General features: G+C 42.3%; 3 protein-coding genes across 9 annotated transcripts; 1 reads left to right on the top strand and 2 right to left on the bottom strand.

The window, feature by feature from the left end:
- Positions 1-45,139: 45,139 nt before the first annotated feature.
- LOC133891806 (V-type proton ATPase subunit G1-like) lies at positions 45,140-46,933 on the top strand. 6 transcript variants are annotated; one of them, XM_062332569.1, is made up of 4 exons: positions 45,140-45,247; positions 45,734-45,828; positions 46,331-46,431; positions 46,510-46,933. In XM_062332569.1, the coding sequence occupies exons 2-4, from the start codon at positions 45,741-45,743 to the stop codon at positions 46,651-46,653; spliced, it is 333 nt and encodes a 110-aa protein (XP_062188553.1). In that variant the 5' UTR covers positions 45,140-45,247; positions 45,734-45,740; the 3' UTR covers positions 46,654-46,933. The 6 variants fall into 6 exon arrangements, with proteins under 6 accessions (XP_062188553.1, XP_062188552.1, XP_062188550.1 ...); XM_062332568.1 differs by having other exon boundaries at positions 45,143-45,247; positions 45,731-45,828; XM_062332566.1 differs by having other exon boundaries at positions 45,177-45,336.
- Positions 46,934-47,565: 632 nt separating this feature from the next.
- On the bottom strand, positions 47,566-50,901 carry LOC133891133 (uncharacterized). Of its 2 annotated transcripts, none has more exons than XM_062331856.1 (3): positions 50,188-50,901; positions 48,040-48,109; positions 47,566-47,936 (listed from the first exon to the last, which is right to left on the bottom strand). In XM_062331856.1, exons 1-2 carry the CDS (start codon positions 50,866-50,868, stop codon positions 48,041-48,043), a joined length of 750 nt encoding a protein of 249 aa, XP_062187840.1. In that variant the 5' UTR covers positions 50,869-50,901; the 3' UTR covers positions 47,566-47,936; position 48,040. The 2 variants fall into 2 exon arrangements, with proteins under 2 accessions (XP_062187840.1, XP_062187839.1); XM_062331855.1 differs by having other exon boundaries at positions 47,566-47,943.
- Positions 50,902-52,899: 1,998 nt separating this feature from the next.
- LOC133890475 (leucine-rich repeat receptor-like tyrosine-protein kinase PXC3) lies at positions 52,900-56,112 on the bottom strand. Its single transcript, XM_062330853.1, has 2 exons — positions 53,616-56,112; positions 52,900-53,520 (listed from the first exon to the last, which is right to left on the bottom strand). Exons 1-2 carry the CDS (start codon positions 55,975-55,977, stop codon positions 53,195-53,197), a joined length of 2,688 nt encoding a protein of 895 aa, XP_062186837.1. The 5' UTR covers positions 55,978-56,112; the 3' UTR covers positions 52,900-53,194.
- Between the last annotated feature and the right edge of the window lie 15,977 nt (positions 56,113-72,089).

Consider the following 72,089-nt stretch of genomic DNA (forward strand, 5'->3'; position numbering starts at 1 on the left):
TATCCAACGGGTAATAACCATCAAATGTTAAAGGATATCCAGAACCTATACAAATGTTAACGGACATCCAGAACAGTAGCAAATGTTAAAGGACATCCAGAACCTATCATTATGTTTGGAACGTATCCACAAGCCGACCAACATTAACAAACCATCTCTTTGCCCAAATCCTAAGTTCCATGTTGCTATGTCATGTTTATCATTATAGTTGCATATATCCATTAATCAGTTATATGACACTTTCCAATATCTCGACAGCATGGCTAAGCAATTTTACCCACAAGACCTATATTAACTACCACTTAGGCTTCAAGGAATGTGAAGGAAGAACTAGGTAAACCCTAACATAGGTGACTACTCATCAAGTTGACAGACATCGCATGTTGTTTTATAAAATAAAAACATTTAAAAATATGGTTCAAGTTGATCAAGGACACTTGCCTTTTCCTTGTTGTTGCTCAGTGAACTCTAGCACTTGATCTTGATGCTCCTCAAACTGACCCAAGGCATTGACGTCTAATCGCACAATTACCAGTAAAGCACACAAACAAGACACACTAAAAATAGAGCACAAAACAAAAGAACAACAAGATAAAATCTGACTAGAAAGATAGATCTCTAAAAACGTATCTAACGACGCAAGAATCGCTTAAAACGGAGCTACGACGAAAAAGTTATGATGGTTTTACTAAATGAGGGTTATTTTTGCAAAATTACCATGAATTTTGGGATTATTAGGTTTATTTATATACTGGAAAATCCTAATTATTGCACAAATATGATGTCAGCACCTCCACTGTTCGATGAACTGGCGCTATGGATCCGTTGACCAGACCTATGACCATGGTCCATGGTCCACGGTGGACCGGTCATAACCCAAAGGGGTACGATATAAATTCGACCCTTGGATCTAAATCCGACGATGAGAGAGGGAGAAAGGAGGTTGGCGGTCGGTAGCAAGAGCATGGACGGTGGAGGGGCTTCGGGTGCGGTGGTGCGCAACTGGCATTTCACCGAAACGACGCTCTAGCGGGCTGGGGACTCTGGCGAGCGGTGGTTCACAGTGAGGGAAGCACGAGAACTCACCTACGGTGTCAGCAAGGGCAGGGGAACACCGGGCTGGCTCGGCGACATGCGGCAATGGCTTCAGACAGTGGGGCCTCGGTGAGAGGCTCTATGGTATCAAAAACTCATCGAGGAGTTAGGGAAAACTTGCAGTGTGCTCTGAGGAGGATGCCTAGGCATCTATTTATAGGCGGGGGAGCTCGAGAAGACCAGGGCGAGTCCGAATAGGGTTTGGCAGCGATAGGCAAAAAACGAGCTCGATTTTCCTTGTTTAAACGTGGTTTGTTGGGGATAGGGCCGATAAGAGATAGAGGGGATCCCGAGGATTTGATTGGGTAAGTTTCTAGAAGGTCTTTAGTTTGGGTTCGGCTCTGATTTGGACGGAATGCGGTGGCCAGCGCGTGTTCGAGCTCGAGTCAGAATCCGACTAGAGGTATGAGATGGGCCCAACATGTGGGGTCCACATGTCGGCAGCTCGGGATGAAAGCTGCATGGGGGAAGGCACGTTTGTGAGGAAGAGGTGCCAGGTGCCCGGAACACGGGCTATGGTTTGGCCGGCTAGGCTGAGCGGGCGCTGGCTGGGCTGAGGCCCAAGAGGAGAGGAGGGGAGGGATGGGGCAGGTTGGGCCGAAGGGAGGAAATGGCAGCCTAGGTAGAGTTTTTGGTTTTCCTTTTCTATTCTATGCTTCTCCAAATCAAACTAAGGCAAAACAAACCAAGCCAAATGAAACCCAACAAAAACCAAATAAACCCTAAAATGCCTATTTTTGCATGAATGCAGTCAAACAAAATATAACCCAAGTCAAATTTTGAATTTGGTTTTAGAAATTAGGTTTTATCATATTCTATTTGTTTGGACCTTAATTAATTCTAGAAAATTTTTAAGAATTTGAGAAAATGAAAGCCAGGGTGTTACAAACCTACCCCCTTGGAATGAATCTCGCCCTCGAGATTCAGACAGACAAGAGAAAAGATGAGGAAACTCTGACTTCAGATCTTCTTCTCTTTCCCATGTTGCTTCATCCTCTGAGTGGTGACTCCACTGCACTTTGCACATTAGTAACACTTTAGTTCTAGTAACCCTTTCTGATCTTTCAATGATCTTTACTGGATACTTTGTATAGGAGAGATCTTCTTGAACATCCAACTCTTTCATTGGCAACTGTTCTTCGGGCACTCGAAGACTTCAACTGAGACACATGAAAGACATCATACACATCTGCCAGCTAAGGTGGTAACTCCAACTGATAAGATACTTCTCCTCTTTTATCCAGTATCTTGAAAGGTCCAATGAATCATGGTGATAACTTCCCTTTGACTTTAAATCTATGAAGACCTCTTATGGGCAAAACCTTAAGATAGACAAAATCTCCAATTTCCAAAACCATTCTCTTCGTCTGTTGTCAGCATAACTTTTCTGTCTTGATTGAGCAATCCTTAGGTTCAACTCTCTCAAATTATCTGAACTTGTTTTTCTACATCTCGTAGAACTTCTACTCCAAAAACTTGACTTTCACCAGTCTCATTCCAGAACAATGGTGTTCTACACTTTCTTCCATATAAGGCTTCAAACTGAGACATTTGAAGACTTGCCTGATAGCTATTGTTGTACGAGAACTCTACATATGGCAAACTCTTATACCAACTTTTACCATACTTTAGGGCACAAGCTCTTAACATATCCTCGAGTATCTGATTTACTCTCTTAGTCTAACCATCTGTTTGGGGGTGATACGCAGAACTAAAATTTAGCTTCGTGTCCATAAACTCATGTAGCTTCTACAAAAAACTTGGAAGTAAATTGAGTTTCTCTATCGGAGACAATCTTCGTTGCCACACCGTGCAAACACACTATTCTCGATATATACAGCTCTGCTAGTCTGGCACTACTATATGTACTCTTATCTGAGATAAAGTGAGTGACTTTAGTCACACGGTCAACTGTAAACCATATCGAATCATATCCTCCTTGCATACAGGGTAATCCGACAATGAAATCCATACCAATTTTCTCCCATTTCCATTCAGATATCTTTAAAGGTTGTAGAAATCCTGCTGGTCTCTGATGTTCTACCTTATCTTTCTAACAAGTATCACACAAAGCTATATACTCTACTACATCTCTCTTCATTCCATACCACCAGTAGAGATCCTTGAGATCATGATACATCTTCAGGCTTCCAGGGTGAATAGAATACGCTGAATCATGAGCTTCCCTTAGAATCAACTCTTTAATGGCCTTCTGCTTTTGCACACAGATTCTCTTCTTGAACCATACAGTACCTTGACTGTCCTCTGTAAACCCTAGTTTATGATACTTGCTTCTTCAGTATGCTAATGATTTCCTTTAACTCATTGTTCTCAGCGATGAGGTTATCATTTTCTCCTTTTTTTGGCCTTCATAATGGATATTTTGTTCCGCAACCTTGTAATTTTTGCTTCCATTTCATCATTTCCTACAAGCAACTTAGTGCGGCTATTTTGCATAAATGTGAGATTCCTCTCAAGTTCATCCCTTTCTTCAACAACTTCCTTGCATATTTTAGCAATCTCCATGACCCTTTTTTTCCCCACAATTTCAAATCCTATCCTTTGAAGTCATTGATTTTAACAAGGCCATATTTCTCTAAATGTTGCACAATGCAACAAGCAGCTTTCCTAATAGCTCTTCCTACAGAGATTGGTAATGTCCCTTTACATTCTCATGGGCCATTGAATCCCCTAGACACCCAGCTAACAAGGTGCACTTCTAGAATAGCATGAAAGGCCCGGTTAGCTCTTTTCTCATATGTTATTTTTGGTACCTGTAGTCCAAGTTTATCCACAATTTTTGCTAGGATCTTCACGTAACTCAAGGTTATTATAGCCATAGTAAATTGTACACTGGAATAAAAAAATGTGAAAGTTATACTTTATGCATTACAATCAAACCATGATAGGTATATGATGACAGGATAGTTTGATAAAATACTTGTGCTAGATAAACGATGATGCCTATTTTTTTCGAGCTGGGTCTTAGCAACTATTAAGTATAGATAAATCATCAAACATAATGACCACTAAGTGTAAGTACTATAAAAATGTTGACATGCATTGGTTGTTGTCAAACATACTGTTAAAATATGTGTCGAATATGTGTGCAGGGTCGAATAGGTGGGACTAGGAATAGAGTTGTAGTCGGACTCTTAATTCTGAATATTTAAATACAAGGCACCACAGTTGGGAAGGAGCGCCCATAGTTATGCCCCGAGGATGTAGGCATGTTGGTCGAATCTCGTTAAAACATATCGTGTCTTGTGTGTTGATCTTGTGCTTGGCTTGTCGCTCCTGGTGATGCTTCCGCTAAAATCCTAACAAGTGGTACCAGAGCCATGGAGAAAGATCAAGAAAAGATGCGAGGATATGTTCCACACCGTGCAAGGCTTGCATGGGTCTGGGGAAGGACAGGAAAGGTGGAGCATGGCAGCGATCGACGATTAGATCGGTGGATTCAGACACTTCGAGAATGGTGGCTCAAACCGTTCGATGGGCTGCATCAACGGGGATCTATCCAGACGTAGAGATCGAGTTGATGGCGGCTGGTGGCTATTGTTCGATAGGGGTCAGTCAGACGTGACGGCCAGGTTCGACGGTGTGGCTGGAAGATATCACGAACAAGGCGGCGGCTTCGACTCATGATCTGATTGACGGGCAGTCAATCTAGATCGAAGCGGCTATTGTTGGCTCAAGGTGGAACAGTGATAGCGGTGGCGAAAGTATGGTGGACTTCAGAGGTTGCGAAGGCGTTCAGGATTGCGAAGCAGCGGCGGTAGCGTAGGTGATGGGCACGCGTTGGAACGACTGGTCTGTCGTGTGAGGGGCGTTGGCGTGTTGCGTACGCAGATGTACGTGGACGGCGAGTGGAGATCGGCTCGGGCACGAAGCAGGCGGGCGACTCAGTTGCATCCAGCAGGGACGCACGGCGGGCGTAAGTGACATGGATGGCCCGTGCGGATCTGGCGCGTGGACACGTGATGCAGCCAGGGCGACGCGTGGTGACGGACGTCGGTTGTGGTCCAGCACGAGCCACGTGGCAGACGGAGACGGCCCGTGGAGATCATGCGTGCAGGACTGTGCGGCTGGGCAGGAGGCGCTCGGCCTGTGGCTAGCTCGGTGCGGAAGGCCCAGGTCGCAACATGCGTGGCTGAGGCAGCCGGTCAAGGTGACCGAATTGGTACCGTGCGACAGTCAGCGTGATCGGATCAGTTTTTTGGTTTCTTGGCTGGGAACATGAGCGACGTGAATGGCTTGGATCGACTCGGTTCCAGAGGCCTAGGAAGCTCGGATGTGGCATTAAAAAAGAGGCAGGCTCATGATGCTGAAGTTCATGTTTGGATCGGTTTCAGCAGGCGTGTTCGGCTCGGTGGGTCCAGCTTAGGGAGACGTGGATTGATCACGAGTTGGAGTCGGTCACATTTTAGTTGCACGTATAGGGCTCGTAAGTGAGGCGAAGACCGTCTATGCACAGCTCGGGTGTGATATCTCGCGAGATCCAGGCGGGCGTGTCGGTCATGTCCGATTGGGATATCGGTTGGAGTTGGGACCGTGGAGTGCCGGCCTGGGAAATAAATAGAACCAAGCAAGGGCTGCCGTACAGGAGCGACATATCAGAATGCAGAGGCAACAAAACAAGGAGTTCACGGGATTATGGGAGAACTGCAATCGTGCTGTGTGAACCGTTGCTTGTGGCGGTTGACGGCGAATGGTGGGTCGGCTTCATCGTGTGCAAGCGACGTGGCAGACGACGGGGCTCAAGAGCAGCGGATCGTGCATGAGCGTTGTACGAGGCAGCGTGTGCATGGTGGTGCATTTAGGCAGGGCATGGGAACAAGTGTGTGGAGGCACGTTCAACACACGTGAGGTATGCGTGAGCGGGATTCGGTAGTCTGCGGCAACAGGCAGATGGCGTCGATGGCATCCAAATTCAAGGTGATGAGATTTGATGGGACTGACAACTTCGGGCTTTGGCAGACAAGGGTGAAGGACCTGCTGGCACAACAGGGTATCCTGAAGGCTTTGCAAGTAATGAAGCCTGCCACGGTAGATGATGACAAGTGGGAGGAGATGCAGGCGCAAGCAGAGGCAACAATCAGGTTGTGTCTCTCCGATCAAATCATGTATCATGTCATGGATGAATCATCACCTAAGAAGATTTAGGATAAATTGGCTGTTCAATTCATGTCCAAGACATTGACTCAGAAGCTGTTTCTAAAGTAGAAACTCTATGGGCTAAAGATGCAGTAGGGGTCAGATCTTGCCGAGCACATAAACATCTTCAATCAATCGCTGATCTTATGAAGTGGAGGTGACAATTGATGATGAAGACAAGATGATTATTCTTCTGTGTTCCTTGCCAAGGTCTTATGAGCACTTGGTCACAACTCTAACGTATGGCAAAGAGGCAGTAAAAGTGGATGATATTCTTGCGGTGTTGTTTGCTCATGAACAAAGGAGGAAGAACAATGCTGGTGAGAGTTCATCTAGAGACGCTTTTTTATCAAGGGTGATCGACGTAGGGCGACTGACAAGAAAAAGAAGAAGAAGGGGCCATAGTGCTATAAATGCAAGGATTGAGAACATGTGAGGAAAGATTGTGTAGAACTGAAGAAGGGTGTGGCAAATGTTGTGGTTTCCAAGGAAGATGACTCAGATAACGATGGTGATCTTCTTGTGCTATCAAGTGAAAAGTCTTGTGGTGAAGCGTGGCTGTTAGATTCAGCAAGTTCATATCATGCAACATCAAACAAGGAGTGGTTCTCTTCATACTCTGAAGGTGACTTTGGTCTTGCTCGCTTGGGAGATGACACGAGTTATCGTGTTATGGGAGTTGGCAATATTAAACTGAAGATGTATGATGGACAAGAAGTGCTACTTGAGGGTGTTCGGTATGTGCCGGGACTTAGGAAGAATTTAATATTGCTTGGATTTCTACATGGAGAAGGTTCGTTGTATCAGGCGATGCTAGATAAGAAGATCTTGAAGGTGATGCAGGATGGCAAGACTGTGATGATAGGTGAGAAGACGAGAGATCATCAATACAATCTGAAAGGTGAAATCATGGATGTGGGAGCTGTAAATTTTACATATTACGTTCCTGGCAGTGAGGCATCCTCGTCGGGCTGTTCGAGATGAGCAGTAGAGATAGATGACTCAAGTCTAGGTATACGGAGGTTCGCACATGATGGACTCAATTTGGCGACATATTCGCCAAGGTGGAGTTTGTTGGAATATCTTATTGAATATGTGTGCAGGGTCAGTTACAGATAGACTTGAGTTGTAATTAGGTGGGACTAGAAATAAAGTTATAGTCGAACTCTTAATTCCGGACATTTAAATAGAAGGCACCATCGTTGTAACCGTAGATCGACGAAAACAGTTAGGAAGGAGCACCCGTAGTTATGCTCCGAGAATATAGACATGTTTGACCGAATTTTGTTAAAAAATATCGTGTCTTATGTGTTAATCTTATACTTAACCTATCAACCCTGATAATACCTCCGATAAAAACCTAACGCATACCGTATCCTCTACTGGTTCTCGATTGTGTTAAGACTCTTGCTACTCCCACGTCAACTATAGCCTTTGGAGTATGCATTCTTGAGCCACTACGGGTTCATGCTTACAGAGATGTAGCCAAAAGACGGGGTAGTGTGTGGTCAGTTTGCAAACACTATTTGCTTTAGTAAATTATATGCACATCAATAGTCCAATTGTCCTAGAGTTGAAGTGTTGTATCATATCACACTGACACATCTATACTGCTGTCATCGCTGAGCATGGACATTATGATTCTTGTCTACTAGCTAGCTCATGTCTCAATCAATATGTGCACAAGTCTTCTCTCTTATCCATAGACATAGGCATGATATATGCATGTAGTATTCGTTTCCTATTTATACAAGAACTTACCCACCACACTTCTCGCCTATCTGCTGCTTGCCATCTAGCACACAAGCACTAAGGTAATTCAGACTTTCAAAAGTCTAGTTGCCTCTTTTTTTACCAAAGAAGACAAAAGAACAGTGTCTACTCCAGATGCTCAAATCTGTGCCATGAGGGTGCAAGGATATCCCCACATGATAATTATCTGTCACTTTAACTTTCAAAAGTCTAGCTGCCTCTTTTTTTACCAAAGAAGACAAAAGAACAGTGTCTACTCCAGATGCTCAAATCTGTGCCATGAGGGTGCAAGGATATCCCCACATGATAATTATCTGTCACTTTACTCTCCTGTTTGCTTTTGTATTCACCTTGTTATTAAAACTTCTCATGTAGACATTGGGGATATAAATTTGAACAGAATATATGTAGTCAATATCTTTAGTTTTTTGCCTTTGTTTGGTAACTAACTAATTATATGAAAATAATCATATGGTTGCTTACACGTCTCATATGTGTAGGATAAAATTGGTGCAGCTCAATTAAGGACACAAAATGGACAAGGGAAAAAGCGTGGTCGCAGAATCATCCTTGCAAGCATCAGAGAATGCCCAGGCCCATGCCTCTCAACCCAATGTATTTATTTACTTTCACCAATATTCATAGATAGTAAGTATCCTGCTCCGAGTTGTCCTTATTCCTTACTCAATAATTAGTTCCTTGGATTAGCATATGCATCCAGCTTCTAACTGGATTCACTTATTCTTGTGTAGGACCCTAGAGTTATTTACATCTCACGCAAAAACATTCTGAGGCAAATGACTAGCAAGTTAGGCGCAACTATCTGCACAGAAGGGATAGTGAAGCTAGATCAAAATCACAGGATAGCATGGCTCACAATTGAAATTCCCCTCAGAACAATACGGAAGTTGTGATACTTGAGAGTTTCGATGGCAGCTCTTGCAGGAGCGATTATGATGTAGAGGAAAACGTGTTAGAAATAGCAATTACCTATTTCATATTGTTGATTGTGATCCGAATTTTTTTGGGTCAGATAAGGGACGCTTTCAGTTCATATTCTGGAACAGTTGTATTAGACTCGAGTCGTATATATCCACTCCTATAAATATATCTTGTAAGATGCAAGGAGAGCCAAGACGTCCATTGTAATCCCCTGTATTGTACACATCCCTGATATAGTGAAGATCACCGATTGGTGTCTGTGGTTTTTTCCCGCAAGAGTTTTTCACGTAAAAAATTGTGTCTCGTGTTCAATCTTGTCGTGCTTTATTTCTACCAAGTGGTACCAGAGCCGGATTGCATACACGAGAATAGAAAAAAAATAGATCGGCTTTTGTCGCCTTCGAGTTCTTCGTCTCGCCGCCGAGTTCGTTTCTCGATTCGTCGATTCGTCGGGTTCGCTGTTGGCCTCGTCACTCAGCTCTGTCCACGTTCTTCGAGTTTCATCTGCTGCTGACATCATCTACCATCACGCGATCAGCTGCTGGCCAGCATCTCGAACACTCGAAGCAGCCTCGTGCTTGCGGGCCATGTTTGTTTTCTGCCACAAGGAGAAAAGAGATAAAAAGAAAAAAAAAACAAGTCACGAGGAGATCTGCCACAAGGAGGAAAGAGAAAAAAAAGGACAGGTTCAAGTCCCGAGGACACAAAGGTCTGCTCTCTCACGTGAAAAGCCAAAACTTGTCATCTTTGCTAGGTGCACCCGAGGAAGTCTACCGGGAGCTTTGCTATTTCATTGCTGCACGTACACAAAGTGTACCAGGACTTCTGCAGTTTTTTGCTTCGTGCACATAGGGCTGTACCAGAGGGGCTGCAAGCTATTTTGTTCTTAATTATTCTTCATCATGGTTTCTATGAAATATGATATTCCGCTGCTGGATCATCATACAAGATTTTCTCTATGGCAAGTAAAGATGCGGGCTATTCTTACGCACACTGATCTGGATGACGCACTTGATAATTTTGGAAATAAGGATCAAAAGTCTTGATCCGATGAAGAAAAGAGAAAGGATCATAAGGCTTTGTCACAAATTCATCTTCATTTATCAAACAATATTTTGCAGGAGATTTTGCAGGAGAAAACCGCTGCTACTTTATGGCTAAAGCTGGAATCGATCTGTATGTCTAAGGATCTAACCAGTAAAATGCATCTGAAGATGAAGTTGTTCACGCACAAATTACAGGAGGGTGGTTCTGTGATGAATCATCTTTCAGTCTTTAAGGATCGTTGCTGACCTACAGTCTATAAAGGTAAAATATGATGATGAAGATTTGAGTCTTATTTTTTTTTGCTCATTACCTAGTTCTTTTGCAAACTTCAGAGATACTATATTATACAGTCATGATACACTAACTTTGAAAGAAGTTTATGAGGCCTTACATGCTAAGAAAAAGATGAAACAGATGGCGTCTACTGATGGCTCTACTTCCAATGGAGAAGGTTTGATTGTGCGTGGTATGACAAAGGAAAAGAATTTGCATACTAGCCAAAGAGATAAAAGTTCGAATGGTTACATGGGTTGTTCAAAGTCCAGAGGCAAAGAAAAATTTTGCAGGTATTGCAAGAAAAATAATCATGACATATCTGAATGTTACAAGTTGAAGAATAAAGAAAAGAGGAAAGGTAAATGTAATGAAGAAGGTAAAGTATCTGTTGCTGCTTCTGATAATAGTTCTAAGGGAGAGACTCTCGTTGCTTTTGCTGGATGTGCTAGTAGTGGTGATGAATGGATTATTGACTCTGCTGCGTCTTTTCATATATGCATACATAGAGATTGGTTCACCACTTATAATTCTGTTCAAGATGCTGGTTCTGTTATGATGGGTGATGACAACCCATGTCCAATTGTTGGAATTTGATCAATTATGATAAAGATGCATGATGGCATTGTTAGAACCTTGACAGATGTGAGGCACGTTCCAGGTATGAAAAGGAACCTTATTTCTTTGAGTACTCTTGATAATAAAGGGTATGATTGGTCAGGTGGAGATGGTATTTTGAAGGTGAAAAAAGGTTCTCTTATTGTAATGAAAGGTGATTTGAATTATGCCAATTTATATCATCTCCGAGGAACTACAATCACAGGTGATGTTGCTGTAAGTTCACATTCATTATCAGATTCTGATGCTACTAATCTTTGGCATATGCGTCTTGGGCATATGAGTGAACTTGGTTTGGCAGAATTGAGCAAGAGAGGTCTTCTTGATGGACATAGTATCGGCAAGCTGAATTTTTGTGAGCATTGTATTTTTGACAAGAATAAGAGGATGAAATTCAACACTTCAGTTCATACAACAGAAGATATTCTTGATTATGTGCATTCTGATTTATGGGGACCATCTCGTAGGTCTTCACTAGGTGGTTCTCATTATATGTTAACGATTATTGATGATTACTCGAGAAGAGGTTGGCCTTATTTTTTGAAGCATAAATCAGAAGCATTTAAAGCATTTAAAGAGTGGAAGGTTATGGGTGAAAGGCAAACTGAAAAGAAGGTAATGAAGCTTCGCACTGATAATGGGATGGAATTTTGTTCTGATGAATTTGATTCATATTGTAAGTCTGAAGGCATTGTGAGGCACTACACTATTTCTGGTACTCCACAACAAAACGGTGTAGCTGAACGTATGAACAGAACTATCATTTCAAGGGCCCGTTGCATGTTGTCTAATGCAGGTATGCATAGGCGTTTTTTGGCTGAAGTTGTTTCCACTGCTTGCTATCTTATTAATCGATCACCCAACATTGTCATTGATAAGAAAACTCCAATTGAAGTATGGTCTAGTTCTCCAGTTGATTATTTAGAATTGAGGGTTTTTGGTTGTCCTGCTTATGCTCACGTTGATAATGGAAAATTGGAGTCTAGAGCTGTTAAGTGTATCTTTCTTGTTATAAATCTGGTGTTAAATGTTATAAATTGTGGAATCCTGCAACACAAAAGGTGGTGATTAGCAGGAATGTTATCTTTAATGAATCTGCTATGTTGCCAAATGCTCCTGTTCAGAGTCAGCAGAGTTCTAGCATACAGGTGGAGCATTTTATTAATGCAGAAAGTACACCAGATACCGTTGTCCAAGATACACCTATTGCTGAAAACTTATTTATTGATCATGATTCATCTAGTGTTCCACATTCTTCATCCGTTGTGCAGCCTACACAACATTCTATTGCAGTTGATAGGCCTAGAAGACAAATTAATCCGCCTAAGAGGTTAATTAAGGAGTGTAATATTGCTGCTTATGCTCTGAGTTGTGCAGAAGAAGTTGAAGGTAATGCAGAACCTTCTAATTATAATGAGGCTATTACTTCTACTGATTGCAATAATTGGATGATTGCAATGCAAGATGAGATGGAGTCACTTGAAAAGAATGGTACTTGGGATTTAGTCAAATTGCTAAAAGAGAATAAGCATGTTCGTTGCAAATGGATTTTTAAAAGAAATGAGAGTATTTCTCCTAATGAAGCAGCAAGGTATAAGGCAAGGTTGGTTGCAAAAGGCTATATCCAAATTCCAGGTATTGATTATAATGATATCTTCTCCCCTATTGTGAAGCATAGTTCTGTTCGCACTTTACTCAGTATTGTTGCTATGCGTGATTACAAACTTGAGCAATTAGATGTTAAAACTGCATTTTTAAATGGGGAGTTAGATGAAGATATTTATATGGATCAACCTGAAGGTTTTGTTATTCCTGAAAAAGAAGACTTTGTTTGTAAATTAAAGAAATCTTTTTATGGTTTGAAGCAGTCTCCTAGACAGTGGTACAAGAGGTTTGACTCCTTTATGCTCTCTAATAGTTTTAAGCGTTCTGATTATGATAGTTATGTCTATTTGAAGTCTGTTAATGATTCAACTATTTATTTTCTTCTCTATGCCGATGATATGTTGATTGCTGCAAAGGATAAATCAGAAATAGACAAACTGAAATCACAGTTGAGTAATGAATTTGAGATGAAGGATTTAGGTGCAGCAAAGAAAATTCTTGGTATGGAGATCATTAGAGACAGGAAAGCTAGCAAGTTATATCTTAGTCAGCAAGGTTATATTGAGAAGGTCCTTCGTCGTTTCAATATGCATAATGCAAAATCAGTGAGTACTCCATTAGCTACTCATTTCAAATTATCTTCAGCTCTATGTCCTGAGTCAGAGTATGATACTGAGTACATGTCTAGAGTTCCATATTCTAGTGCAGTTGGTTCACTTATGTATGCCATGGTCTGCTCTCGTCCTGATTTATCTCATGCACTGAGTGTTGTTAGTAGATTCATGGCTAATCCTTGCAAAGAGTATTGGAAACATGTTCAGTGGATTTTTAGATATCTACGTGATAGTTCTAATGCTTGTTTGTAGTTTAAAAAATCTGGAGATGGACTTGTTGGTTATGTTGACTCAGATTATGCTGGTGATTTGGATAAGAGGAGATCTCTCACAGGTTATGTTTTCACCGTTGGTGGTTGTGCTGTTAGTTGGAAAGCGTGTTTGCATGCTACTGTTGCTTTATCAATTACTGAAGCTGAATATATAGCTATTTCTGAAGTATGCAAAGAAGCTGTTTGGTTGAGAGGTTTGTATACTGAGCTTTGTGGAGATAATTCTTGCATTAATATATTCTGTGATAGTCATAGTGCTATTTGCCTTACAAAGGATCAAATGATTCATGAAAGAACAAAGCACATTGATGTGAGGTATCATTATATTCGAGATGTCATTGCTCAAGGTGATATTAAAATATGCAAGATAAGCACTCATAATAATCCTGCTGATATGATGACAAAGCCAATTCCTACTACTAAATTTGAGCTATGCTCAAGTTTAGTTGGTGTTGCAGTTTGAGTTCTAGAGACTTTTGGCGTCGGTGATATTTATTATTGAAGGGAGTTTATTGATGATTTTTTATTTGCTATAAGATGGAATTCGTCTCGAGGTGGAGTTTGTTGGATTGTGATCCGAATTCTTGTTGGGCCAGACAAGAGACGCCTTCGGCCCATATTCCGGAACAGTCCGTATTAGACTCGAGTCGTATGTGTCCACCCCTATAAATATATCTTATAAGCTGCAAGGAGAGCTAAGACGCTCATTGTAATCCCCTGTAATGTACACATCTTGATATAGTGAAGATCGCCGATTGGCGCCCGTGGTTTTTTCCCGCAAGGGTTTTCCACGTAAAAAATTGTGTCTCGCGTTCGATCCTATTGTGCTTTATTTCTAACACATATCACAGGTGAATATCCATGTTAATGATGTGAATTATGCTGCTTTCGAAGAAACATACAAACAGCTGCACCACTATATAAGTTGGTCCCAGCTTCTGCACAACAGATACTAACTACTACGTATTGAAAAGAATGGGTTATTCAACACCCACATAAATCTTCTGAAGCGATTGAGCCTCATATGCACAAGCTATGGTAATATCCTTCCACTTGCACCATATGCTCCAACAACACACTCACTAGCCACATATGTCGAGCAACTCATGTATAGTGGAGCAAGCCCACTAGAGACTCGACATGAATAGCTTGCACGGGAATTATTCAGTGTTATGCAGGAGTACAGCCCAATTGGCAACCCAATAAGAAATTGAGGTATGCATTGACTCTACATTTTGAAGAATTCATTTTATTAATGCTTGCCTTTTATCACAATGATATAACTACATACTTTCTCTTCCCAGGAATGCCTGTGTAGAAACTTTCTCTTCCCAGGAGGCGCTATTTGGGCATCACTATTATTATAGCTTCTTCACGCTGTAAGCTAGAACATGTCATATATCCTTCGTTGAAGTTACCAACCACCATTCCAGCCTACTTGTTAATTTCCCTATTAGAGAAATTTTGTATGTCACGAGCAGGAATTAGGAGGTGGCCATATCATGTAGTATCCTGAGTAATATTATATTTTGCTAGTGCGTCATGTAAAATATGTATGTTTGTTCTATCAAGAACTTTGTACGAGCACCTCTGCATGTAATCGTTTGTGTGTAAGCTCTCATATTGCATTATTTATTCAAAAGAGGGTAGTTCTCATATCTCTTTATGTATGACATCTTGTATTAACTATTTATGTAGTGCATGAGCATTACAGTTTATGCACCCTAACTATCTGTCTATGAACTCCTATAGTGCACTATAACTGATCTAAGAAAAGCACATAACTTCTATCACTCTCAAGCTATGAAGTGGAAAGCCAGTGCCCTACTTTCTGCGTGATGCATGCTGCCAGCCAATGCCCTCTTTTCTGCATGCATGCTGCCAGCCAGTGCCCTCTTTTCTTCATGCATGCTACCAGCCAGTGCCCTACTACATGCTGCAACTAGCTTCCAAAACACAGGATAAAGGGTGATGGAGAGAGTATATAGGGCTGTGGTATGACCTATTCAGATGTGTGAACAAAATGTTTCTGACAGCTAGCTTGGCAAAACAACAAATTTTCAGTGTCTAAAAACAATGCAATAACAGAAGTATATAGGTAAAGTATTAAGCAGGAAAGTTTTACCAAAGCAAGCTACAATACTTAATTGGGAGTATCTACAAGGGATAAAGGAAGAGAGATAGAAAGGGCGCCCAGTTTGGCATTTAGAAAAATAGGACTGATACTATGTCATGGGTACTTATGCATTTAGAAGAATAGGACTGCTGTCCTATTTTCAGGTGGAGTGTTCAAAAGCACGTGGACATGCTACTTATTACAAATTTGGGAAAACTGCAAACCCCCCCAAAAGTCACTTGGATTTTGACTTTCCCCCCCCAAAAGTTGTTTTGTTGCAAAAAACCCCCCAAAAGTTTGACTTTGTTGCAAAAAACCCCCTAAAAATTCAAAAAAATAAAAAAAACATTAAAAAAATTCTAAAAAAACTAGAGACAATTCTAAGACCTTGAATTAATAAATGAGTTGCAAGTTTTTCTTTTTTTTCAAACTTACTCTCCATGAAATATGATGCAAAGGATATTATTTTTTAAAACAAATTTTACAAAATGTCTTATAATTGTCTCTAGTTTTTTTTAGAATTTTTTGTGATTTTTTAAATTTTTTTTTGAATTTTTGGGGGTGTTTTTGCAACAAAATCAAACATTTGGGGGGTTTTTTTGCAACAAAACAACTTTTGGGGGGAAAGTCAAAATCCAAGTGACTTTTGGGGGGGTTTTTGCATTTATCCCAGGTTAATAAGATAGAACATGTCCTTCTTGTTCGGCATATTTATATTCTTCTTAATTAGCAATGGTAGTGACTAGCCTGAGAAATAAGTAGCGAATGTCAGTTCTTATCGGTGAGCTGATTGAGCCTTGCCCCAATGTTAAGGCTGACCAATAGTGTTAGACCGTATAAACTGAGCAGTAAATTATGATACGTGCATTTGAAAGGTCAAGGTCAAGCAACAATAACATAAGCTAGCCTAATTAATGAATTACATTATGTCGCTGCCATTTCATGGTATCGTATTATCTAGCTAAATTTACTTTGATTTGTAAAATATGGTAGGCTAGCTTAAGATGTGTTTGTATGTGTCTACGTATTACCTATATGTGTTACCTATGATGTACGAGCATCTAGCACTTCCCTGTTCAGATTCATTGTTATGCTTTGTGCACATAAATGTAGTGGCATAGTATTTTCTTCTCCAATAGACTATATATTTCATGCATCAGATATATATATTTATACACCACACAAATCAAGCATATCACCCCAAATATAATATACTCCAGTAATTTGTTTGTGTAGTCAGTCAATAAACTTTTCATGTTTCTAAATACAAATACACTTTACACATAGTGCAGTTAATAAGTGTAGCTCCTTACCGACGTAAAATATGGCCCCACAATTTCTAGGTATGTAGATGTTTATTTCTTTATCATTTGAACTACGTAAATCTGGGAAAAGGGTAAGACAACTGACTTAGGATGCCTATATTTCCAGCTACAATTTATTTACGAATGTACATATATAAGCACTGCGTATATTTCCAGTAAGCCAGGTTCTATGCATGTTTACATATCCATATATCTGTAACTGTAAAAGGCCAGAGAGTAAATATACCTGTCCATCTGCTGCTCATCTAAATGGAAATCTCTACATTGATTAAGTCCAGAGTAACTGGTCCAGCTACACTTGCCCACAGCAAGTAAAAAAGGGGGTCACAAGACTAAAGCCAGGTTAGTGGTCTTTAGGAATTTATAATTTCAAATATATTCAAATATATCATTACCTTTTTTCTGCTCATCTAAATGTACGTACTCAAATATGTGTGTGTGTATATATATATATATTCAAATATATTGGTAAATATATTCATATATATATGCATAACCTTATATTATTAAATCTGAAAATATTTTGTCCTCGTAATAAGTGTGGAGGGCCTCCACTACACTTCTTGATTCACATGATCAGCTTTTGATTCTTGAATGTATTATTTATTAGGAAACTTGAAGTTTCACAACCGAATATAGGCCCATCTCGATCTCTTGAAAGATTTGATTCTATCTTTTAGAGGTTTTTAGCACTATATATACGGGGTAACACTCATTGTAAACACAGATGAATAAAGAATAAATAACTTTTCCCCTACGCTGTCTCCTTTTGCAATTATTTCAGAGAGATCGTTGGACTACACCCGGTAGCAATGGTTTCTCAACACGTTATCAGCACGAAGCTCTGCTAGAGATCAAGCTAGCGGAACGAATCTACTTACGACCGATCTGCACTGCATCGGTATCGACATCAAGCGGACAGGTCTTTGGCCTAGCCTATATGCCCTACGCGGCACGAATCATTCGCAAGAATTGAAATGTATGATCGATTTGGTACGTATCCTTGCAGCTACTGTCTTTTGCATCAAAATAGATCTGAAATCTTGCATGAACAGTAGCCCGTATCTACGAACAGTAACCCGTATGCATGAATAGTAGTGGATCACATCTGATCTCGTGGGGCCCACAGCCACCACCTCACCGCCGGTCGGTACCGGCGTCCGTCATCTCTGCACAGACCATAACACGAAAAGGAAGGATCACGCCATCGGCCGAACTCACCGGCCATCCTCAAGCACAATATGCGGTGGCTCGAAGGCCACCACCACAGATGAAGAAAAAAAAGGGGAGAGGGATATCACCGGCATGTAAGCCGGCGACCTTGTAGCTCCACCGCACCGCCCGAAGCGGCCTAGCCACCGCTTGTCGTGTGCTCGAAGCCACCACGCCGCCCGCACGCTGCGTGCTTGGTGCTGTGCCACCGCCAGCTAACCGCCGCTGTCCCTTGGCTGCATCGGAGGTGCACCCACGCCATGCGCCGGCCAATGGACGCTATGCCACCACAGCCCTATAGATCCCCCGCGCCGCCCGAACCGGCGCCGCCAGGCTGTCGTCGGAACTGCGCGCCACCCAATCTGCGCACCGCCCAAAGCGGCGTCGCCGGGCTGGCACGCCGTTGTAGCCCCATCGGTGCGCCGCACCGGCCACGACAGGCCTCTGTGGATCGTTGACGTAGCCCCGCATCAGCCACACCAGCGCCATCACGCACTCACCTCCCCTGCACCGCCCGCATGCGGCCAGGCCGCTGCCTGCCGCACGCCTAAACACCGTGTGGCGGCTGCTGCCGGTCTTAATGGTGGCTAGTGTTTCCAAACCCTAGCCGCCCCTTGTATAGGAGGTGCCGGCGTGCCGACCCAAATGTTAAGCAAGTCAGCCCATTAAGGGTGAAAACCGGAGGAAATAAGAAAAAGAAAGAAAATCTGACTTTGCATTTAGCCCCTGGGTTTTCCAGTATTTGAGCGCAATCCCTGAAACTTTTGCGTTTAGTCCCCTGGTTTTTCAAAAAATTATCCAGCGGCCCTGTTTTTGTATATTTGACCATGTGGTTTCTGGAAATTACGCAAATCTTAGAATTTTGCGTATAAACCCATGGACTTTGCAGAAAATCCCGAAAATACTTTTTCCTGCATAAAAGTACTCCTAAAATTTGAATTTTGCATATGTTTTAGCCATTATGCAGTATTTAGTTCTATGTTATTGTTATTGTTTAAATTGCCTGTGATGCATTTAAATTTAGTAATATTCACATAATACCATCGAAAATATCGATTTTTTTTTGCAGTAATCCAATCTAGAAATATGAAGTAACTTTACTAGTAGTAATACTTGCATCATTTAAATATGTAGATGGCTTAGCATCACGAACAAGGAGTTTGCTGAGCTAAGTGTTGATGGCCGCAACTATCTCACTTGGGCATCAGATGTTGGGATTGTACTAGGAGCAAAAAGGCTCCGCGCTGTAATTGGCCTAGGAAGAAGTAGTGCAATTGTTCCCACGGAGGATGAGAATGATCAGGCACTTCATTTTCTCCACCATCATCTCTCTCCCACTTTGAAGGATGAGTACATGGCAATGACCAGCACTAAGGCACTAAAGGACGCATTGCAGGAGTGTTTTGAGCATCCTAAGTACACCATCAAGCCTCTCACAGAGCAAGAATGGGTTCGGCTCCATTTATGTGACTATAAGGGTAAGACAAAGAAAAAAGTCAAGCCATATGGTGAGCAGAACCAGACATACTATAAGTGAGGTGTTTGTGGCCATTGGTCCCGAATCTGCAAAGCACCAAAGTATGTTGTGCAAGCATACCGGAAGAAGAAGAAGGAGCAGCCAGAAGCACACCTCACCATTGCAGTGGGGATGGAAGAGGACAAAGTAGTCAAAGTTGAAAGGGCTGCATCTCACATGGAAGTTGATGACCCTCCTGCAATGACAGTAAAAGACCTCCCAATGAAAGATGCGGAGACCTCTACTTTGCCCTCCTCCACTGTCATAGAAGATGCCATGAAGAATGAAGTGGAAAAGAAAGCCATTGAAGTAGAAGTGACAAGATATTTCGCAGACTCTATCTAGAATTAGAGTAATTAGCCATTCAATTAGTTGCTGAATTTAGGAGGATTGAATGAATAAATGTAAGCTCTAAAAGAGAAATCTTAGCTGCAAACAATATTTTTTTAGATAGTTAATGAAGCATTTAGCCTTGTTGCTACTTCCTCGCATGTGAATGATTGAATGTTTTATTTATAGAATATGTGTGTGGCGCCCGCATGGAGGAAGTGTGTATTGTGGATAGTGGAACCACAAACACCATCTTAAAAGAAAAGATGTATTTTTAGTCTATTAGAAATAGCTCTGGAAAGGTGATAACTGTCACTGGAAGTGATAAATGCATAGTAGGTTCTAAAAAAGCCACAGTCATACTACCAATGGGAACTACTTTGCACATTGAGGAAGTATTATTATACCCTGAATCTGCAAGAAATCTCTTAAGTTTTAAAGACATTCGCGCTAATGAGTTCCATTTAGAAACTGGTGAAGAAGATGGTAGGGAATACCTACACATCACTAAGCGTGATAGCGAAGTGAGAATACTAGAAAAACTTCCCTCCATGAGCAGTGGCTTGTACTACACTCGCATTAGGGCACTTGAAGTGTTCACTACCTTGAAGATCGTAGTACAGAATTATTCTCCCTGTGGCATGATAGGTTAGGTCACCTTGGTCTTTGAATAATGAGAAACATAATTACTAACTCACAAGGTCATGGCATAAATGTGAAGAATTTTCCGAATCATGAAGATTTTGTATGCCCTGCATGTGTTACTGGAAAATTAATAATAAGATTGTCTACCTTGAAGGTACAAGATGAAATCCCTACATTCCTGGACCGAATCCAGGGGATATTTGTGGTTCTATTCAACCGCTTTCTGGCCAGTTTCAGTACTTTATAGTATTAATAGACGCATCCTCGAAGTGGTCGCATGTATATCTATTATCTACCCGCAACCACGCCTTTGCAAAGTTGATCTCGCAGATCATACAAATCAGGAATAATTTTCCGGATCATCGCGTGAAATCCATCAGAATGGACAACGCTGGTGAATTTACTTCTAAAGCGTTCGATGATTATTGCACTGGTATAGGAATTAAAGTTGCACATTCTATACTGTATGTCCACACTCAAAATGAACTAGCCGAAGTGCTGATAAAGAGAATAAAGTTCATTGCTAGACCTTTGTTGCAGCACTGTAATTTGCCTGCTACATGTTGGGGATACGCAGTCCTACATGCGGCAGCTCTCACTAATTATAGAATATCCTCCAACAACATCCAGTCACCTATGCAACTAATGCAAAGGGTAATTCTGAAGATTTCCTATTTACGCAAATTTGGATGTATGGTTTATGTACCAATACCACTGCCACAACGAACCACTATGGGACCTTTGCGGAAAGTTAGAATATATGTCGGTTATGAGACTGCATCTATAATCCGATATTTAGAACCAACAACTGGAAATTTGCATACGACCCGCTTCCCTGACTGTATTTTTTATGAAAATAATTTTCCGTCATTAGGGAGAGGAAATATACCTTTGGATGAAAAATGTCAAGAAATTATATGGCAGACTAAAGGAATTGTGGCACATGATCCTCGCACTAGTGAAGCAAATGGTGAAGTACAGAAAATTATCGATTTGCAAATTAGCAAATAGTCTGCCTGACCATTTTTGTGATTTGAAGAGCGTGACTAAGTCGCATGTGCTTGCACGCAATGCACCGGAGAGGGTAGAATTATCAAAAGAAGGTACCCCTTATCTTGTCGTAGGAGCTCCAAAAAATAATAAAAGGACAAGAAATTCGGCTTTTCAAGTCCCAAATAGCCAGAGACGTCTGACGAAGATGGAAAATGAGAGCTTACCACAGCCAATCGCAAAAGTGCCCCAAATGAAAAAGAAGGGGAGCCAATTGAGACCTGGCGATGGTATGAGATCTCAGGAAGTAGGTATACCGGATTTGAATCTTCTCACGCAGGAAAGAACCAGCAAAAATGCGCGCACTGAAATCGACGCTGGTAAACTAAAAGACATTGCTCCAATAGTAAGAAATTATAAAGAGCAAGATGAAGAAGCACCTGAAAGTGCAGCCCATGATGAAATAGCAATAAACTATGTGAATTCAGGGGAATCCTGGAATAGAACAAACACAATAGTCGACACATACTTTGCAAATAAAATTGCCACAGTCATAGATCATGACCCTAAGCCTGCATCGCTCGCTGAATGTAGAATGTGATCAGATTAGGAAGACTAGCAGAAGGCAATAACAGCTGAACTGTTATCCCTGAACAAAAGAGAGGTTTTCGGGCCAGTATGCCGCACGCCTCCCCACATTAAACCAGTCGGATATAAGTGGGTTTTTGTTCGTAAGAGGAATGAAATTGTGAGGTACAAAGCACGACTAGTGGCACAAGGTTTCACTCAACGACCAAGAATTGATTATGAAGAAACCTATTCTCCGGTGATGGGTGAAATTACCTTTAGATATTTAATCTCAATGACAGTCAATATGGAGTTGAAAATGAAATTGATGGATGTTGTGACTGCATACCTTTATGGGAGCCTAGATTCAGTCATTTATATGAAGGTACCTGAAGGAATACCATTGCCAAATCAGGATAGAGGAAATATACACCTTTATAGCGTATAATTGAAGAAGTCACTTCTGGGTTAAAACAGTCAGGTAGAATGTGGTACAATCGTTTGAGTGAATTTCTTGGAAAACGAGGCTACACAAATAGCACGGATTGTCCCTGTATATCATAAGAACACAAATAGCACGGATTGTCCCTGTATATCATAAGAAGGTTCCAGAATGGATTTTGCATAATATCAATATATGTAGATGATCTGAATATCATTAGTACAAAGGAAGATATAGAAGAAGCAAGTTCCTATTTAAAATCTGAATTTGAAATGAAAGATTTGGGTAGAACCAAATTTTGCTTGGGCCTGTAGCTAGAGCATGTGGTAGATAAAATCTTTGTACATCAGTCAAACTACACTCAGAAGGTGTTAGAGCGGTTTGGTTTTGAAACATCATTTCCCGCTAAAACCCCCATGGTCGGAAGGTCATTGCAAGCAGATCAAGATCCCTATAGACCTAGAGAAGAGGGGGAGGAAGTATTAGGACTAGAATTCCCATACTTAAGTGCAATAGGTGCGCTGATGTATCTGGCTAATTGCACTAGGCCAGACATAGCGTTTGCAGTAAACCTACTTGCACAATACAGTGCAGAGCCCACTAAAAGGCATTGAAAGGGCTTGAAGGATATTCTGCGCTACTTGCAAGGTAGCAAAGATCTAGGTATGTTCTATAGAAAGAATCAGGATTTTAATTCTGGTTGGATACGCAGATGCTGGGTACCTGTCAGATCCGCATACAGCGAAATCACAGAGTGGGTATGTTTTCTTATGTGGTGGAACTGCAATATCCTGAAAATCATCGAAGCAAAGTCTTGTATCTACTTCGATGAACCACTCGAAAATAATAGCTTTATACGAAGCTGCACGGGAATACGCATGGCTTAGAAGAGTGATCAATCATATCCAGCAGTCATATAGTTTGAATACTACTAACACCCCTACCATTATCTATGAAGATAATGCTGCATGTGTTGCACAAGTGCAATCGGGATATGTGAAAAGCAACTTAACAAAGCATATCAACCCCAAGTTCTTTTATGCTCATGAATTGCATAAAATGAATGAAATAAAGGTAATGCATACCAAGTCATGTGAAAATCTTGTAGATTTATTCACTAAGTCTCTCCCTGCATCTAGTTTTGAAAGATGTGTTCGTGGCATTGGGATGATGAGGTTTAGAGAGTTGCACATTTTAGGGGAAGATTTTTCACATAATACTGGTATTAAGAATTAAATCTTAGTCAAGAAGATTAAGTGCCCAAAGTTAATCATGAATATTATATGAAGCATTTTGGGTGCATTGTACTCTTTTTCCCTTAGATGAGTTTTCTTGAAGTTTCTCATGTTAAGGTTTTTAAAGAGGTAATTCGTGTAACCATGTCGCGGGCTATGTACTCTTTCTCCCAATTTTTCCCATTGGGTTTTTGGGGAGTTTTGATGAGACATATACATTTCGCGAGAAGTGCTCAAGGAGGAGTGTTAGGAAATCTGGAGTTTCACAATCGAATATAGGCCCGTCTCGATCTCTTGAAAGATTCGATTCTATCTCTTAGGGGTTTTTGGCACTATATATGGAGCAATACTCCTCATTGTAAACATAGATGAATAAAAAATAGATAGTTTTCCCTTATGTTTGTGTCTCCTTTTGTAATTGTTCTAGAGAGATCGCTAGACTACACCTGATAACAGCGATTTCTCAATATTATTATGACCGTCTAGCTGACAATGGCATCGATAAGATGACATGTTCTTGACTATTTTGGCAGGAGTGCCTACGTCTACACATGATTTCTGTCTTGCTCCGCAATTTTAGTCGCCATGTGGAATCGATCCTATTTCCAGTTCCTGTTTCCAGCATGGTGTATATCTTCCTCCCAAGCGCAGCCAGTGAGCCTAACACTGCCCAAGAACTCCAGAAAAGGTACCGGCTTCGTCACTTAGTCTTAGGTCTAGTATTCTTCATGGCAGTCCTTCAACTACTGCTTTTGCTTGCGTCTTGCATTTTGATCTTGTTGGATCGCGCAGTCGGTACAAGAACCATGGTATTGGCTACTGCTTCCTTTTCCAGTGTATACTTGCTCATCTTCTTCTACTCCTGGCGTGCCATGGCCATGGCTTCGCATGAAGACGACCGGAAGTTCAACACACGCGTGGCATGGTGTGCCTCTCTCATTCTTATTGTACTTATTGTTGGAGCAGCCTCCGGCGACTCACGCTACCAGGACGCAACACACGCGGCAGCGAACTCACGCAATCTGGGAATGGACACAGGAGAGCACACACTCTTCACGAAAACATAGAGAAGCTAGCAAGTGGTACTGTGGAGAAGCTAACACATACAGAAACAGCTAGCGTGAACACACGCACACGAGTACTTGCGGAGTTGCGGCGACGAACACCTGTTTCTCTGTATTCCCCTCATCCAAATAAACAACAGGGTGCAAGGCTAATATAGCCTTGCTTACATGCATATGAGAGCAACTACTGGCCGGGTCTCATGCGCACGTTCGTACGTATCCACAGCTTCTGAGCCACCAACTCATACGTTGCACCTACGTCGCATGAAACGGTCCACTGACCTGACCACGAGCCACGCCACAACATGCCCAACTGATCATGCATGTATCTAACTACTTGCCACACTCTACTTCTTTGTTGCATGTACTTAGCTAACAACCCTGGAGACTAACTCCACTAGCACATGCGACTCGTGACGTGATAACTAGTGAAGCACGAGCTAACTAGCTAGCTAATGGACTCACGCAAACACTACGTACATGACCCACATGCACACTACTAATACATGCAAAGACTCTAAAATATATGTAAGTCAAGATTAGTGCTAACAAATTCCCTCCTAATCTTGACTTGCCTTCTGAACACTTCATCACAGGAGACATGGCTCGTCGTCCGCCGTCGCGAGGAGCGCCTCTTCCTTCTTTGGCTTACGTATTCCTTCGCAAAATACCCACGAACATCACAGTTGTAGAATTTGACTTTCTTCCCCTCAGACTTGTGCTCACTGAAGTTGGAGTAGACGCTGGTGTTGTCGTCGTTGTCACCATGGCCGCCACTATGGTCGCCACCAACCTTGCCGCGGCCACTACCACGGTCACGGTCCTTCTTTGTGCCACTGCCTAACCCTACGCTCTTCTTCTCTTTGGCGAGAGTCTCCCACTATGTGCGTGTGAGCAACAAGTGCTCATTCTCCTTCGGGTCGCCAAAACTGATTTGGATGCGCTCGTCGTAGGCCTTGTACTGCCTGACAAGGTCTTCAACGGTGAGGGTCTTCAAGTCCACGCACTGCTCGATGGAGATGACAAGTTGAATATAGCAGGCTAGGGCAGCACGGAGAAACCTACGAACAACATCAATTTCTCCCACCGTGGTGTCTCCCAACACGTGGATGCTGGTGACGACCGATGTCACCCGACCAGCGAAGTCGTCCATGGTCTCCCCTTCCTCCATCTTCAGCCCCTCAAACTCCTTCTTGAGGGTCTGCATGTTGGCCTCCCGCACACACTCGTGCCCCATATGTGTTGTCTTGATCGCCTCCCACGCCACCTTTGCCGCGTCTTTCCCAGCAAGGGAAAACATCACTTGCTCCGGCACAGACTGTTAGATGGCGTACAATGCCATCCGATCCTTCTGGTACTCCACGGCACCCGGCTCCACAGCTTCCCACATGTTCTGAGCCTGAAGAGCGACACACATCTTCATTGCCCAAATCGTGTAGTTCGTGCGGGTGAGCTGCAGGTACGACATCGTCACCGCGCTCTCCCTCTTCACCACTTGTGAGGCGGACGAACCACCTTGCAACAGGCGTCGCTCGCCGAACGACGGAGACAAACTCTTTGCTTCCTTCGGCATCCTCTCCTTAGCTCTGAATACCAAATGTCGGAGCAACCTTCGGTGACTCACACAACTAGGACGCAACACACGCGGCAGCGAACTCATGCGATCTGGGAATGGACACAGGAGAGCACAGACTCTTCACGGAACACAGAGATGCTAGCAAGTGATACTATGGAGAAGCTAACACATACAGAAGTAGCTAGCGCGAACACACACACACGAGTACGCGAAGTTGCGGTGACGAAAACCTTTTTCTCTGTATTCCCCTCATCCAAATAAACAACAGGGTGTAAGGCTAATATAGCCTTGCTTACATGCATGTGAAAGCAACTACTGCCTGGGTCTCATGCGCACGTTCGATGTATCCGTAGCTTCCAAGCCACCAACTCATATGCTGCACATACGCCACATGAAACGGTCCACTGACCTGACCACGAGCCATGCCACAACGTGCCCAACTGATCATGCATGTAGCTAACTACTTGCCGCACTCTACTTCTTATTTGCATGTACTTAGCTAACAACCCTAGAGACTAACTCCACTAGTACATGCAACTCGTGACGTGCTAGCTGGTGGACCCATACAAACACTATGTACATGACCCACATGCACGCTACTAACACATGCAAAGACTCTAAAATATATGTAAGTCAAGATTAGTGCTAACAAATTCCCTTCTAATCTTGACTTGCCTTCTGAACGCTTCATCACAGGAGACACGAATCGTCATCCGCCGTCACGAGGAGCGCATCTTCCTTCTTTGGCTTATGGCATTCCTTGGCAAAATGCCCACGAACACCACAATTGTAGCATTTGACTTTCTTCCCCTCGGACTTGTGCTCGCTGAAGTCAGAGTAGATGCTGGTGTTGTCGTCGTCATCATCACGGCCGCCACCAGCCTTGCCGCGGCCACTACCACGGTCACGGTCCTTCTTTATGCCGATGCCTGACCCTACGCTCTTCTTCTCTTTAGCGGGAGTCTCCCACTGTGTTCGCGTGAGCAACAAATGCTCATTCTCCTTCGGGTGGCCGAAACTGATTCGGATGCGCTCGTCGTAGGCCTTGTACCACCTGACGAGGTCTTCAACAGTGAGGGTCTTCAAGTCCACGCACTGCTCGATGGAGATGACAAGTTACATGTAGCATGATAGGGCAGCACGGAGAGACCTGCGAACAACATCAATTTCTCCCACCGTGGTGTCTCCCAACGCGCGGATGCTGGTGGCGACCGACGTCACCTAACCAGTGAAGTCGTCCATGGTCTCCCCTTCCTCCATCTTCAACCCCTCAAACTCCTTCTTGAGGGTCTGCAAGTTGGCCTCGCGCACACACTCGTGCCCCATATGCGCCATCTTGATCGCCTCCCACACCACCTTTGCCGTGTCTTTCCCAACAAGGGAAGACATCACTTGCTTCGGCACGGACTGTTAGATGGCGTACAATGCCATCCAATTCTTCTGGTACTCCACGGCACCCGGCTCCACAGCTTCCCACATGTTCTGAGCCTGAAGAGCGACACACATCTTTATTGCCCAATCCGTGTAGTTCGTGCGGGTGAGCTGCGGGTATGACATCGTCACCATGCTCTCCCTCTTCACCACCTGTGAGGCGGACGAACCACCTTGCAATAGGTGTCGCTCGCTGAACGACGGAGACAAACTCCTTGCTTCCCTCGGCATCCTCTCCTTGGCTTCGAATACCAAATGTTGGAGCAGCCTTCGGCGACTCACATGACCATGACGCAACACACGCGGCAGCGAACTCACGCAATCTGGGAATCGACACAGGAGAGCACAGACTCTTCACAAAACATAGAGAAGCTAGCAAGTGGTACTATGAAGAAGCAGCCAGAGATGGCAAAATGGGCGGCCCAGCTCGGCACGGCACGGGCCCATTGAGGCACGGCCCGTTTAGGCCCGTTAGCTAAACAGGCTGTGCCGTGCCAGCCCACGTGCTGCGACTCTAGCCCAGGCACGGCCCATTTAAGACCGAGCCATGTCGTACTGGCCCGCGGCACGGTAGGCCCGATGACTTTTTTTGGCCCATCAGCCCGCGAAAAATTGGAAAAAAATCACAAAAACTTGCTTTCACTCGGAATCGAATACCCGACCTTCTACTTGAGAGTCAAACACACTACCATTGCACCACATATCCTATATGTTATTAGATCTAAATAAATTATATAAAATACTACAAAAATATGAATAGTTAAACGGGCAGCGAGCAGTGTTGTGCCGACCCGTCGTGCCACGGCTTCGGCCTAGGCACGGTCCAAGTCGTCGTGCTGTGCCGTGCCTCGGCCGGGCCAAATGGTCGTGCCTCGTGCCGACCCATTTGGCCCGGCCCACTTAGCCATCTTTAGAAGCAGCTAGCGCGAACACACGCATACGAGTACTTGCGGAGTTGTGGCGACGAACACATGTTTTCTCTGTATTCTCCTCATCCAAATAAACAACAGGGTGCAAGGCTAATATAGCCTTGCTTACATGCATATGAGAGCAAGTACTGCCCGGGTCTTATGCGCACACTGGCACGTATCCGCAGCTTCCGAGCCACCAACTCATACGCTGCACATATACCGTATGAAACGGTCCACTGATCTGACCACAAGCCATGCCACAACGTGCCCAACTGATCATGCATGTAGCTAACTACTTGCCACACTCTACTTCTTATTTGCATGTACTTAACTAACAACCCTGGAGACTAACTCCACTAGCACATGCGACTCGTCACGTGGTAACTAGTGAAGCACCAGCTAACTAGCTAGTTAATGGACCCATGCAAACACTACGTACGTACATGACCCACATGCACACTACTAACACATGCAAAGACTCTAAAAGATATGTAAGTCAAGATTAGTGCTAACACTTATAGGCTTCAAGGTGCAACAGTATGCTGCGCAGACGACAGCGATTTGTGTGTGGGCAATTACAGGCAGTGTCCACCTTGCCGTGTTGATACTTCTTGAGGTTTTGCAACCCCGGAGCACAGCTGAGAGATTGTCTCCGAGCGCTCAAGTTTAACTTTGAGTTGAGCTACTTACCTTAATGGAGTTCTTAGGAAAATAGAAGCCATGGCTACATGCTATAACATTAATTAATAGTGTAGGAAGAAGGGACATTGGGAAAAAAAATTCCAGTATCGCTAACTGCCCTAGTGTCGTGTGGGGATGATAACTACCCCTTGGGTTCATACATATTTCCATTTAGTAAAGCTAGCTATGTCCGAGTGTATACACTTTATAACATGATAATCTTCTTGGAAGGAGATTTCCTAGGACCTAATGTGGAATTTGTCAAATAGATTTGCAGGGCCTGTTACGGGTGTACTTTATATTAAAGTTGGTGAAATAGTTACAAATGGCACCATTGATCTTATTTATATTCACTTTGAATAACCATGATATGTTACAATAAAATATTAAGAGATGCAAATTATACTACACCTACTTGCTCTAATATATCATCTACCAGTGCCACCCTGCCTCTTAATGCATGCATGAGTTCTAGACCTCTTATGTACGGTGCTGCACTTTTTCTTTGCATGCATATTCGTATATAAATATGTTGTATGGGAGACGTGCAAAACACTGGCCAGTGAACAAATTTTATAAGGATATAAGAGGGAAGCAAGGAATTGGCACATGTATGTGACATACAAATCAACAAATCCAAACAAATATGCCCTTTCAATGCAACAGATGGATTGACATGGTATTAATCATCAAGCATCGAACTACCTGCAGCTATATGTAATAGGAAGGTAGGGAACCAAACAAACACTAACAAGGACATTATGCGATAAATTTTCAAAAATTAGCTACTTGGAACTTGTTCCAGTTGAGCAAGAAATCTACAAACTTTTCTTTTCCTGCATATTCATATATAATATGTTTGTATGGGAGCCTTGCAAAACATTGGGCAATGGAGAAATTTTATAGGGTTATATGAAGGAACTAGGCAATTGGTATACGTATGTGACAAATATAAATCAACAAGGACCAAAAACAAATATACTCTTTCAATGCAACAGGTGGATAATTAGAAAGAAATTAACACAATCATCAAGCATCAAAGTATTTGCAGCTATAAAAAGAAGGTAGGGAGTAGAACAAACAACAAATATCGTTATGCAATAGCTTTCCAAGATTAACTATGCAAAACAGGTGCAATTAACCAATAAACCAACAAACTTTTGTACTTTGTACTAGATATATAAGTTAATTCATTTGTGTTCGTTTAATATGTGATTTACCTGATGCAATTTGTTCGGGGCAAAACTTTCTATAGAGTTTGTACTACTCACTTAATGATTACATAAATACCTTCTTCTTTGTATTAACTACATTCGAACCTAATTATATACAACTCAGCCTAAATTGTTTGGACATAACATATAGGTGAGGGTGCATATATACTTTGCAAAGAACAAGGAATAACATAGGTGTGGAGACATAGGAAACCATATGAATATTGGGAACAATGCTTAAGATACTAGTGTAGTGATTCGTAATTGTTATTTCACAGAATGGAACATACTTAATGTGAGGATAGGAATTAAAATAAGCCACATTTATCACAAACTACATGGGTCGATGAGTAGTATAATAATCTCTTCAACTAATACCACAGGACAACCAATTAGATTAATATCATTAATACTATGGGTAAACTCATCTGTGTAGGGGTAACATGCCTAGGAAACAATGCGTAAGATGTTGGCATAGTAAGTAGATATTATCAGTATAATGAAGTGTCCTCCAAGCATGAAGACTAACAAGAGGAATTGAAAATAGACATACACACCATAATCAATAGCACTACTAGAGTTTATACATTGGCTATTGCAAAATTTAAGACGTGCACAAGAGCAAGCAACTAGATATTTTTAAATGTATTGAAAAACTCATTTATAGCATCAATTCTAGGGCCACTCACATCACGTACCCATACCATAGCCTCGGCGGTATGGTATGATCCACTGAGATGTGCGCGTATAGTTTATGTGGCATCAAGAGAACAAATAGGCCAGCCCCAAACATCAACCATATGACAGATCTTTGCACTCTGTGCTTTTGCAAGAGCTTGCTATTGGCCTTCATCTCAGTTATGGCATCATAATAGGTCTTGCACCCTGTGAAATTTTCACCAAGCTCCGATACACCAATGGCCTTGCTCAGTCCAGTTTGCCCAACATTCTTGTTAGGTTTATCAAATAATCCTTGAGCTCCTTGATCAAGCCAACATCCATCATATCATCAACATGGATCCAAAGGAGACAACAATGAAATTGTAGGGCTGGGGAATAATTGGGTAGTGCAAAAGGATTAACAAGGAAAGAATCAAAGTGGTTAACAAGAAGTCCATGTACGAGTGAGTTTGATCCACCTACCACAATAGGCATGTGACCATACCTTACAATGAAGTTTGCTGTGGTGGTTGCAAGAGATCGGAAGAAGGATACAGGAAAATCACCAGAAGTGGTAGGAATAGATCCAATAAGATGATGAGGAATACCGCATCAATCATGTAGACTCACCTTGTTGGTGGCACTGTCAAGACCTCGCCGCCAATCACCTTAGACACATTGATTGATAGCTTTGTCTTGTCCGTGCCCATAGCACCCATGATCACCACCAGCTTATTCACCAACATTTAGGGAAAGTGCTAGGTAGAAAGAATCCGAGGGGAATGATCATAAAAAAAAAACTATGCTTCATGACTTGGCACAAGTGCCTCTCGATACATGAGAAAGGGGAAAGTCCGTTGAGAGCCAAGGAAACCTAGGGCTACATTTGGCCTTACCACTTATGGGCCCACTTGTACATGTACGACCATATATATATATATATATATATATATGACCGGGGAGGAGGAGGTCGGCGCGTCAGAGAGGAGGTGGCCAGGGAGGAGGAGGCCGACATGTCGAGGAGTCGAAGACCGGGGAGGAGGTGGCCGGGGAGGAGAAGGCCGGTGCGGAGGAGAGCTCGGAGTTGGGGAGGTGTGGGGAGGAGAAGACCGGGGATGGCGATGGTCATGGCGGCGGCGAACCCTAGTGCGCGAAACCAAAAAACTTAGCCAAAATGAGAGTGCGCACACGCAGGAAAGAGCTAGGGTATATATACATATAAGTCATAGGTGACGCGTGATAAATGTCACCCATCACCTATGAGTATTACCCGTCACTTATTTGGAGTAAAAAGGTGACGGGTGATAAATGTAACCCATCACCTTTTACTTCGACTTGGCCTCATAAGTCATAGGTAACGGGTGACATTGACCTATGAGTATGACCCATCACATTTTGACATTAATATTACAAATTCAAATTTGACATTAATATTACAAATTCAAATAACTTGAGACTTAAATTTGACATTAACATTAACAATTCAAATAACTTAAAAGTCAAATTTGATATTAATATTACAAATGTGACATTAAATACTACAAATTTGACACTAAAATTCAAATTCGCCATTTTCGTGCTTTCTTGACATGGATCCCTTCGTTATGGTCGGGGCAGATGTATGGAGTTTCCTCGATCGGCGAAAGGTGTGGCACAACTGCAGTAGCAAAAGGGGGAATTTCATCTAAATGATTGAACTCCTCCTCATCAACGATATTTGCAACTCTGACGATGCGTTTTTTTCCCAGCGAGAACCACATGGCGTTTCTTCTTTGTTGTGTCAGTCACATAAAAGACTTGGCGAACATCTTTAGTGAGTACGAAGGGTTCAGACTTGTATCCGACATGTTTGAGATCAATGCTAGTGAACCCATACTTGTCATTAGTGACGCCCTTTGTCCCATGTACCCAACGGCACCGAAACAGGGCTACCTTGAATCCCAAGTAGTTTAGCTCCCAGATCTCCTCTATTTGACCGTAGTATGTGCCCCTTTGCATGTCGTTGTCATAATCATTTATACGGACACCACTTTTCTGATATATGCTCTTCTCATCTTAGGCAACCCTGTAAAATATGTATCTGTTTATATCATACTCTTGATATGTCATAATTGTGTATATAGGGCCCGATACCAGTTTTTTATCATAGCACTTGTAGGAGTACTCGATTGTCTGATTCGATCTCGGAACCAAGTCGTGAACCTTCGCATATGTTGCCTCACAACCCAAGCTTTGGTCTGCCCTAGATTCTCTTCAAGCAGCATATGTTTGTGCTCATCGACACATGGGCACACTTCGCTCATTTATTGCAGCACGAGGAAATGAGCTTGGTCATAAGCCTTCAGATCAAGAGTTATTGCCATCTTCCCCAGAACTCCCACACCTGCGAGCCTCCCCTCATGGCGACACTTAGGCATGTCGATTGGGTTATTTGGGTCAATGTAATTAATAGACCACTCCAATGCCTCCTCCGTCGCGTAACCCTGCACGATGCACCCCTCAGGAAAGACTCGATTCCTTACGTACGACTTGAGAACGCCCATATATCTCTCGTATAGAAACATATGATGCAGGAATACGGGGCTAAGGTAGTGTATCTCCTTCACAAGGTGAGCAGTGAGATGTACCATGATATCGAAAAATGATGGTGGGAAATACACCTCAAGAATACATAGAGTCTCAATGTGTCTTCTTTCTAGCTCCTCCAGCCGTCTGGATCGAGCACCTTTTGTTCAAACCGCTTGTCCAAGTTTCGGTACGGGTGCTTCCTAGGAAGGAAACGTCGATGCCGCATGTACACTATTTTATTTGAGTTGTTCAACCTCAAACTGCATGTGTCATCTAAGCAATAGGGGCAAGCTTCACCTTTTCTGTTGCTCTGACCTGACAAGTTACGAAGTGCTGGCAGATCATTAATGGTGACGAACAACATGGTGTGCAAGGTAAAGTACTCTTTCTTGTATTGATCCCAAACCTTGACGCCTTCCGACCAGAGTTTATTAAGATCATTGACTAAAGGTCTGGGGTACACATCTATATCGTTGCCAGGTTGTTTCAGTCCTGATATCAAGATTGATAACATAATGTATTTTCGCTTGGTACAAAGCCAGGGTGGAAGGTTGTAGATCGACAATACAACAGGACAGGTGCTATGTGAGGTACTCATGTTACCGAATGGATTCATACCATCTGTGCTCATAGCAAACCTAATATTTCTCAATTCTTCGGCGAACCAACCAAATATGGAATCAACGATTCGCCACTGAGCGGAATCTACCAGGTGCTGTATCACTACGTCGTTCTTACGACCCTCCTTATGTCAACGCACCAATTGAGCCTCCTTTTTGTTGGCAAACAGACGCTTTAGACGGGGAATTACAGGAAAATACCACACCACCTTCCTAGGATCACCTTTACTTTTCTTGCCTTCGTCCCCATTACCACCGTCATTTCTACGCTTATATCGATGGGTTCCACACACGGGGCATTGATCCAGCTCTGCATACTCTCCACGAAACAAGATACAATTCTGCTTACATGCATGTATTTTTTTTCTATTTCCAGTCCTAAAGAACAAATTATCTTCTCGGCATGGGGGCTTGATCCATCTATCCCTCGTTAAGGCCTTATTCGCCATGTTTGGTCCAACATGTATAATTCTCTTTAAATCCACGCATGACCAAGTGTGCATGGATATTGTCTGGTTTCGGGAACTTCTTTTCATTCCTGCAGTCGCGACACGGACAATACATTACCGTTTTACCACAATCTTTCAAATCCGCCAAGGCAGCACTCATGAAATGCTTCACCCCGCTCAAGTACTCTGAACAAGTTTGGGTCTTAAGGTACATCCAACTTCTATCTGTCATCTACAATTAATGTAAAAACATTCATTCTTCATTAACAATGACTTTAATTTTGTGGTTAAGCATACGATTAAAAGTTCCTTACAAATACACTAGATTTGTGACATCTCGCGGTACATCGGGCAAATCTAATATCAAATCTAACACAAATACAACTCACTTGTTCTGAGATTTTGGATAAACATGCAAAATAGTCGATTACAACTCAAAGCACAACAAATCTACCAATTAGGGTTTAGAGGAGGAGAGGAAAGGAGGAGAAAAGGAGGAGTAAAGGGGGAGATGTGAACCTTCAAAGACCTAGCACCAATTCAAACTTCAAATCAACAAGATATTGGAGAATACCAGAGGAGCCGGTGAAAATTGCCAACTACTGTGCTGGCGATACTGTGCAGTAACTGTTCATTCGCACAATAGCTGGTCAGCTCTTAAAACAGAGTTGAGTAATAGGTGACAGGTGATAAGATTACCCGCTACCTATTAAGACTCATAAGTGACGGGTTGAATTATAACCCATCACTTATAATTGGCCTAGGGAGACCCGTCATCTTTGCCAAGTTATAAGTGGTGGATCATAACATGACCCGTCACTTATTACTGTTGCAGGATTATCCATCACTTGTGACCAAGTCATAAGTGACGGGTTTAGTTATTACTCGTCACTCATGTTATTGATGACGGGTAATATTATGACCCATCACCTATTATCTGGTATCAGTGACGGGTCTATAAATGGTCGTGACCCGATATAATATAAGTGACAGGTCGCGTGATAATCTATCACTAAATTATGTCTCCTATATCCGTTTTTCACATGGTGGGCATGATAAACAGTTATTTGTTATGCTTTTAGAATTTTAATAGCTCGCTACACCACCGCAATATGCCGCTATAGCGTTTTAGACACTCAATTGTGAAGCTGAACATGTAAATTCCGCTAATGCCGCTACTACAACAACTACAGCTCGTTTAGAGTCCGCTATAGCAGTTAGCCCATAGCAGCAATAGCGCCCGCTATGCTCAAAAGCATTTCTAAACCTTGATTTAAATATATGTGGCCAGATCTTGATTAGCTCATTGATGTTCTTCATCATCTATATGGCAGTGTAGATTATTCCTTATTTAAGTTAGTGTTAGTGCAGGTTGTAGCAAGTGCCTAAGTAGTATTCTTTTACGTGTGCATGACAAAGTCAATGTGTAGTACAAACTAATGCATAGTGTGCTTCTTCTTCTTTTGATTTTAGCATTCTTTTAACATATCTACCGCTACTATTGAATCAACAACCGCTGCAGTTTTAATGGCGTGGACCTAACCAATAGATTCAACTTGGGAGTACGGAGAAATTGTAGACGAAAGAAATACGCCTTATATATTGTCACGGTTGCTTGAACAACACTATTGTTTGCAGTTTTGTGCACATGTTAAATGTTGTTTAAGTAATAATTATGTTTTTGACCGATATCCTAATATTATACACAATAAAGAAATTTATAATGGATAGTTTTATATGTGATCACAAAGTATGATAGCTTGCTCTATAGCGCTCACTATTCATTGTAGCACGTGACTCCGCTACACCGTGTTGCTAGAGCTAAGATAACAAGCTAGCTCGGCTCGTTATTGCTCAGCTCGTTTAGCTCATTTAGATAACAAGTTAGCTCGGCTCAGCTCGTAAACATAACGAGCAAAATGCTAGCTCGGCTCGACTTGTTTGGCTCGCGAGCTAGTTCGTTTGGTTGATGGAGGACTATCGATGACATGAACAGAGGTCCGCGATGATGCCGAGAAGCCAAGGTGGATGTGGATCTAGGTGGTCAACGGCACGGACATTGTGGACAGGGGATTGAGAACTGCTATGGACGAAGGATGGTGTTGCCAATTCACCGCTCACCGAGTTGCCGATAGCTGGCGGCTCGGTGCCTGGGCCTTGCAACCCTCACGCCCATACCTCGAGCGGTCGAGCTCTTATCCCTCGAGTACCCATTACGACGGTTGCGGGAGAATAGAAATGGGATGATGCGTTAGGGTTCCTAGGAGTGGGTTATATATTTGATTTTACAAATGGGCTACTAGGCTGCACAATATTGTATGAGCTACCTCCTATCTCGTTTGGCTGGCGAGCTGCTCGCGAGCTGGCTCGTTATAGAAACGAGCTAAAACTATGGCAAGGCTCGTTATATTTTGGAATGAGCCTAGCCAAACCAAACCGAGCCAGATACGAGTTGAGCTAGCTTGCGAGCTTCGAGCTTTTCATTCAGCCCTACGTGTTGCTGTGAAAATCATGATTTAAACCATTGAGTACATCCATGCTAATGTTACCACATTGTACAAGCGTAAGGACCAATGATGTCATAAGAGGGGGACCGGTGATGCTCAAATATGGTAGGGGTGAATTAGGAATTTTAAAACTAATCAGCTCAAATCAACAAGATAAATATAATTCAATTACTATCTAAGTATGCTCTAGATTTATTTAGTGTGATTACTCTATCGCAACAAAATTGTGCACCATATGTTCCAGTCCTACAAACTACATAAGGCAATTCTAGAAAAGGTAAATATGGAAAGTCCAAAAACTAGCCATTGGAGCTTGGGCTACAAAAACTCACATCACCATATGATACGATGACTAGCATCGTATGGTACAGTGACTAGCACCATATGATATGGTGGCCTTCGGTCTTCAAGCCACAAACTCTTTTGTCTGATAGTACAGTGACCTCCCCATGATATGATATAGTGATTTGATCTCCTTGGCTAACCTCACTATATGATACAGTGACCCTGGAAAACTTCTGATGCCTTTTGTTTGCCTTCTGTCTTAACTCACCATATATTACGGTGTCCCACCATATGATACAGTAATATGTTTTTTAGAGGGGATTTGTCCAATTCAATCTATCTCAAGTCCTAATCCTTATGGCTTCCCTTGCTTGAAGTCTTGGGTCTTCCTCTGGTCTATTAAAGTTAGCTAAACCTAGTGTGCATCACATGCTAGATAACTAACCTAAAGATATTATATCAAGCTACTGAACCCAAACATCTCTTTATAGTATAGCCGAAGAAAACAAGCTTATCTATATAAGTGATGCTCTCAACACCATAATCAATTATCTAAACAATATGTCCTTATATCTTCATGAAGCTCTTTTTTTACCTTGATGATCACCCCTTTGAGTTGTCACTTGTGAGAGACATGCACATTGTCATAAATGACAATTGAGAAGATTATCCTATATCTTAGACTCATGACATATAAAAGATATAAACTAATACATACATGCAAAATTCTAACCTACAACTAACAAATCATGTAGATTGCTCATGGATTATAATTAAAATATAATAATATACCATATGAGTGGAACAATTTGCATGAATTGAATAAGAACCAATTATGAAGACATATAACAAAGAATTAAACATGCTCATGCAATCCTAGACATATATATAGGCTAGATGAAACATATGCATGAATTTAAATCTAGTTACCCTATTTTACCTTCATATGAAGGATTTGGGTGTATGTTGATCAAGAATTCCACCCAAATGCTTGATTCTTGTACTTGGCTTCTTTTACTTGAATCGACACTTCATCTTCATATTTGAGCCAAGTCCCCCAAAGCTTCTCTGAGTCCCTTATACTCCAAGTCATTTTAGGAATCCAAACTTTCTTGGAGCCCTTTGTATTCTCAATGAAATCATTAGGCACATAAATAGTTTGGTTTCTCCTCCTATCTTGCATGCCAACTTTGTAGGTCACCACCTTGTCATCTTTCTTCTTTTTGAGAAGATAGTGAGGTCCTTTGATTTTCTTATTGTTGGTCTTGTTAGAGATGTTGGAGGTGGTAGTTTTCTTATTATTTTTCTTCTTTTTGAGTTTTTTGTATTGATATGACTTGTGGCCTTTTTCATGGCTTAGCAAGTCAAATTTGTTGCCTCAACATGCTTCTTCTCAGTGGATCCTTTCCCTTGCCTTGAGTCAACCCTATGGCCCGCCAACTCAAACTCATGCCAATGCCCACCAATATCTTGAAAAGGTTTGGTGTTGCTTTGCTTTATTTCTTCCAAGTTCTTCTTGAGCTTCTCTACTTCTTGTTTGAGCCCATTGTGCTCACTTATAATATTAATCTCGACACAAATATTTTTATTGCAAGTAAATGAGCATGATATATCAATTAAATCATATGTTAGAAGCATTCATCTTATAATTAGCCTGAAAAAGTGAGATGGGTGGTTTATTTGAGGCCTTAGTTTGTTGCTCAAAATCCTTAAATTGTGCACTAAGCTCTAAATGTTCTTTGTTAAGTAGATCGTTTTTACTAGCTAATTCTTCATAATTAGTAACAAATAGAGCATGAACATTCTTAAGGATATTGAACTTCTTAGTTAATTTTTCTAAGGCCTTATGTTACTTTTTTTTTAACAAGCTCGTCATAAGTAGGAGATTCAAAGTTGGAGTCATCATCACTTAACTTATATTACTTTCAATTTATCTTTAGCCATGACTCACATGTGTGATGATGAAGGTGGAGGAGGAATTGACGATGGGTTTTTTCTTAGAACAGGACCCCTCTAATGTCCAGTCTTCACTAGAGGCCTACAGAGGAGTGCGAGACGGAGGATCGAATCCCTGGTTCAGCTCCACCCTGAGCCTTACCACCGCACTCCACATCCACCCACTTACAAATATTGGTAAGTGTATTTTCTCTCTCTTTTCTACTTTTTTTCTTCTTTTCTTACTTAAGTTTGTCCTTCTTGACAAGCTATGGGCATAACTCAATGTAATGGTCATTTTCTTTACATCCAAGACATTTCTTTTTCTTTTGTTCTCTCCTCATGTGTATGCAGGCGACATGTATGATTGTCATTAGGATGCCTTTGGAGAAAATTTTGTCCAATTCCATGATGATCTCAGGAACTTCTAAATCAACTTCATCTTCCAGATCAACTTCGGTTGCTTTGGTTCAAACGAAAATAAAGATACTACATTTTGTAAATGATTGTCGATTAATTTTTTTTAAAGGACGGCTAATTTATACTTTGACGTGACATGTTTTGCTAACACTCTTTGACCACCGTTTGCATACACAAGCTGCAAGTATGCAACACGTCCAATTAATATTTGCCCAGAATGGGCGTGGCGTATTCATTTTCCACTAGATTTTATATTCGTTTCTGACACTATCATGTTCAGTATTTAAGCACCCAGTGAAATTATCCAATAAGTAGGAAAATCCAAACATACTGTTCCGACTCGAACCGTCGCAAGCAGTCTCTGCCCCCTGATCCTGACGGATCTGTTCCAAACTGTCGCGGAGCCAATCATCAACAATACCAAAGGATCATGATCCTGCCCATCCCTAACCTTCTTCCAAGTAAAGATGGAAACATATCGAATAGTTCACTTCTACATTATTATTTATATTTTAATATAAATACGAATACAAATCTGAATATCCTCAAATGCGAATACGAATCAAATAGTTCGAGTCTGAATTCGCATTCAAATATCTACTCAATCGGGTTGTATGCAAATATCCTACCCCTTTAACGACAAGAATTTTTATTTTGGTGTGTAAAAAATTCATTCACATTTGGAATTACTAGAACACCAAAATATTAGAAATTTCGTTCAAATTTCATATTGGAATTTTTTTTTTGTCAAATTGGACTAAAATTTGATCAAATTTGATTGAAATTCATTTGAGTTTGATTGGACCGGAATATAAAATTTTCTTTTACCTCTGAAATTTCTAAAGAATTAGCAAAATTTGGTTCTCTGGTTGGCGGATATAGATATTATCCATTTTCATATCCAAATTCAAAGCAATTCGAATATCTACATTTGAATTTGAATCTAAAAACTAATTCGAATACATCTATTTTAGTATTTATTTTAGAAATAAAAATAGATACAAATATCTATATTCATGTTTTGATGAATACAAATATCGAATAATTCAAATATCAATTATCCATTTTCCACCCCACTTAGAGCAACTCCAACCAAGTTGCTATTTGCCTCCCTACCCTATTATTTAGCGAAGGATGAAAAAAAACACCTCCAACCGAATCGCTACTCCTATCGCTACTTCTGTCACCTCGGTATCTCGCCTCTCCCCTTGGCCACATCTAGGAAGGTCTCCCTCTCGCCATCGACCAACGACCATAGGAAGTCACCCCTTCCCGCCACCGCCAGCCCCGTCGCCAGCCTCCGCAGGTGTGTTTCTCGGGTCTAGCGTGTGCCTTCCCGGGTTGATTTGAGGTCGTACATGCTCAATTTAGCCGGATCTGTGGGAAAGAGAGTTACCGAAGAGGGAGGCCACCGTACCTCGAGCTCGCGCCATACTTGCCGCCCTCGACCGCCTATCATGCCCCCTCACCTGCCTACCGCGCCCCCTCTCCCGCCTGCCTACTGCTGTCGCCCGCCTGCAGCGCGCCCTCGCCCTGGACCGCAGTCGCGCTCCCTCGCCCGCCTTGCGCCACCCGCAGTCGCGCTCCATCGACCACCTACCGCCCTGGACCGCCTGTGGCACCCCCTTTCCCGTCTGGCTGCCCTCTGCCGCGAGTTGTGCTAGCGCCCGCAATTGCAAAATCATATACCATGGATTTGGAGGTGGTTGATGCTGCTTTTTTTTTTGAGGAAATGAGATTTGGTTGGAGGCGAGGTAGATAACAGCAGGAGGAATGAGAGAGAGCTTGCTGCTGCTTGGGGAAGGCAAGCCGGCAGAGAGAGAGCTTGCTGCTGCTTGGGGGAGGGAAGGCCGGCAGAGAGAGAGAGTGCTTGCTGCTGCTTGGGGAGGGCAGAAAGATATTGCTTGGGGAGGGAAGGCCAGTAGAGAGGTATTGCTCTGGTCCTTCATATGATTCCCGTGATGCTTGGGTACAGAGTTGGTGTTGATGCTTGGGTACAGAGATATTGCTCTGTTGTTGCTGCTTGTGCTTTAAATGTGCTATCATTTTTGTTTCTCGATTGCATGGGTATTGACCAATGGTATATGATTTTGCAATGTAGGAATGGATAGCTATATGCAGCTGTTGAGTGGCCAAAATGTTGGTGACAACCAATTTTGGGGTGACAGCCAATTTGCATGTCCACCCGAGGAACAAGGAGGTTAGGAAGTGCAAGTTGTGGAAGCTACACCACCTATGAAACCAAGCAAGAAGAAAAAAAAATTCAGTGAAAAGGAGGACGTTCTTTTGGTGTCTGTATGGCTAGAAATTGGCATGGATGCCATTCACGGCAATGAACAATCTCGCAGTACATATTGAGAAAGAATTCATGAGTACTTCATGAGCATAAGAACTTTGAATCTGGTCATTCTTCCAACTCTATCATGCACCGTTGGTTCACCATACTAAAGAGTATTAACAGATTTTGTGGATGGTATGCTCAGATTCAAAATAGGAGGCAAAGCGGGGTGTCCGAGCAAGATAAGGTATAAATGTTTCTTCTTTAGTTTGGTTGTAGCCGTATATGTTGTTAGTATGTTTGAAAACACATATTCACTTGTGCAGGTACTTCAGGCATGTGAATTGTACAAGGCAAAAGACAAGTATGGCAGATCATTCGGTTTGTTGCATTGTTGGAATATTTTGCAGCACGAGCAAAAGTGGAAGGATAGATGCTCTCAAAAGAGATAGAAGATATCCACCAATACAAGTCCAAGATCGCCTACTCCTGGAAGCAATGAAAGTCATCGTGATGAAGAAGGGGAGGGTCTTACTTCAAAGCCCGGCGATGAAAGGCCAGATGGTAAGAAGGAGAAAGAACGACAACATCGAGGTAAAAATTCGGTTCCTCCTGGAGAGAACCTTTACATTGAGGCATTGGAAAATATGTGGGCCAAGAGGAAAGAGGCCGAAGCCTTGAAAGAGATTAAGAAAAAAGAACGCAGTGATGAGAGAATTGCATTAGAGAAGAAAAAGTTTGAACTAAAGGAAAGAGATCTAGAGTTAAGACAGAGGAGTGAAGATGATAAAGTGAATATGGACATTAGTGGTATGAGTGAGCGACAACAACAATACTATATGAGAATGCAAGATGAGATTATTGCTCGATGGTTTGGCACAAGGTCGGGTTGAGATGATTTAATATGTGTGGACTTTCTTTTGTGTTATCTTGTATGAACATGTTCTTTTGTGTTATCTTGTATAAACATGTTCTTTTGTGTTCTCTTATATGAACATGTTGTGGAATGAACTATGCTTTATTAAGATAATACATATTACATGTGTTATGCTTTATTAAGACAATACATATTACATGCGTACTCTTCTTTAATACTGGTCTCCATAACGTTGCTAGAGGTGCCCGATAAGATCTTCTTGAAGCTAAGAGTGAGTTTCCTTATACCTAATATTATAATGAACTTGAACGAACTCATATAACTCACGCATACGAATTGTTGAAGGTCTCACAACTTCTCCAACACCATCGTAATAGACATCTTCATCTTAATCTCGCTCATCTTCAATGGTCATGTTATGCATGATGACACAAGCTGTCATGATTTCTCTGAGTGTGTGTTTATCCCAAAAATGGGCTGGTCCATGAACTATGGCAAAACGAGATTGTAGAACACTAAAGGCTCATTCCACATCCTTTCTAACTATTTTCTGTGCCTTGGCAAAATATTTTTTCTTATTGCCTCTTGGTGATGATATGGTATTCACAAATGTGGCCCATTGAGGATAGATTCTATCTACAAGGTAATACCCTATTGTATAATTGTGACCATTGATGGTATGATTAACTTCCGGAGCTTCCGCTTCGGCTAACTTTGCAAATAAATGTGAACGGTGAAAAACATTGATATCATTGTGAGACCCTAGTAAACCAAAAAAAACATGCCAAATTCAAAGGTCTTTAGAAGCAACTGCTTCTAGAATGATTGTGAGCTCATGCACATGGTCGATATACTGACCTTGCTATGCTGCAGGATAGTTTTTTCACTTCCAATGCATATAATCTATGTTTCCAAGCATTCCGAGGAAACCTCATTGCTCTCCAATTGCAAGTAATCTAGTTGTGTCATTCTCATTTGGAAAACTCAGGTACTCATTTCTGAAGACTTTAACAATAGCTCTAACAAACCTTCTCAGACTCTCTATAGTAGTACTTTCACCAATAGGAACATACTGATCCGTATGGTCCCCTGGTACTCCATAAGCTATCATGATGAATGCTGCAGTAATCTTCTGCAAAGTAGATAGCCCAAGACATCCACTTCTATCTCTTTTTTGCACAAAACAATCATCATGTTGCTTGACAGCTTGAACAGTGTGAAGAAATAGAGAACAACCCATTCTAAACCTGAACAAAGAAAGAACAATGAATAAACATGTATGAAGAAAGAGTATGAATTAACAGAGAAGACAAACGAAAAATAGGTTAACTACAAACCTACGTTGAAAGAAAGTTGAGCCATAGGTAGGAGCATCCGAAAAATAATCGTTGTACAATCTCCAATGCCCTGCTTCTCTACCGCGGTGAATGTACTGACGTCCAGACATAGAACTACCAGGTCGTAGAGCATTTATAAGCTGATATTGTGTGTGCGCTTGGTGTAGTGTAACAAGAATGAGTTTGTCATCGTTGTCGTCCGACGACGATGAATCTAAGAGAGGTCGATCACTCATTTTAGGTGACAAGGAAGAAAGAACAAGACCAATAACTTGGTGTAGCAACCAGGTGATTGGATATGTATATATGGAGGTGGAAAACTAGCTATTAGAATATAACCATTGGAAAACTAGTCATTGAAAAATTAACCGTTGCTAAACTAGCCGTTGAAATACAGCAGTTGAAAAATAACCGTTTAAAAAATAATCGTCGTAAAACTAGCCATTAGAAGTAATGCTATTTAAAATAAACTATTACTAGTTAGTTATAAAATAATAATAAAATATAGCTAATTAGCATATAGGAAGACAAATTTAAGATATCAGTTGAAACACGCTGAATATTAGAGAATAGAATATAAATACGGAGCTCTCTACTGAAAAATAGGAAGGCAGAAATAGAAATTCGGTTGGAGTTACTGGCTCCTCCACCACCGCACTCCGCTCCCCGATCCAGATCCAGGTGCCCCCTCCGCCGCACCTGCACCTCTCTACCCTCTCCTGTAGGCGGCGGCGGCGGCATCGTCTCGCCTGGGCTGCCCTGGAGTGGAGGTCCGATCCGTCCGGACACGACCCTGCTGCTTTCGTCGGTTAGGATCGGACGACGCCCTAGCTTGCTCGGACGGATCGCTTGATCTCGTTTTTGCTGCGATCCTTCGAACCCAAATATTTCTTTCTGGGACGGTTGGGTGCTCGAATGCGTCACAGTTTGTAGAGGACTTCTGTTTTCTGCGTCGTGGTAGTGGTGGGCGGGGGGGGGGGGGGGGTTCTTTTCAACTACCATGTTTTGGATAATGGATAGTGCAGTGATACAAATTTCCTCTCTTTTGTTTGATGTGAATGATGAGATGCGCCGAAAGCCAATAACCGGTGTTTTATCTAGCAATCTAATGACGCTTTTCATCCATTATGCTTTAATGGCTCTGAGTTCTGGTTCTTAATCCAGCAGCTGAAAGATGGACGCGAACAGGCGCCAGAGTGGGATTCAGCAGCTATTGGCAGCGGAGCAGGAGGCTCAGCAAATCGTGAATGCGGCTAGGGCTGGTAAGTTGTCTTAATTTCTGGTGCAATGCAAATCAAGCGTATCATTGGAGAGCAAGCGCCTTGTGCATGAGTTCTGCTCTGTTGCGTTAAGAACATTATTTCTTGCATTTTGATCTACCCATTAATGTTGGTAGGAATGCACACGATACAAGGGAAAATACGTATTGTTCCATTGTGAGCTGCAGCAAAATTAGCATCTTGTTTATGGCATTGCCTTTGGCATAATGTGATATTTACATCTTTGCCCAAAGACTAGTGCCTTTTTTAATGTACAAATTTGCATAGTTACCTGTCAATTTAATGTACAAATTTGCACGTAGTGATCTGATCTGAGTAAATAAAAGTTTTTTTGTTCAACTAGCAATACTTGTTTCATTGCGAAGCATTTGCTGTAAAGAAAAGGGTATTGCCAGCAATGAAGCTAAAAAAAAGCAAAAGAATCACCTATTTTCCTCTTTTAGAAGACTGCAATGCAAACTTAAATATTTCCTTTGTTCAACAGCTAAGTCGGCAAGGCTTAGGCAAGCAAAAGAGGAGGCTGAGAGGGAAATAGCTGAATACCGTGCCCAGATGGAGGCCGAGTTCCAGAGGAAGGTTGCGGAGGTATGCAGACCAGCACACTCTGCTCGTTTTTTCATAAGATTACAGGGTCCTCACTTATATGGCTCTTATTGTTTACAGAGCAGCGGTGACTCGGGTGCAAACGTCAAGCGTCTTGAGCAAGAGACAGCAGTGAAAATCGAACAACTCAACCAACAGGCTGCAAGCATCTCCCCTGAAGTCATTCAGATGCTTCTGAGGCATGTCACCACCGTGAAGAACTGAACGTTGTTGTGCCCTAAATATGATTGCAAACTTGTATCGTCTACCTGTTCATTTGTTTCAGAGTGTGATGAGGAATAATGTGTCACTTCAACCTGTAATTCCTTGTTCTTAACCACGGAATAAGCTGTTGCAGTTTAGCAAAAGTTTAGCAGCAACTGTGTCTAGTACCATCAGAACTTAGCTATTGTTTGGTATATTGCCATATTGGTAAATATTGTTTCCAGTTGGTTTTTTGGACAAACAAAATTTATTGATTCACTATCAAGCGGCTCTGTTTATAGCTCTAAGAGTACAAGTATCCTTTGAATTGGGCATATGCTGGAGTGAATCACAATGAACTCTGAACATGCATATCATACAGAAACTCGCCCCAAACTGACGAACACACAAACAGCACAGGAATGCATGGCTGCCGACTGCATAGAATGGGCGCCAAGATCAACCAGTTTGGCAGGCTCCATCAGAGTACACACACATCCGTGTCATCCAGAACATATCCATTATCAGAAACCTCACGTACTGAATGATGCATGCAAGGCACAAGAACAAACAAGCACACAAGAAATCCCAGCAACTTTAGTCCAAGCTAGCTGGCTGCCCATAGGCTCATCAGAATTCAGGTCCCATTTTGTCCTTCAGATCTTCTGGACAAGTTGTAATTATTGGTTTAGTACGTCTGAATCTCGAGGTACATCAAAGAGCTAATCCAGTTGTTAGATCCCCACCATTCATTTGATACTGACTTGCTCAACACAGGACCAGTACCGGATTTTGGCACTTCCAACATTTATAGATTGCAGAAAAATGGACTTTTTATACAGATTTCATGGTACATGGGACCAAGATAATAAGCAAAAAAGTTGTTGGATGCAAACCACTTCAGGAGTAGGGATTTAATGCCACGTCTGTATCTATCCTGATAAATTTTCAGTTACCACGCTTCAATTCAAATGTTACAAATCATAGGTTACCACCCCAGATACATGTTCAGGTCAAATCATACACCATGATCATTTTTTATGCTATGGTACATCTACATGAATGTGGTATTAAATAATTACAAATACAGACGTAAGCATTTCTGACATGTGCTACAATACAACATATTCGTCCGATTCAACGGTATCTTATACTTCTTATTCCAACCTACACAATACAATATTCAAATTATTTACAGAAAGATACTCGGGTTCCTTCAAGTAGGCTCTGCAACTTGATAATAGCTATAGGAGTAACTGTGCAACCATATTCCATCAAGAGTGGAGAACCTCAAAGTATCGTCATGGAGAACTGTGCAAAAGTGGTAATGTGAGAATGATAGCATAACTGTCAACTAGCATCAGACCAACAGAGTACAAACTAGAAGAGACAACATAAGGGCATTACCTTAATAGCAATCCTGACTTACGATTCTCTGAGTATATGGGCTGACATTCACCGAGCACGAAATGAGCCCCTGGATCAGTGGACATGTTAGAGGTTTGAACAAGAATTACATCATTAATATACAGTGTGAAGATATAAGGTGAAACTGCATTAGGACACCGCCACTACTAGCGACTCATCAAATCAAGGCCAAGATAGTACATCTACCTATTTCTACAAGTAATTTTGCATTCTCCCAATCAAAGCACACAGTTTAACCAAATATTTCAGTAGCTAAAGTTAGAAAAAAGACGAATAGTAGTGTACTCCCTCCAGTCTGATTCACTTGTTTAGGATGTCGACAGTCTCCGATGTACACCTTTGACCATTACCTTTACTAATTAGAAAAAAATAACAGCTCTCAACGATAAATCTAGTTGTATCTTTCCATGAAACAAATATACCTCTCTGTATATTAGTTGTCGAACTTTTAAAATGTGACTATGAAAACATGATTTTGAGTTTTGAATTGGATTAGTAGCTAAAGTTAGAAAAAAGACGAATAGTAGCGTACTCCCTCCAGTCTGATTCACTTGTTTAGGACGTTGACAGTCTCCAATGTACACCATTGACCACCTTTACTAATTAGAAAAAAATAACAGCTCTCAATGATAAATCTAGTTGTATCTTTCCATGAAACAAATATACTTCTCCGTATATTAGTTGTCGAACTTTTAAAATGTTGACTATGAAAACATGATTTTGAGTTTTGAATTGGAGGCAGCAGCTTATCCTTTTGGCCACTCTATTCACCCACCAAGTTAATTGTTTTGCCATTATCCTTCACTCGTGCACTCATCGACTACTTTGTATTGACAATGTTTCAATAGCTAGGATGCAGTACAAAGTGCAATGTGTGGAGCCTGATTTATTTTATTTTATTTTATTTTTGGTAACCTTTAATATTCTTTTTTATATTTGTCTTATCACATTAAAAAAGAAGTGTGGCTTTGAAAGTAAAGGAGATACACTCTTTCTAACGATCCTGAACTCAAGGCCACATTGAAGCGGAGTCTAAATTAATTTCTAGCCAAGTATTTTGAGCTATGCCTACACTTCGTGACAACAAAAATGCTGCTCATACAATGGAGATGGACCAATGAGTAACATAGTCATGCAACACATCTATGAATTTTTATCGATGGCCTATATAGTTGGTTAGCTCAAGTGCTGTACAAGTAATCAACTATTTTCCACAGTCCACTTCGATCATCCTCTAGATTTTATGGTCACCTGACAGCATATTGTACATACCTGTTGAGGGAACTGCCTAAATACATTGAACCAATATTGCAGAGACATATTAAAACCTTCTCTATAATAAATACATTACAGAACGTGAAAAATAAGGTCCCTTAATTTACTAACTTAGAAATGGTTAGTCAAATACTGCACCATAGCAGATGCAAGGGAACCCTATTCCATATCCACATACCACCAATTATGATAGTGCCGCCAAGCGAAATGGTTAGTCAAATACTGCACCATAGCAGATGCAAGCGAACCCTATTCCATATCTGCATACCACCAATTATGATAGTGCCGCCCAGCAAAATGCTATAGCACATCCTACGGAAAAGGAATTATTTTGCAGGTATCCTTCCCGTGTCCAAGCTATAACCGTTAGACTCATGACTCATGAGTAAAGCTACCACATTACAAATCCTCCCAATTCTTTTCAATCCAAATTCGGCCACAATCAATATCAATTCATTCATCCAAACTACGAACCATGATAAACTTAGGCAATACAACATTTAAAATCTCAAGGCGAAGGCGGAAAGATTTTTATGATCATGCAAATCCTTTTCAGCAGTCTGGACCATGCAATCCATGATAAGAGCTGAAATGCTATGCCCAGAATAGTTTAATCCAGCCCATGATAACATAACACAAATCCTTAGATCTTACATATTCTCTAAACATATGAAAAGCTAAAATGTTAAGTGATAACATGATCGAGTCCTTAGGTATTACAAATTATCTAACCCAATCCCAATAGTTCCAGTCTTTGCAAGCAGTATTAATTAGAAACACCCACATATAAAGCAAATAACCAGCAGTGGTATCACAAAATCCACAACAATCTATGACAAAACACGCAATTACCTTCACAGGGATGTCGAAACGGAACACCCTGACCATGCCGACCACCTCGGTGACGATTTCCAGCGGCACCGACCCCGCGGCCAGGTCCCCTATCATCTCGACCACGTCATCCAGCACCCTCCCGGCGTCCACCCACACCTCGGCGTCGGCGTACGCTACATCCCTGGCCGCGAGCTTCCCGGACCCCGGGCGCGCTTTGGCGGACCCGAGCAGGTGGCCGCGGTAGGAGACGGCGGCGGAGACCGCGCGGTAGCGGAGCGGGAGGACGAGGCCCGGGTTCCGGACGCGAAGGCGGAGCTCGAGGCCAAGGTCGAGCGCGGGGAGCGGCGGCGGGTTGACGCGGAAGCGTGCGACGCGGATGTCGGCGACGCGGGCGGCGGGGGCGGACGGGTAGAGAAGGAAGGCGAGGCTCCCGAGGAGCGCGAGGAGGAGGAGGAGCGGGAGGGTCCGAGTGGAGAAGCGGCGGAAACAGGGGGCGCGGCGCGGGCGCAGGCGGCGGAGGCGGAGGAGCACGGGGGAGCAGGGTGTTGGGACGAAGACGAGCGTCGGCGGCAGCGGGGCGTAGGAGGTGGCGGGGTAGGAGTAGTAGGGCTGCTGCGCGGGCTGGGGCGGCGCGAGGAGCGGATGGGCAAGGTGCACGTGGGGCTTCTCGCCGCCTCCAGTCTCCGCCGCGGATGCCATCGCCGATGCGGTTGCGGGAGAAGCGGGGGGGCGGGGGGGTGAGGAGCTGATTGGGGAACTAGTGGTAACTTGACAGTGGCAGGGACATAGGCTTGGGAGTCCAATAGGAAACCGCCACGTGGGCGCTGCAAGAGTGAGGGAAAGGGATTCTCAAATCGGGCCGGATCGGCCAGGCCGATCCTTTAGAACCCCTCCCTCGCACCGGGTTTTTTATATTTTAAAACTAAAAAATATACAAATATATATATCTATTTTGAAAAATTACAAATCTAAACACATATCTATCGCCTTTTAAACGAAATGAAGTTGAGTTAGATATCAGAAGTAGCCAGGTTTGTAATCTAGATGAATTTAGCACAAACTTGGCCGAAATTTCTGATAGGATTGTAATTTGATATCCTTGTTTTGCTCCTCTGCGTTGACAAATTCTTTCTCGGATTGAATCTCTTCTATCTCGGATTGAATCTCTTCTACTTCTGGAGTTTACCTGCCACAATAAACTGATTCTATCATTTGGATAACTTTGCTCTTTGTTGTGATACAGATCGAACAACCTCCTGAGAAGAACAGTTATCAGAAATTACAGTTTGCTGTGCTCTGTAGGTGCAGCACTGCAGCTTATTTGTTGTAAAAATTATCACACAATCACATCTCTTATACTCATTTTCTATTTGTCAATCACCGTAAAGTTCTTTTTTTTACTTTTGTTTTTTCTGAACCACATTGACTGGGTCGAAAGGCCTTCCACTCCTGAACTGAACATATAGATATGTTTCTGGTGTGGAGTCTACCCGTGAGAAGGAGCCAAGGGAAGACTTTGAGCTTTGCTGTGCATTTGCTTTTCCGAATCTACTTGAATGGCGACGGTGGTTGGAGCTGTTGAAAAAACAGAGCATATATAGTACCCTTTTTCGCGATCTACATTTGACATTTGAAACACTAGAATTTGACAAACTGATATGATCACTATTGTCAACCCGAAAAATCATGATGAGGTAACAGAGCTCCTGCTTAGTTCCTCAACAAGAAAAAAGAAAAAGAAAAAGAAAAAACCAATTATACGCAAGATTTAACCATCATATTGTTGAACCTGGAACGATTTATTTCGATTGAAAACATTATACCGTCATTTCCATTCAATATACAGGATAAAATATCACCTGATGTATCATTTCCTTGCCAAACTGTGCAGCTACAATACAATTCGGCACACAAAAGAAAAACACCAATGATCACATCAGCTTTCTCCAACACATTAGTCTATGTGATGTGCCCGATCATCACCAGTGTTACCTAGATACGAACACATGTGTCAAAATCCGATTCGGACTCGGATGTTTGATTCGGCAAAGAAAATTTAGATACGTGAAATACAAATCGGAATCCGACACGGGTGTCAAAATCCGACTTAGATTCGAGATGTCTGATTCCACAAATAATTTTGGACACAAATATCTAGGTAACACTGTTTATGTAGAATGTCACATCACTTTCTTGCGGCCAATAAACAAGAATGGGAGAAAGCATCTGATTCTGAAGTGAGCAATTGTCAAGGTGTTAATCACTGAACAGTTCGATTTGGACAGCCAGAAGCTGTGGTCGCTTTCCTGAACAATTCCCATCGTATACAGTCCAGCCAGAGAGAAGTAGGTTTTGTCGTTAACTAATTTTGTCATATATTCATACCTCATGTTAGTTTTGTCTAACTTTTCTGGCAAAAAAATCGGCCCTAAGGTTGTTCAATGTATCAGCCGGAAGAGAAAACAGTGTTCTATGCATCAGATATTCTTCTTCCAAACAATGATGGATGAACAGATACTCCTTAGCAGACATAGACCACTTCTGCCACGTCAAAATGGGCCAGGGTCTCACCTAGAGGAAGACCACCCTAACTGCAAAGGACAACAGCACCTTAAGTGCACAAGCGCAACCACCTCTTCAAGCTGAGAAGCTCAAGATAGGATTCCTCTGATTTAAAAAAAATATATATATTGAAAGAAAACACTCAAGATAGAACAACAAATTGCCTAGTTAAGGATCCAATCAGATATGTACGCGACATTCTCCACTTGCAAGTTGCAGGCAGCATAGTACTGCAAGTCTACAACACTGCACTACACAGCCCAACTCTTTGATGCTTCAGCATCCAACATCTGGCAATACATAGCGCATAATCGGGGTACTAATTATCAGATCCGAATTATATACAGAGAATAAAATGCCACCGGATTTTATACTCGACTAATCGATGACCGAAAACTTGTTCTTTTAAGCATCTCGGTTCATCTTCCAAGCAGCAATCACAGCATTCGGCAGTAAAGACTCCTCAGCTGTTCTTGGCCTCCTGCAGCATCTCCACCACCTTCTTCATCTTGGGTCGCTTCGCCGGGGCGCGCACCGTGCACAGCATCGCGATCTTGAGCACCACGAGCATCTGCCTGCGCCATGCAAATGACACGGTACTCAGCCTCGGGTCCATGATCTGCTCCGGCGTCTCCCCCCGCGCCGGGGCGGTGTGAACCCACTTGACAAGGTCCACACCGTCCCCAAACCCCTCATCCACCGGCAGCTTGGATGTCAGGATCTCCAGCAGGACCACCCCGAAGCTGTACACATTGCCTGGCACTGTCACCTGCATTGTGTAGGCATACTCTGCAAGAAACCAATTGCAACAGCATCAAATATTTATGGTTACCAACATGTAAGAACTTCTTGTGTAGTTGTTGGATGTGGAACGAAGTTCAGACCTGGAGGTATGTAACCAAATGAGCCCGCAACCGCACTGATGCTGGCAGCGCCCTTTGAAGGGTCCAGCAGCTTGGAGATCTCAACTTCGCCAAGAAGCGCATTGTAATGCGAGTCAAGAAAGATGTTCCCCGAAGAGATGTCGAGGTGAATGGTGGCAACGTGATGGAGGAACGCCAGCCCTTCAGCAACATCAGTGGCAATTGACAACAGCCTCGGCCAGTCAGATTTTTGCTTGTCACCATCAGAGTCGCCGTCATTGTGAAGCAACTGAAGCAGGGTACCATTTGGCATATGGTGGTGCAGCAGCAGCGCAATGTTATCATAGATGACATACCCGATGGGACGCACCAGGTTTGGGTGGTTGATGTGCGCAAGGTGCTCGAGCTCTCGGATCATCTTTATCTGCTGGTGGATGACTGCACGGTCAACCGATTTCAGCTTCTTGACACACACCACCATGCCAGACGGCATGACAGCCTTGTAGATTGTGCTGAATGTTCCATTGCTCAGTTCATTCGCATCTTTGAATGTTGCCTTTACGCAGCTCTGGAAATCGATGGCCTGCTGCAAGCTCTCGATGAAGACGCTTGAAGCCACGACCTGCAACGCTGACACCACCACCTCCCCTGCCTTAGCCTTCTTCGCCTCAGCCTCCTTCTCCTGCCTCTCACGCCACATGAACAAGGCCACCACCAGTGATAACAGGGAGAAGAAGAGCACACAGGAGCCCACAACTGCCAAAGCCACTCTGTAAGATATCTTCCTGTGGTCCATTCCATAATTGGAACCATAAATTGATCCACAGTCCACATCCAGCGGATCGCCGCACAGCTTGGCATTGCCGGAGAAGCTGGATGCTGCGCTCTTCTGGAATGGACCGAAAGCCGGTATGGCGCCACTGAGCCTGTTGTTCGACAAATTGACCTCAATCAAGCTCAGCATCCCTCTCATATCACAAGGGATCTGACCTGATATCTCATTGCTCGACAAGTCCAGCATGACAAGCTTATCAAGCCTCCCGAGCTCACGGGGCAGCGACCCGACAAAGTGATTGAAGCTAAGGTTCAGCGCAATCTGCAGGCTCTTGACCTTACCAATTTCAGCAGGTATTTCACCACTCAGGTTGTTGTTGCCGAGCTGCAGCGCAAGCAGCCGAGTACAGCCCCCGATTCCTGGCGGAATGCTGCCGGAGAACTCGTTATGATCGAGCACAAGAAACTGCATCCGTGATCCGTTGCAGATGTTCTCCGGCAAGCCGCCATTGAAATCGTTGTAGCTCAAGTCCAGCTTGCTCAGGTTCCGGCACCGCAGGATCGACTTCGGGAACTCGCCGCCGAGGCCGTTGCCGGACACGATAAGCTCCTGCAGGTTCCTCAGCTCCCCGAGCACGTCAGGCACCTCGCCGGTGAGGCAGTTGTCCGCCAAATTGAGCAGCGTCAGGTTGGCGCAGCGCGCGAACTGCGTGGGGATCCCGCCGGACAGCTCGTTGCTATTGGCCTCGAAGTACGTGAGGCTGGTCGCATCCCCGATCGACGCCGGGATTGCGCCGGCGAGGCGGTTGTCGCCGATGCGCACGTTGGAGAGGCCGCGGCAACGGCCGATGGTTTCGGGGATGGTGCCGTTGAGCCAGTTCAAGGTGAGGATGAGGACCTGCAGGTTGCCGAGCTCGAAGAGGCTGTTGGGGATGCTCCCCTCGAGGGCGTTGGAGTGGAGGTTGAGAACCTGGAGCTCCGACGAGAGCCCGAGGCCTGCCGGGATCGGGCCGGAGAGGGAGTTCTCGTAGGCGGACAGCACGCGGAGGCCGGGGAGCCCGGCGAGCCAGTCGGGGAGGGAGCCGGTAAGGTTGTTGCCGGAAATCTGCAGTTCTTGGAGCTCCCTGAGGCCCCTGAACTCGTCGGGGATGGCGCCGGAGAGCTCGTTGTTGGAGAGGTTCAAGAACCGGAGCCTGGACGCGCCGGTGAGGGCCGCCGGGACGGCGCCGGAGAGCTCGTTCATGGAGAGGTCGAGGAACTCGAGGCGGCCGAGCGCGCCGAGGGCCGGCGGGACGCCGCCGCGGAGCGCGTTGGCGGAGAGGTCGAGGCGCTCCAGCGCGCGGAGCGCGCCGGCGGCGGAGAAGTCCCCCCGGAGACCCCGGCGGGGCAGCTCGATCGCGGTGACCGCGCCCCCCGCTGCGCAGGTGACTCCGCGCCACGCGCAGTGGTCCGCGTCCGCCGCCCAGCCCGCCGGCGCCAGCTCCCGCTGCAGCGCCTGCATTGCAGCGCCGTCCCCGTCGCCGCCGGCCCCATCCACGTCGAGCAACAGGAACCACACCGACAGAAGGGCCAAGAAGAGGCAGCTGCGGAAGGAGGAGGAAGAAAGCATTTGGAGTGGGGGTTCTTGGCCCGGGGTGTAGGAAGCGTTGGTGGTGCCCAGGCCTCGCGTCGAGTCCTGCTGCCTGCCGCTCCTACTCGCACTCCGTCAGGTCGGAGAGAGTTTTAGAGAGAAAGTGGGAAAGGGTGAGAGAGAGGGGAAAGGAGAAAGGCGGCTCGGTGCATGGGTTGAACACAAGTGAGAGAATGTGGGTGAAGATCGTCTGACTTAAGTGGAGTGAAGACTGTTAGCAGTTAGATTATGAAGGGATTAAAGCTGGTTAAATGGGTTATGTCTATTGAATTGGTCTGAGGTTTGGTATTGTAGGCACGGTTCAGGCACGGTACGGCTCGAGTCAAGTTGGGTCGGACCGGTATGGTACGATGCCACAGGTCGTGTCTGAGTCGAGCGCATCGCACGGCTTGTCGATACGGCCCAGCTCGGCTGAGGTGGGCCGGTACGGGCACGGCTTGGCACGCTGAGGCCCGTCCAAGCACAGTCGGCCCACGAGGCACGACCCAAGCACGGGCACAGCATGACAAGAGTCATTACGCGTGGGACTGGCCCGACGGGGCACGGTTGGCCCAGCCAGGGTAGTGGAGGCACGGGAGGGTTGACGGGTTGAATGGGCATCGTCCGGCCCGTTTGACCCGTTAACCCATTTATTTTAAATTTTATAGCCATTTTATAACCGTTTGTGCTCAAAAAATTTACAAAAATGATCATTTTCAGCTATAAATAGAGAACCACCATGCCATTCCATTCCACACCCGCAATAACATTTGTTCTCTTGTTTCCTCCTCTAATTATTGTCTCAAAGTTCTTAAGAATTTACGATAATTTGATAAAATTAGTTTGAATTATTGACAAAAATCAAAAAAATTCCAACACCCTCATCTTGAAGTCATGAAGAAATCTTGGTAATTTTTTTAATCATTGTTCTTTCTTGTTTTTCCATTATTTGTTTGTTATTTGATTATTTCTAACTCTGAATATTTAATTTTTTTTAGTGCCATTCGACATTAACTATGGATGCTGATGGTCATGATACGTCCATCAATCATGATTTTTTTTCTTCAAGGATTTGAAGGGGACTACGGCTCTTTTGGTAGCGGTGCTGCAGGTGATGGACCCGATGATGACCCTCCAGTAGCACCTGCATCATCAGGCTATATAAGTGCACACATGTCAGCAAGCACCGGCTCTAAAAGATTAATAGCCACTACTTCCGAAGTTTGGCAAGACTTTGAAAATATCTACAGAGAGGAAGATGGGGTAAATATCAGGTATGCTAAGTGTTATATTTGCAAACATGAATTATCTGTAAAACTCTCAGGTGGAACCAGACACTTGAAGAGGCATGCCACAACTTGCAAGCAAAAGAGTGGAGCAGTCATGAAGTAGACAGTGCTGCAGTACAAACCCGCGCAGCTTTGTTCGTCATTGGGAGTATGACTCCGCCAATACTCGAAAAGAGCTATGCTGCTTCAGAGCAAGAGCGGATCTACCACTCAACATCGGTGAGTCTGCTGCATTTTAATATTACATTAAGCAAGTTCATAATCTTATGTTTACGTATGTTTCTAGACAGACAACTAGTAGAGGTATGGTAAAATACTACAATACGTGTCGTAGCAATCTTAAAGAAATGTTACAAACATGTATATTTTCAGTTGCTTTAACCTCGGATATATGGATAGGTAGAGAGGATTATTTTAGTGTGGTTACTCATTATGTTAATAATGATTGGGAACTAGAAAAGAGAATAATAAGTTTTCGGTTGATTGACAACGTGTATACCGGTGAAAATATTATTGAAAAATATCTCAAGCAGTTAAAGACTTTGGTCTCAATAATAAAATATTTTCTATCACTTTAGATAATATCGCTGCAAAATCTAGAGCAATGGATATTCTTACTCTATTGTTTAGTACATATGCTGAATCTTTCTTGTTATATTAACGTTGTGTTTGTCAAATTATCAATCTTATAGTAAAATTCGGTTTGAAGGGGTTGTCGCAATACTTAGATGATTTTCACACTGCAATATCTTTTGTGAACTCCTCTAACCAACGAATTGCAGCATATAAGAAATATTGTGTTGTGATGGGTGTGCGTTCATGTAAGTTTGCTGTGAACATGCCGATAAAATGGAACTCTACTTTCTTTATGCTAAAAAATATTATACCATATAAGAGCATATTTGGTGTATTTATTCATACACACTATCATCAGCACGTGGGTCACACTTTACTCACAGAAGCATATTGGTATGTTGCCGCAAGGATACTAGAGTTTCTTGAATTTTTTTATGATTCAACTATGAATTTATCAAGAGTTTATTATCTAACATCTTGTTTAGTAGTGCATAATATTGTTAAAATTGCTACTCATTTAAACAGCTATGAAAATGACAATCTACTAAGAGATCACAATCTTTTAAGCATTGGAAAGAAATTCCTTTGTTGTACATCTTTACCTTTATTTTAGATCATAGAGTTAAAATTGCAGTTTTTTTAGAGTTCTCTTAATTCTAGATGATGCTCTTGGCCATGATTATTCTAATTACTATACTAATTTATGGCGGAGTTCTCCTGCAATGACCTCCACTAGTAAAGAAATTTGAAGTTTACGGTAAATATGAAATAAAGTATGACGGAGTTCACCTGCAACGACCTCCACTAGCATCGACAAGTAAGAAGACGATAACGTGAGGAAAAAATATTTGGTGAAGGTTCATCATCAAGAAGTTCAGACTCTTCATCACAATCGTCTACGAGCGCTGGAATTTCAACATCCGGAGGGAGCTAACTACCTTCATTGACAGCGACGTTATCAGCTATGGACAAGAAAACTTCAACACACTGCAATGGTAGCATGAGCACATGACGAATTATCCAGTGCTTTCACTGTTAGCACGAGATTTGTTAACGGTTCATATATCTACAGTTTATTCTAAGGCCGTCTTTGGTCTTACTGGAAGGATAATTGAAGAGAAAAGAACAAGTCTGTCAAGTGAGATGGTGAAAATACTCAACATAGTAAAAGACTAGGAACAAACTGAAACACGAATGTAACACATTGTATAGAACACCGGGCTTGAAGCTTTATTCGAAAATTTGTATCTAGATGTTGATGAGAATGTGTAATTTCTAATTTTCTAAGCTAAGTTGTACTCTTTTTTCCTTTACTACAAAGATTTTTAATGAGCCAACCTATCAATAAAGCTCATTTTAGAATTAATTATTATGTGTCCTTATTATTTCTGATTTCTTTATTTTTTCGAAAGCGACTCGTCACCGCTCACTGACTCACCTCTCTCTTGGCCTATAAATAGCCAGTAGCCATCATCCTAATTCCTAAACATCCACTGATCCTATCGGCCACCTACCCATCCATCTATTTTTTATATTTTTTTTATCTCATTTTTATCTATTTTTTATATTTTTAAATTTTGTAGCTTTTTTATTTTATCGGGTCGGCTGTGCTGACGGGCCACCCATGTGTTGTTGGACCGCCCATGACACTGTGCCCATCGTGCCTGTCGTACCTACCGGGCCAACCGTGCTGCCGAGCTGCAATAGTGCCTGGACTGACCCGGCATAGTATGGTGGCCGACTGGCCGTGTCGTAGGCCGCGGGGGAGGTAGGTGGGCCGGCATGGCACGACCTGTTACAGTAGCCTAAGCCGTTCGGGTTGTGCTGTAGCCAGGCCGTGCCGAGCTGTGCTTGTATCGAGCCGGTCCGAGTGACCCATTTAACCACGTCTAAAATTGATGCACCACATCTAATGCTATAGTACTGCTGCAGTAACGTTAGTGCCGTAAAATTGTTACAATATCCTTGTAAACGGTGTCTTCTGCTATAATACCAGCGTCATTTCACTGTATCTCGCTCGCAAACTACTGTTCCCTCTACCATCGCTCCTTTTGAAGTCAAAAGGATGGATCCAATTGGTACCCTACCGATTGAAGCTAGGTGAACAATTTTGTCGTACATGGAGAGGTCGTTCATGGAGAGGTTGAGGAACTCGAGGCGGCCGAGCGCGCTGAGGGCCGGCGGGATGCCGCCGCGGAGCGCGTTGGAGGAGAGGTCGAGGCGCTCCAGCGTGCGGAGCACGCCGGCGGCGGAGAAGTCCCCCCGGAGACCTCGGCGGGGCAGCTCGATCGCGGTGACCGCGCCCCCAGCGGCGCAGGTGATGCCGCGCCACGCGCAGTTGTCCACGTCCGCCGCCCAGCCCGGCGGCACCAGCTCCCGCTGCAGCGCCTGTATTGCAGCGACGTCCTCGTCGCCGCCGGCCCCTTCCACGTCCAGCAACATGAAGCACACCGACAGAAGGGCCAAGAAGAGGCAGCTGCGGAAGGAGGAGGAAGAAAGCATTTGGAGTGGGGGTTCTTGGCTCGGGGTGTAGGAGGCGGTGGTGGTGCCCAGGCCTCGCGTCGAGTGTTCGTGCGCCTGCTTTTCTTGTTTAGAGGGGGGGCACAGCGACAGGGCCCGTGGCTGGCTGCTGCCTCACTCCGTCAGGTCGGAGAGAGTTTTAGAGAGAAAGTGGAAAAGGGGGGGAGAGAGGGGAAAGGAGAAAGGCGGTTGGACGAAGCAGAGGAAGGTGGTGTTGTGCTCAATGCATGGGTTGAACACAAGTGAGAGAGTGTGGGTGAAGATCGTCTGACTTAAGTGGAGTGAAGACCGTTAGCAGTTAGATTGTGAATGGATTGAAATTGTTTAAATGGGTCATTTTTTTTACTGATCTGAAGTCTAGTACTGTAGATACGGTTCAGACACGATACAGTTTGAGTTGAGCTAGGTCGGACCGGTATGGCATGATACCACGGGTCATGTCTGAACCGAGCGCGCGGCACGGCGTGCCGATACGGCCTAGCCTAGCTGAGGCGGGCTGGTACGGGCACGGCACAAGCACGGCCCGGCACGCCAGGGCACGTCCAGGCACGGCCTAGGCACGAGAACGGCACGACAAGAGTCGTTGCGCGTGGGGTTAGCCCGGCGGGGCACGGTTGGCCCGGCCAGGCTAGTGGAGGCACGGGAGGGTTGACAGATTGAATGGGCATCGTTCGGCCCGTTTGACCTGTTAACTCATTTATTTTGAATTTTATAGTCGTTTTATGACCGTTTGTGCTAAAAAAATCAAAAAAAAATTAAAAAATTATCATTTTTCAGTTATAAATAGAGAACCACCATGCCCTTCCATTCCACATCAGTAATAACATTTGCTCTCTTGTTTCCTCATCTCATTCCTGTCCCAAAGTTCCTGAGAATTTACGATAATTTGAAAAAATTAGTTCAAATTATTGCCAAAAATCCGAAAAATTCCATCACCGTCATCTTGAAGTCTTGAAGAAATCTTGGTGAATTTTTGAATTGTTGCTCTTTCTTATTTTTTCCATTGTTTGTTTGTAATTTTATTATTTCTAACTCCGAATATTTGAATTTTCTTGTAGTGTCATTCGACATTAACCATGGATGCCGATGGTCATGATACGTCCATCTATCATGATTTTTTTCTTCAAGGACTTGAAGGGGACTACGGCTTTTTTGGTAACGGTGCTGTAGGTGATGGACCCGACGATGACCTTCCAGCAGCATCTGCATCGTCAAGCTCTATAAGTGCACATATGTCAGCAAGCACCGGCTCTAAAAGATCAAAAGCCACTACTTCCGAAGTTTGGCAAGATTTTGAAAAGATCTATAGAGAGGAAGATGAGGTAAATATCAGATATGCTAAGTGCTATATTTACAAACATAAATTATCTGTAAAACTCTCAGATGGAACCAGACACTTGAAGAGGCATGTCACAACTTGCAAGCGAAAGAGTGGAGCAGCCATGAAGCAGACAGTGCTGCAGTACAACCCCGACGGCTCTGTTCATTATTGGGAGTATGACTCCGCCAATGCTTGAAAAGAGCTATACCGCTTCATTGCAAGAGCGGATCTACGACTCAACATCGGTGAGTCTGCTGCTTTTGAAGATTACATTAAGCAAGCTCATAATCCTATATTCATGTATATTTCTAGACAGACAACTAGTAGGGATATGGTAAAATACTATAATACGTGTCGTAGCAAGCTTAAAGAAATGTTACAAAAATATACATTTTTAGTTGCTTTGACCTCGGACATATGGGCAAGTAGAACTAAATATGATTATCTTAGTGTGGTTGCTCATTATATTAATAATGATAGGGAACTAGAAAAGGAGAATAATAGGTTTCCAGTTGATTGATAACGTGCATACCAGTGAACATGCCGGTAAGATTGTTGTGAACATACCGGTAAGATGAAACTCTACTTTCTTGATACTAAAAAATATTGTACCATATAAGAGCATATTTGGTGTGTTTATTCATACACACTATCATCAGTATAGGGTCATACTTTACTCACAAGCATATTGGTATGTTGCCGAAAAGATACTAGAGTTTTTTTGAAATTTTTTATGATTCAACTGTAAGTTTATTAGGAGTTTATTATCTAAGATTTTGTTTAATAGTGCATAATATTGTTAAAATTGCTACTCATTTAAACAGCTATAAAAATGACAATCTACTAAGAGATTGTGTAGTTCTTATGAAATCTAAATTCTTAAAGTATTGGAAAGAAATTCCTTTGTTGTACGTCTTTGCCTTTATTTTAGATCCTAGAGCTAAAATTGCAGCTTTTTTTAGAGTTTTCTCAATTATAGGTGATGCTCTTGGCCACGATTATTCTAATTACTATACTAATATTTATTCTAAGTTATTCAAAGTTTACAATAAATATGAAACAAAGCATGACAGAGTCTGCCTGCAAAGACCTCCACTAGCATCGACAAGTAAGAAGATGACAACGTGGGGAAAAAATATTTGGTGGAGGTTCTTCATCAAGAAGTTTAGACTCTTCATCATGATCGTCTACGAGCGTCGAAATTCCAACATCCGGAGGGGAGCTAACTACTTTCATCGACAGCGACGTTATCAGCTATGAATAAGAAAACTTCAACATACTGCAATGGTGGTATGAGCATAAGACAAATTATCTAGTGCTTTCACTGTTAGCACGAGATTTGTTAACGGTTCCCGTATCTATAGTTTATTCTAAGACCGCCTTCAATCTTACTAGAAGGATAATCGAAGAGAGAAGAACAAGTCTGTCAAGTGAGATAGTGAAAATGCTCACCATAGTAAAAGACTGGGAATAAGCTGAAACACGAATGTAACACACTGTAGAGAACACTGAGCTTGAAGCTTCATTCGAAAATTTGTATATAGATGTTGATGAGAATGTGTAATTTTTAATTTTCTAAGCTAGGTTGTACTCTTTTTTCTTTTACTAGAAAGGTTTTTAATGATGCAACCTATCAATAAAGCTTATTTTTAGAATTAATTATGTGTCCCTATTATTTTTTATTTCTTTATTTTTTCAAAAGCGACTCACTACCACTCAGTGACCCACTTCTCTCTTGGCCTATATATAGCCAATAGCCACTATCCTAATTCCTAAACATCCACACTGATCCTATCGGCCACCTGCCCATCCATCCATTTTTTATATTTTTTAACCTATCAATAAAACTTATTTTTAGAATTAATTATGTGTCCCTATTATTTTTTATTTCTTTATTTTTTTCGAAAGCGACTCACTACCACGCAGTGACCCACCTCTCTCTTGGCCTATATATAGCCAATAGCCACTATCCTAATTCCTAAACATCCACTGATCCCATCGGCCACCTGCCCATCCATCCATTTTTTATATTTTTTTATCTATTTTCTATATAATTTTTAATTTTGTAGCTTTTTTATTTTATCGGGTCGGCTGTGCCGATGGGCCACCCGTGTGCCGTTGGGTCATCCGTGACACCGTGCTCGCTAGATCAACCATGCCACCAGACCGCAATCGTGTCTAAACCGTTCAGACCGTGTCATAGCCGAACCATGCCGAGCTATGCCTGTGTCGGACCGACGTCAGTTCACTATATCTGGCTCACAAACTTTTTGAAGTCAAAAGGAATTGGATCCATGATGGATGCCAATTGGTACCCTGCCGATTGAGGCTAGGTGAACAGTTTTGTCGTATATCAATGGTGTGTCTTGAGGCAAAAACTAACTATACAATTGTACAAGACACCATGAAATTAGTTCTCAATAAAAAATACCGTTGTGAAACTGTGGTATTTTACGCTTTCATAACCGATACAATGATATGCTAAATTTTATAGGGTGTTCCTCGCAAAAAAAAAAAAAAAAAATCCATACGGTGCCTCGGGGCACCAATCATTCTTAACCGACATTGCGATAAGCTAAATTTCATGTGTGGTTTGCGGTACTATTAAATAAACACCGGAAGTTTTTAATTTTCTAAATCGAACAGACTAAGTTTCATACAATGATTCCTCAATCCACTAGTTAGATAGTGAAAGTTTCGCCTTTTCCTAACCAATATCGTGACCGCTAAATTTTATATAGTTGTTTGCAACACGTTTAACTATAGTATTTTACATTTTCGTAACCGATAGAGAAGACTAAAATACATAAGGTGGTTTGCAACACCAAGAATTAGACACTGAAACTTTTTACATTTTCTTATAATCGGTATAGTGATGGACTATAAGGTTTGTTTGGTAAGACTCTCAAAGTAGCTTCTTGATTAGAATCCAGGGAGCTCTGCTAAATAGTATCTTTCATCTTTTAGTTTATTAAGTAGAATTCGTAGAAATGATTCTTTGAAATGAACTAAACACTAGGGAGCTGAAAAAACTGCTTCCCCTGATTTACTTCCCGTACAGAATCACTTACTCTATATATTTTATTTTAAAGAATCACTTTGAGCTACAGAATCACTCCCCATAGAAAATTTAGATCAGAGAGAGCTCTACCAAACTGACCCTAACAGCAAAGATTTAGGGTTTTTCACCTTTCTTTAATCCATGTAGCAACGGCTTAATTTCATATGGTTGTTCGCAACACCACTAATTGTTGTTTTCTATATTTTCACAACCGATATAGAAACATGCTTAAGTTCATATGGTGGTTTGCGGCACCATTAATTAGGCATCAAAAGTTCTTACATTTTGTTAACTGATTTAGCGACTGACTAGTTCTATACAGTGATTCCTGAAGCAATTAGTTAGACAGCTAAATTTGCTGTTGTTTTTAGCGTTTTATATTTTCATAACCAGTATAAAGACATGCTAAACTTCATATGGTCGTTAACGGTACCATTAATTAGACACCAATTAGATTTTCTTAACCGAAATATTTTTTTTAAGTAGAAGCCAAGGGCTTTATTATTAATTGGACTCGGATTTACAGTCTGTCCGACGGGGAGATATCAGGAAGCGAGGTGTAACATGCCATAAAAGAAAACAAGAAAAATAAAAGGGAAAAAGTATGAAAACGAGGAGAAGAACAGTGGCTTACCTGCCTCGCTGCCAATGAGGTGTCTACCCCATCACGTCGCCAAGCTGTAACACCTACGCCCGTATCATTGCCGCCCATGTCAGCTGTCGCCGCTCCATACGGGAGTGCCTCTAAAAGGGGCTGGAGCCCAAGCTCGCTACCTCCTTCGTCGACCTCCATCGCCACCTCCCTGTCCACCGTGCTAGCATTGTCACCCGGATCCACCACCCCATCGAGCGCTTGAGTCGCCACCGGATCGTTGTGCACCCAAGCTGCACCGCCGCTACGAGGTGAGCCCCAGCTTTTTCTCCTTCCCCTCCGGCTTGCCGCCTCACCATTGCCCCTTTTCCATTTCCCCACCCTAGCTGCCACCTCACCGCCACCACTAAACCCTAGCCGCCGATATCTCCTGTGTGTGAAAGAGATAAAAGTGGGAAAGAGAGTGAGGGGGTCGAGTGAGTGAGAGAGAGATAAGAGGAGGGGGGGGGGGAGATGGACTGGCATGTAGGCAGCCGAACAGAGGGAGACCGAGGGAGTGGGCCAAGGCCCATATAGCTGACCAGCCTGAGTGAAAAAAAGAGAGAGAAAAGAAGGGAAAATTGGCCGGCCGAGAGATGAGAGAATGGGAGCCAGAGAGAGTTGGTTGGGGCAAGCTCAACATTGTTTAAGTCATCCTACTTGCATAGTAACTTTTAATAATTTCAAGTTCCATTTTCATAAATAATTAAATATTAGGATAATCTTTAAGGGTGATTAGTGAGCATTTAACAGTAGCTAATAATTGTTTGATCAAAGGTTTTATCAACAGTATAGTCTTGGCGCTGAAACTTTCATAATTACTTGACCAAGGCTATCCCAGCACCTATGGTTGCACTATGTAAGCTCGTTGGTTCCATCATGGGATTCGGTCCTTATGGTCTATGTATGTATACATATATGTATGAATCTACACACGTATATAGAGCCACATGAGAAAAACAGGAAAACTATTATTCAAAAAGGGGAAAACCAACCAATCGAAAATAACATATTATAAAACAAGAAAGACGACCGTAAAATCCCTAGTACAAAATAGGAAAACACATATTCCGAAACCGAAAACTGATGACCGGAACATTCCTATTTAACACGCTGAGAGTATATATATATTATATATCTATTATGTGCCTAGACTATATTGTAGTTTACTGTTGCACCACCTTGCAGTTACAATAAAAAAATAGTATAGTTGCGACTCACAAGATAGGTTAGTTACTACAAACATATATGGTTATAATTGGGTATCTTATCTAGTCATAATTATGCACCTTTTGTCATGTGATCGCAACTGGGTCATCTCTACGCACACCCCCAGTTACGATCCAAAAAGTAGTATATCTGCTATCGTAACTGATTTTTTTTTTATGTGATTATAACTCAACTATCTGTGCTGTCGTAACTGACTATTTTCTTAGTCGTAACTGTGATCGCAATTGGGTCATCTCTACACACACTCCAGTTATAATTCAAAAAGCAATATAGTTGCTATCGTAACTGACTTTTTTGTCATGTGATCGTAACTCAACTATCCATACCGTCGTAACTGACTATTTTCTTAGTCGTAACTAGGGTGGCACAACAGTAAACTATAATACTTCTCGTAATTATACACTTTTTATCATGTGATCGTAACTCTCCTATATATGCCGTCGTAACTGACTAGTTTCTTACTCGTAACTGGGGTGGTGCGAAGGTAGCTGCAACAACTAAAGGTGGCGCAACGTAGTTCACTTTTGCACCTAGACGCAGAATAGACTCGTCATATATATATATGTGTGTGTGTATATATATATATATATATAATGAAACCAACCAACCGAAAATCACATATTAAAACAAGAAACTGACGACAATAAAATCCCTAGTACAAAATAGGAAAACACTTATTCCGAAACCAAAAACTAACGACCAAAACATTCCTATTTAACATGTTGGGTGTGTGATATATATATGTGTGTATGTGTGTGTGAGAGAGAGAGTGTGTGTATGTACATATGTATATATATATATATATGTATATATATATATATGTATATATATATATATATATGTGTGTTTATGTATATGTGTATATATATATAATCCGGGGATCCCACATGAGCACGAGCCCCCGCCAAACTGACTTATCAAAGTTACAAGCATAAGTGGCAAAAACATATGTCACACCATTAGCTTCTCTCCTTTTGAGCGAAACACAAAATAACATGAAAAACAAAACTTTCACATAGTGATTCCTAAGAGCATCTCCATGAGACTCTCTAAAATCCACTTCCTATATCCTCATATAGGGAGTCATACCTAAAAGATTCTCTCCTTAAATTTTCTTGTTCTCCAACAGTTTTGGACCCTTATACTCTAACAAGCTAACATTTGACTTTGCACCTGGATTACATCTAGCCTAAAACAGCCCATCTATAGGTTGGCCCATGTGCTGCCATTCATCTTCTTCCTCCTCTCCATGTCGTTCCGCTCGTGCCAGCTCGTCGATCATGCTAGACTTGTCCACCTGTAGAGCGTGCCTCTCTAGAAGCATGCCGTCAGTTGGAACAACACCGTCGATCCTCAGTACGACCATGTCTCCCACGACGAGGTCAAATATGGAGACCACCTGTCTCCGAGCACTACGGACGACCAGGAACACTGCCATGAAGTTGACAATGAGTATTGTTCATTCACCCATCCAGATTCAGTTAATAACCCCTGACCATATCATCTGAATTCAAAGCACAGGCACAACCAAGCATATCAAAGAAAAAGAAAGAACAGAGAAGATAATCCAATCTCCCTCAATACAATACACTGAACTGCAACATTGAATCTGAATTATTCTCACCGTAGCAGTAAAATGAACAAGATACACCATCACCACTACTAAGACTAGCAGGAGTAACCAAGCAAGCCTAAGCAGACATCACATATCACATCCAGATTACAGATCACAAAAGAATAGAATAGAAGAGAAGAGAAGAGAAGAGATAAACCGGCTAGGGGACTGAAACTCGAGAGCTAGCAGGTGTGGCAATGCGGGATCGAAGGCTAGGCTAGCCAGCGTAGATGTGATGCCGATGGCAATGAGGAAGATGGTGATGAGCGTGAAGTAGAGGACGGCGTGGACGAGGAGGGGAGCTCGACCCGATGGCCTTCTCTCTCTCTGCCACCTGGAGCTCGATCTGATGGCGGTGTGGAGGAGCACGAGTGGCGGAGGTTTTTCATTTTTGTCAACGATATAGAGACATGCTAAAATTCACAAGATGGTTTGTGGCATATTAATTAGGCAGCGAAAGCTTTTATATTTTCTTAACCGACATAAGATCACTGCCAATGTTGGTTTTTTTACATTAATTGGATGTCTAGTTAGATAAAAAGCTGATGTTACAAGCAATTTAATGAGAAGAGAATAGCTTGTTTTTTTATGAAAAAATAGTTCTTTAAGCCATTTAGACATCTGTGAGACGATTAATTACCTTAGAAAACCTTTAAAAACTAACAACATATATGCATGCATTTTGAAAGTTTGTTTCTTAATAATAATTTCTTACTTGGTCTCTTATGTTAAACATCATCTAAGATATAAGATATTGGAAGGGATATAACAGACCTACTAAGTTTCACACAGTGATTCCTAGAGCCATTAATCAGATAGTGAAAGTTTCCAAGTTAACTGATCTGAGGACAACTAAATTTTGTACGGTTGTCTGCAACACCACTAATTATAATATTTCACAGTACCAGTAATTAGACATCAATAATACGTCACTTATACATGCATATAGCCTAGAAGCCTTTTTCTACTATTTATAGCCTCGAAGCAAAATTTGAAACTTAATACAATTTGGACATACGTATTACACACCGTTGAGACAAGCCAATGTTTCCTTGGTGCCGCCTAGCAGTTTGGCGTCGGAGACGTGGTGAATTTCCCGGTCCTCGAGCCGGGTGAATCGTTGTGCTCGGTTCCTTTCTCGCCTCTGTTTCGAGCCAAATAAAATGCTCAATAAACTGCTCCAATCAGCACGTACTGACATCGAGGGCCCTTTGCCCTCATGAAAGGCTTCCCCTGTTGATTACGCCGATGCCATCATGCTTGCTCGCCTTCTCTTCTCTTTCTTCGTTTTTTTTTTTTTTTTTTTGTGATTGGCATGCATCTCCGTCCTCATAAGCCATAATTCGGTTCCTCCTTTCTGCTCAGCTCCTTTTTCTCGACCAACTGAATCTAGGTTGTGCTTTGGCGCATGCGGAGGAGTGAGGTAAGGAGCTTATCCATCTCTCTCTTCTCTCTCTCATCTTCCTCTTCATATTCTTATTCCCCTCCCTTATTCATAAAAAAAATGAGATAGAAGCTCCTACTGACTGCAAAGCAGCCCAGCCCACTATTTGGATCCGCTCCGGATCCGGCCCTCCAGCCCACCCCTTTGGATCCGCTCCTAATTTTGTGTTCGAGGAATTAACCTATCTTATGAAATGCCATCCACTGACCATCATTGCTTACAATGTTTTTTTGCCGTGACCATCGGCAGGAAGGTAAACATATGATTGCCGTATGAGCAAAAGGGAAACAATTTTGTGCTTATTTTTTAGAAGAATCTAGGGGGATAGTAAAAAGGGAGAAATCTAGTGTAGTAGGTACGGTCGCGTGCGAGTCTTTCCATTTAACACTAATGGTCTATTTAGTTTCTGTCTAAGTTTCTCAGATCTAAAATTAGCTAAGTGTAGCTTGCTATAGAAAAGTGTAGTTAATAAAATTTTAGTCATAAGTATAACAAAGTTAGTTAAAAAGCTAAATGTATGACATATAGGTTAGGGGCTAACAAAATATGGTTTATCACAGTCGTGGCGGTTAACCAAATAATTACTAAAAATCTATAATTTGACTAACTTTAGATATAGCAAACTTAAACATGAACCCAAACATACCGTAAATCATCATGGAGATTTCGTGAAGAAATTCTACTATCCATCTAAATTAGCACTCTAGTTATGTACAAAATTTCAAGTTTAAATCTATCGATAGTTACTAATGTAGGAAAAAGTTTGATTAGTAAATACACGGTAGAAAAGGACATGCCATTATTCACAGAATATTTATCGTATCTTTTCCCTAACACTGAACTTCGAAGTTCAAGTTTATAACACCACGATAGATTTGGAAGCGTCTTCTAGCGGAACTTCAATTTTGTGGTGTCCCTAAGCAAATACCAACATTTGACAATGCCATGTAGTCAACTCTGCCAAAAAAAAATGTTGATTGCACTTGATTTAGGGTGCGTGTCAGGTGCAAATGTGTTATTAGGTGGTGTGAGTGTGCATGAGGACTCTATTATTCACTATTCAGTCCACATGGCATTTTGTGATACATGGATCAGGAAGTAGCATCCGAAATTTTGTGGAGTACCCATTTGGCGTCTGTATCATATGATTTAACTACAAATTGTCAATATTTTCTTTATGATTCCTGTGAATTCGCATGTTATTTTCTAAGTAAAAAGGTTATAATGTACCATAAAAAATAACAACCTGTATTTTTGTTGATGGCACCACATATATACTCTCCTTTTGTTTTCGTAAAACAGTTTTCTCGCCTTTTCCTTCCTGCCCATTTCTGCGTCTGGAACGTATACCGGGATTCAAAATTCACACGCGCGTATGCAGACAGACAAAATTAACATGTAAAATCAGATAAAAATGAAACCTACTTCTTTCAGCTCACAACTGGCATGAACATAGGATGTTTTCATGACATGAAGCAATATTTGTATACATATGCTTCTGCACGGTACCCCTTTTGTACGTTGTTCAACCTTGGAGACATGATGTTGAGTTGTCATGGTACAAGGAATACTAATGCATTCCTTAACAGCGTCTCTGTGTGCTGGCCCCATTTGAATCTGCATCTCTATGCTAGCTTACGAACTTTTCTGGTCCCTTGAAACTGGGATCTTTGCCCTCTGAAGACCAAAGAATATAAATTAAAACTGAATTCAGAAAATATTATTATGAACTACTGTGTCTTCGTGTGCTGCCACTGAAACATGCACTCAGGTGTTTTTGGCATTTGTCCTGGCTGCTTACTCACCTTAGGTGCTAGCTTCACCTTTTATTGGGACCAACTGATCTTCTGATATGAATTTGATGGGATATATCTCTTCTCTACTATATAAAATACGAGTTGATTCTTAAGTCATCTCTTCTTCTACTCTCCTCTCATCTAATAAAATACATTAAAATTTGAATAATTTATCCACTTTTATCATCCACCAGCCTCTTCACCTGGTTACCAATTACAGATATGAGACTCGTTTGACTAATAAAAATAAATAAAAAAATTGGTAGATAATCTCCTTCTCTATTTTTGGATCATATCTGAAATTAAACTACAACATTACTCCCGATGTATTGGTTCGGCAGATGTAGGGATCAGTGACGTTCTAAAAATAGGGTGAATTAGGAGACTTAAAACTAATCGGCTCCAAAAACTTTATAAGATAAATCTATATCAATTTCTATTTAAATGTGCTCTAAGTTTATCTGGTATATCTATTCTACCGTTAAAAAAAAGATTGCAACCTATCTAGAAAGGTAAATTGCAAGTAAGTAAATACGGAAACGTAAACAAGGTAGAGAGAGCAAACTTAGCATAAGAAATTTTTATCTAGTAGTATCGATGGTATAAACACCACCCATAGTACACGTTAG

Source organism: Phragmites australis, chromosome 14, assembly GCF_958298935.1.
Source record: "Phragmites australis chromosome 14, lpPhrAust1.1, whole genome shotgun sequence".
Lineage (NCBI taxonomy): Eukaryota > Viridiplantae > Streptophyta > Magnoliopsida > Poales > Poaceae > Phragmites > Phragmites australis.

Bases quoted from the DNA above. Each gene is read 5' to 3' on its own strand.
- LOC133891806 (XM_062332569.1), top strand. From the start codon at position 45,741: ATGGACGCGAACAGGCGCCAGAGTGGGATTCAGCAGCTATTGGCAGCG. The intron at 45,829-46,330 runs GTAAGTTGTCTT...TTTGTTCAACAG, and splicing joins CGTGAATGCGGCTAGGGCTG to CTAAGTCGGCAAGGCTTAGG. The intron at 46,432-46,509 runs GTATGCAGACCA...TATTGTTTACAG, and splicing joins TCCAGAGGAAGGTTGCGGAG to AGCAGCGGTGACTCGGGTGC.
- LOC133891133 (XM_062331856.1), bottom strand. From the start codon at position 50,868: ATGGCATCCGCGGCGGAGACTGGAGGCGGCGAGAAGCCCCACGTGCAC. The intron at 48,110-50,187 runs GTAATTGCGTGT...CCACTGATCCAG, and splicing joins GTTTCGACATCCCTGTGAAG to GGGCTCATTTCGTGCTCGGT.
- LOC133890475 (XM_062330853.1), bottom strand. From the start codon at position 55,977: ATGCTTTCTTCCTCCTCCTTCCGCAGCTGCCTCTTCTTGGCCCTTCTG. The intron at 53,521-53,615 runs GTCTGAACTTCG...GGTTTCTTGCAG, and splicing joins ATTTGGTTACATACCTCCAG to AGTATGCCTACACAATGCAG.